The sequence below is a fragment of the Nicotiana sylvestris genome, chromosome 3 (assembly GCF_000393655.2).
Source record: "Nicotiana sylvestris chromosome 3, ASM39365v2, whole genome shotgun sequence".
NCBI classification, from domain to species: domain Eukaryota; kingdom Viridiplantae; phylum Streptophyta; class Magnoliopsida; order Solanales; family Solanaceae; genus Nicotiana; species Nicotiana sylvestris.
Window position 1 is genome coordinate 197,048,262 of NC_091059.1, and position 72,089 is coordinate 197,120,350.

A 72,089-nucleotide genomic window follows, 5' to 3' on the forward strand; every position below is an offset into this window, starting at 1 on the left:
TCAGAACATAGTAAGCTTTCACGAACAAAATCTTCCCTTTGTCCACCACAGGCAACAGGAAGAGTTTGTCTAAAATCGCCACTGAATACAACAACCTTTCCGCCAAACAACATAGTTGTTTCCATTAAATCTCTAAGGAGCAAATCTAGTTCGTCAATCATTTCTTTTTTCGCCATTGAAATTTCGTCCCATACTATTAGTTTTGCATCTTGAATCAATGATGCCAGTGAACTTTGTTTACTAATATTGCAACTAAAATTTCCATCAACATCAATAGGTATTTTAAATCGGGAATGAGCAGTACGGCCTCCAGGAAGAAGTGAAGCAGCAACACCTGAACTTGCAGTCGCTAATGATATAAATCCTCTATGCCTCATTGTAGCTAATAAGACACGATATAAAAAGCTTTTTCCAGTTCTGCCTGGATATCAATGAAGAATGCTCCAGGTTTATTTGAGAATATTGTATCAAGGATTATACTGTAAGCTCTTCTTTGTTCAATGTTTAGTTGATATGGCAATAGTAAATCTTGTTCATTAACGATAATATTCCTTTCAAAATGTACATCTTTAGCTTCTTTGGCTGTTGCAGATGGTTGAAATTTGCCCTGAGTTAGTTCAAATTCATTGATATATATCACGACCCATTGAATGAAGAATATCATTAATATGATTTAGTACTTTGTGATGAATTTCTCTTGTATGCATGTTTTGGTATTTTTTTGAAATCTTCAGACATCACATCGGGCTTTCCCCAATACAAATTTTGTCGGTCAAATGAAATCCAAGGGTTAGACCTTTCCACCAAGACAATCCAGTAAAAAATTCAACATGCGGCTCAAAGGACTAAACGATCGAAAGAAATTAAATACACAATTATGAAAAATAAAAAAGAGTACCTTAATCTTTCTGAGAAATAGCTATCCTTAAAAATAAAAAAAGTGCAGCAACATTAGAACTCTCTGTGGTAGCTTCTCAAATGGATTGGCGATTTCACATTGAGGAGTGAGGACCATATTTATGAATTATCCAATGGGTGGAGTTTGATCCAATAAGGGGATTTAATTTCAGTGCCCAAAAAGAGGGGACACAGTATGTCCTCCTAATGCAAGCAATCATGGTATTGGCTCCGATCTATTTTGGTTCTATACTGTACTTCTACCCAATTAACTTGTTTAAATGTGTGAAGCCTTTATTGTAATCATGGAATCCTTGACCTTATAAAAGGATTCTTGACTTTGAAACATGACTTAATCTTGATTCTTCATGACGATCTTAAAAAGTGAAAAACGGAATTGGGAGCATATCTTCCAACTCGCAAGTTGCATACTTTCATTGGACCTTTGTTCCTTCTTTTTATTTTTAGATTATGGTGTTTCACCAAAAAATGATTTTTTGGTCAAAGCTAAAGACAAATAGAAATTCGGGTTACTGATAATCAGCAGACCAAAAAAAAATAATAGACTTTTTGAGAATGACAAATAATCAGTAGATAAGTTTGTATTTTAATGTAATGTTGATGGTATCCTCTGTCTTTACAAATGACCTGACCTCCTCCTTTTATAGTTGATCCTAAATAAAGGAGTAATACCTTAGCCTTAATGAGACAATTATGAGCAATAAATGACATTAAATAAGACGTTACACAATCATTCCTATTTAATACCAATTCTCTAACGTATTGGGTATTTAATACTGAATTTGGACTCCTTTTTGTCATCATATCCATGCCTTCAATGTCTTCTGATCTCTTGGCTTTAAATGACCTAAATAGGTATGAATCTTGTATTATTCGAATTGCCTCTCGTGCCTATTTAGCTTTCTTTTCCCCGTATCTGTTGTCACTCGTGTCTCTTAACTGATCATCATGTTTTGACCATTTGACCAGTCCTTGTGTCATGCCACGTCACCTTCAATGTAAATTCAGTTTTTTCCCAATACAGATAGTCCCCCCACTTTCCATTTATTTATCAATTAAATATCTGGGAAGTGGATCTTCATAAAAAGAGAATTTTTGCTGTAATTAATACTATGACAGTACTGACGTTTCAATTGTCCCTTCTAATTAATGTTTTACATATGTGTCACCTTTTGATTGGTTCTGCAATTCTGCGCCATTTTTTCAAGGCTTCTTCATTCCCACTATTCACGAAGTGTTAGTTGCCTTTATTATAGGCTTTCCATCATTACACTTCTAATTTAGACAATTGTCATTATAAACATATTTAACCCTCTTTCTTTTGTTTTCTTCTTCGTAGATCTTCAACAAGCAATTTATTATTCACTTTTGTTTTTTCTCCCCTTTAATTCATCCTTCTTCAACAATGTCATCTCCAAACCCTAACCCTAGAAAAGTTCCAATTCTAGATCACTTCCCCAATGCCCCCGTAAGACATAGGAGAGGCAGAGGAGGTAGGCTTCGGAGCTTGAGCCTAGGATCCACTCATGGTGGTTCATCTGGTTCTGCTTCTTCTTCTTCTGGTATTAGGAGTTCTATCCCAAAGACCCCCTCTTCTAAAGGTAAAGAACTTTCTGAACCTACTCAGGAGCCTTTAGCTGAAGAAATCGTACCCAATGATTTATCTTTTGGGAATGATAGAAGATCTCTCTAAGAACAAGTTAAAAATTTAGAAAAAGCTGACACATATCCTTCTTTAATAACTGAACTTTTGATTCTCGTTGTTAGGAAAGATTATAATTAGAGAGATAATCTTCGTATGATGATTCCTTCCCCAAACCGGAGAATTTCTTCTTTCAGAATTGGATTCTCTTTCGTTTATACTTATCCCTTTACTTTGGGATTTAATCCTGCCATTGACCCAGTTATTCTTGAATTTTGTCGCTTTTTCAAAATTTGCTTAGCTCAAGTAGGGCCTCTTGTTTGGAGAGCTGTGGCTTGCTTAAGGTATTTGTCTACCAAAGCCAATGTTAATTTTACCTTTTCCCATCTTATTCACCTATACCACCCCAAATTATTCCGCCATGGAGTTTTTACCTTAACTGCAAGAAGCAAGAAGGTTTTAGTAAACCCCGAAGATGACAAGGATCGAGGGTGGTATTGTCATTATGTTGTTGTACGTACGGTGGATTTGTTGGGTGAAACAAACATGCCCTTCCCTGAGAAGTGGAATTTTGCACGTAAGTTTTTCTTTTTCCTACCGTATCTTAGTTTTTAAGAATTTTGGTTTCTTTTCTAATCTCGTCTCTTTTTGGCTTTTTGTAGCAACCATGGGAGATGTGGAACACGTTCCTAACTTCCGTGGTTGGGTAGATTCAATTTTGAAGATTGCACCTATGGAGGCGAGAACTTGGAAATCAATTTCTCTTTTGAATAGTTGGAAAGTGAAGACCCATGGTATGTATTTCCTTATGCTTTGCCGTATATCAAATTCTTTCTTATTTCAATTCCTTATCCCTCTTTTTATCAGGATTTGGTATCAGGGGTATGACAGCTGAGATAGTCGTTGCCATTCGAGCGTCTTCAACCGCTTCACTTGATTTGGAAAAGACTTGGGCCACGCTACCAAAAAGAAAAGTTGTAGAAGAAAGTTCTGAGACTGAGGAAGAAGAGAATACCTCTTTGATAGCTAGGCCAAGAACCAGGAGACGCGTCATTGATGGAGACGAAGTTGAAGATACTCCTGCTCGTGCCTCTATCTCCGAGCCTGTTCAAATCCTTTCTGATGAGGATACCACTCCAATATGCTCTAATGAATCAATTCGATGTCTCTTTGTTAGTGGTTTTGAGAGTGGAGAGTTTGGACCAGTTCTTGATGAAACTCCCCTTTCTTCTTCTATTCTCATTTCTTCTATTCCTTTGACAACCACGAGTATTTCTTTGCCTATTTTATCGACTCCTGTTTCTTTACCTGTTTGGTTCCCATATCTACTCCTACCATCCCTGCTTTGACTCCCACAACTCCCATTGTTTTTACCTCTTCTACTACTCCTCCTTCTATTGTTCCCCCTTCCTCTGTTCAGCATACAAAGGCGGGTTCTAGATGTAGAGGCATGGCTATGAGAATTGTTACTCTTGAAGTTCCTGCCAATCATAGCCTTTTGAGAAAGACTGGTGGAGGTGATGTTTGACTTGAGCCTTTAATCGGAGATATTGAGAAGAAGAAGATGGAGAGCCACAGTTGCTTGACTCTGATGAATGACATAGTTCATTCTACCTTGAAGGTACTTCTCTTTTAACTTACAAGTTTTTTTATATATATATCTCTATATTCTCACATTTGATGCCTTTCCCTTGTAGGCTAATCTTATTGGTACTGAGTTAATGGGAAGAATCTCCACTCCAGAGAAGAAGGATCGAGAGTTTGCGAAGGCTATCTCTGAGGCTAGGAGAATAGCCAAGGATACCCAGCTTGAGGCAGCAAACTGGAAGGAGCAGTTTGAAAATGCTCATGGACCATAGAGGAGTTGCAAGAAAGTAGAAATTTCCTGGAGCAGCAAAAGCGTGGTTTGACTTCTGAGCTAGCAATTGCCAAGGCTTCTTCAAGCCAACTTGAAAAAGATAAGGAGCTTTTGGAGTACTCATTTTCAAAACAACTATCAAAGGCTAGTGAAGAAATTAGAGAGCTTAAGGCACTTGTGGAGAAGAAAGAAGAATATGCAGGGGAATTGGTGCAAAGCTTGACTAAAGCTCAGGCTGACTTAAGGATCTCCTCTGACGAAATACGTGCTTTGAAGAGTTCTCATGCCTCCCTTGAAGCTTCCCTTGACTCCCACTTAGCTGAACACCAGATATTGAAGAACGATCTTGCTATGTGGGAGAGGGAATATGGACTTCTTGAGGAGAACTTCAACATAGAGGTAAGTTGGGCTTTTCTAAATTCTCGTCGTGATGCTTTGATGGAAGCTACTCAAGAAAACTTTGATTTGCAATCTGAATTAGCCAAAGTCTTAGACACAATTGAAAAAAGCCAACAACCAGTTGATACTCCTTCTCCTGCACTTGGAACTCCTAGGCAGAAGAGCTTTTAAATGAACAAGTAGCTAGAGCGGCAATTGGAGTTGCAATTCCAACTCCTGAGGGTGAAACTTCTATGACACAGTCCATGGAAGCTGAAGTTCCCGTGACTCTTGCTTCCCTCAGTGATTTTAACATTCCAGGCCCAGTTGAAACCGCTCTTATTGCTGCTCCTTCAGAAGTTGTTACCGTGCCTGTGACTGCCCCTGAAAATGAGATTGCAACTTCTGATGTTCCAACCCCTTTAGTGACTAGTTGAATGTATTTCAAACTTTACTTCTTTTTTTTAACTGGTGGTGTTATCCCTTGGTAACTTTAAGGGATGTTTTGATGAAGTCCTCAGTTATAGTAATGGGGCATTTGTAAAAAACAAATATTTTGCTGACTAAGTTTGTACTTAGCCTTTTATATTAAGAAGTTTTATCGGTACTTCTGTATATTCTATTCTTGCCTATTTATCTAGGACTTATAGAATAACTTAGCATTTTTATCCTTTGAAAATGCTTTATGATTCTTCTCATGGATTATCAACATGAGGATTATAAAAGAGGGCCCTTTTATTTTATCGACACTTAATGAAGAAGACGTCTCAACTTCAAAATAGTGTTATAATACGATGAAAGAAATAGGAATACACATGTTTTGTATGAAACAACTTTGACAAGTTTTTATTCATGAACTTTAACAAGTTTTTTTTTACTATTACATGTATTAAAATACATCTATAACTTTCTCGTAACTGTTTTTCTTGCAACAGATTTTTATATAATATAAAATAAACAAGGTTTTTCTTCATAACCTGTTTTAGTACATAGTCATGACCCTATCTTTATATATTAGGAAGGGTTTGAGAGGTGACTTCGTTTATGAGTTTGAAAGATGACTCTGTTGTTCTCATGGGAAAAATACTATGATGAATGTCTTGTGTTTGTTGAACATGATGATGAATGCTGAAGACTTCGTAACTTTTTCTCAACACTCGTCTCTTTGTGGCCGACTTTTGTTCGATATTCGTATTTGTTTTTCTACACATATTTGTGTATAATATGTAGTCCCCCAAGTGTTGGAGCGGTGAAGTATGAAGCCTCGAGCACTTGTTTATTTCTTTCAATTTGGTCCTTTTCCTGAAATAGAAAAATATACGGGACTCGAAGGTGCGATGATAGATGAAGACTGCCTAACTCGTGTGTATTTCCATCAGATTAATTGTAACCCTGGGCTAGGAATTTTAGAATACTCCATTTTGCCTTGCATGTCGTGACTCATCATTTGGCACGAGTTAGGGTTTTTGCCTAGCATCTAAAATCGTTAGTAGAACTTTAACAATTCAAAAGAAAAATTTTAACATGGCGATACCTGACCGTGGGTACTTTCTCAGAAGTAATATCTCTTTAAATGGACGGCATTCCAATGTGAGGGTAAAACTTTGTCGTCCATTGTCTCCAACTCGTATGCTCCTTTTCCTGCAATGTCACGAACTCTGTATGGTCCTTCCCACGTTGGACTTAGCTTTCCTGAATTAGTAGCCTTTACAGATTGGAACACCTTTTTAAGTATGAAGTCCCCAATTTTGAAAAATCTGAGGCGTGCTTTCCTATTAAAATATCGTTCAATTACTTGCTTTTGTGCTGCCATTCTTACCAATGAAGCTTCTCTTCTTCCTTCAAGCAAATCAAGATTGACCCGCAGTTCTTCATCATTAGATTCCTCCGTTGCCTGAACGTACCGTGTGCTCGGTTCACCTATTTCAACTAGAATTAAAGCTTCCTCACCATAAATCATTGAAAATGGTGTTTCTCCAGTGCTCATTTTTGTCGTTGTACAATGAGCCCATAGTACTCCAAGTAATATCTCAGGCCAATTACCTTTTGAATCATGTAACCTCTTCTTCAAGTTATTGATAATGACTTTGTTTGTGGATTCCACTTGTCCATTACCCACTGGATGGTATGACGTAGATGTTATCCTTTTAATCTGCCAACTTTGAAGAAATTCTGTGATTTGAGATCCTATGAATTGTGGTCCATTGTCACACACGATCTCCTTTGGTGCTCCAAAGTGGCATATTATATTTCGCCATATGAAGTCTGTAACTTCCTTCTCTCGTACCTGTTTAAATGCTCCTGCTTCTACCCATTTAGTGAAATAATCTGTGAGTACAAGTAGAAACTTTACCTGTCACTTTGCTTGTGGTAGTGGACCTACGATATCCATTCCCCATTTGATAAAGGGCCATGGGGCTATAACAGGGTGTAGTAACTCAGCTGGTTTGTGCATATTATTGTCGTATTTTTGACATTTATCACATTTGGACACGAAACTGTTTACCTCTTCTTCCATCTTATGCCAATAATATCCTGCTTGAATCAATGTTCTTACCAGTGACCTTCCCCCTGCATGATTTCCACAATGTCCTTCGTGCACTTCCCTCATCACATATTCTATTTGAGAGAGTCTGAGACACCTTGCTAGTGGTCCACCGAACATCTTTCGATAAAGATTTCCTTGATATAAACAATATCGAGCGGCTTTTTTGCGAAGCGCGTGAGCCTTTCCTTTGTCATTAGGCATGGTTTCGTGCTGTAAAAAACAATAATTTCGTTTCTCCAATCCCATGTTAAATGATTAAAATTTACCTTATTCTTGTCAGGTTCGAGAACGGAATGAAATAAATGTATGACTGAAGCATTTGCGTCATTTGCTACGTCAGCTGCAGATGCGAGATTAGCTAAAGCATCTGCCTCCACATTCTAATCTCTTGGGATCTGCATTACCTTCCAAGTTTGGAATTGCTTTATTAGTTCCCATACCTTTTCGAGATATTCTTGCATTCGAGTTTCCCTGGCTGTATAAGTCCCTAGCATTTGATTGACCACGAGTTGAGAATCACTCTTGATTATAAATTGTGTTATGCCGAGTTCTCTTGGCAATTCTAAACCTGCAATTACAGCCTCGTACTCTGCTTCATTGTTAGTTATAGAATGACATTTTATAGCTTGCCTAATAGTTTCACCCGTAGGTGGTATGAGAACTATACCCATACCTGCTCCTTTTACATTAGATGAACCATCAGTGAATAAAACCCAAATCCCCGGGTTTGCACCATTAAAAGCTTGTAATTCTTTTTCTGCTTCTAAATGCATCCCCTGACTAAAATCAGCCACGAAATCAGCTAGTACTTGAGATTTTATAGCGGTCCTGGGTTGATAAATGATTTCGTATTCACTTAGTTCTATAGCTCATTTTGCTAATCTTCCTGACAGTTCGTGTTTATGCAAAATATTTCGAAGCGGAAAAGCAGTAACTACCACAATGGGATGGCATTGAAAATAAGGTCTTAATTTTCTAGATGCCATGATTAAAGCTAATGCTAACTTTTCTAGCTGTGGGTATCGTGTTTCAGCATCTAGTAAGGACTTACTTACATAATAAATAGGAGATTGTTTACCTCGGTCCTCACGGACTAAAACAGCACTTACCGCAACTTCAGACACAGCCAGATAGATGAGAAGATTTTCTCCCACCTTTGGTTTTGACAAATAAGCTTTCAAATTTCTAAGGGCTTGTTGACAATCTTCATTCCATTCAAAACAATCTTGCTTTTTGAGTACAGATAAAAACTTAAAACTTTTTTCTGAAGATTTGGAAATAAATCTCCCCAAAGCTGCAATTCTTCCCGTTAATCTTTGAACTTCCTTTTTATTAGTAAGGATATCAGGGATTTCTTCTATTGCTTTGATCTGAGAAGGATTTACCTCAATACCACGGTTAGAAACAAGAAAACCCAAAAACTTACCTGATGCAACTCCAAATGCACATTTTTCTGGGTTGAGTTTCATATTAAATTTTCGCAAAATTTCAAATGTAACAGATAGATGAGAAATATGATCATGAGACTGCTGGGTTTTGACGAGCATATCATCTATATATACCTCCATTGTCTTTCCTAAATGTTGCTGGAACATTTTGGTGACCAACCTTTGATAGGTTGCCCCAGCATTTTTGAGACCAAAGGGCATTACTTTATAACAGTAAGTCCCCCTGTCTGTGATGAAAGAAGTTTTTTCTTCATCACTAGGGTCCATTTTAATTTGGTTGTATCCTGAATATGCATCTAAAAAACTTAAAAGTTCATGTCCTGCAGTTGCATCAATTAATTGATCTATATGTGGTAAAGGAAAAGAATTTTTTGGACAAGCTTTATTAAGATCTGTATAATCTACGCAGACTCGCCACTTACCATTTTTCTTAGGTACAACAACTGTGTTGGCTAACCAATTAGGGTACTTTACCTCGCGGATTGACCCAATTGTTAATAGTTTTTGGACCTCATCTTGAATCACCTGGCTTTTGAAAGCCCCTTGCTTTATTTTCTTTTACTTTATTGGTGTAAAGGATGGGTTTTCGTTTAACTTGTGAGCCATCACATCGGTGGTATTCCTGCCATGTCAGCATGGGACCAAGCAAAATAGTTCACGTTAGATTTTAGAAATTCAATTAACATACCTCGCATGTTTGAGTTGAAATTAGCTCCAACTTAAACTTTCCGTTCAAGCCAATGCTGAAATAATATCACAGCCTCGAGTTCTTCGATGGTTGTTTTGATATTTACATTCTCCTCAGGTTCTTGAATTGTATCAGGTCTCGAGTCTAAATCTGTTTTCTCTTGCTCAGTTGAGGTTTGATTGCTGGCACCTTCAACTGTTTCCTATAATTGCTATTTTTTTGTTTACGGTGCTCATATTTGTTACAGCATTGATACTCCTGGCTGTTTATTGATCCCCTCAAATTTGCCAAATCCCCCACGGTGACGGAAATTTAACAACCTGGTGTAGAGTTGATGGAACAACATCCATATCATGGATCCAAGGCCTCCCCATGATTATATTGTAGGCCATTTCCATATCAACTACCTGAAATTTAGTTTCTTTAACAACACCTACAATAAAAGTTGTTAGAATTACCTCTCCTTTTGTTACCACACTTGAATTGTCGAAGCCTGACAAGGTATGCGCCTTGGGTATCATTTTGTCTTCAGCTTGCATTTCACGTAATACCCTTAGTAGTATAATATTTACGGAACTCCCTGGATCAATCAAAACTCGTTTTACATTAGTATCATGTACAAGTAAAGATATTACCAGTGCGTCATTATGTGGAGTTATCACTCCTTCGGTATCTGCATCATCGAATGAAATACTTTCATTTTCTAAAACCTGCCGTACCCGTTTCCCGTGTGTAATTGTTACTTTAGAAATCTTGTTGGAAGCTGTGTAGGTTATGCCGTGAATATCTTCTCCCCCACTTATCATATTCACTGTTCTCTTGGGTGAAGGAGGCTTTGGTGGCTCTTGCCTATTTTTCATATAGGCTTGTTTACCTTTTTCACTAAATAACTCAGTGAGGTACCTTTGCTTCAATAGATGATCCACTTCACTCTGCAAGAATCTACATTCTGATGTATTGTGCCCGTGATCATTGTGGAATTCGCACCAATGATCTGGATTGCGTCTATTTTAATTTGACCGCATCTCTTTTGGCCATCGTACCTTATCCCCCATGCTTCTCAAAACATCCACGAGCTCGGAGGTAGTGACGTTAAAGTTATATCCGTCGAACCGTGCCTTTAAACTTCTGTCATCATCTCGTGACTCTTGTCTGTTCCGATCATTTCTGAATCTTGATGAAGAACCAGAGTCCCTGTTCCTCGATTTTTGATCATATTTCTGGCTATCTTGTTTTGACCGTGAGTTTTTTCCTGCAGGTCCCATATATGGATCGTACCTATTTTTACCTGATCTTTTTTCGGTTTCTGATCTTCTGGAACCGCCCCTTTCTTCATGATGAAACTTAGGTACGGTATCTTCTTCAATTCGCAGCATCGTACTGTACCTGTTGTAAACATCATTCCACGTGGTTGCAGGGAATTCTCGAAGGCTTTCTTTGAGTCTTCTCGTGGCTTCAAAACTTTTGTCATTTAAATTACTTGCAAAAGCTATTGCAGCCCAGTTGTCAGGTACATGGGGTAGAGTTATTCTTTCATGCTGGAATCTATCAACAAAGTCTCTGAGCAATTCTGAATCCCCTTGTTTGATTTTGAAAATATCTTCCATTCTTTTCTCAACCTTTTGAGCTCCCGAATGTGCTTTAATAAAAGAATCTGCAAGCTCAGCAAAAGAATTTATAAAATTTTCAGATAAAAGAGAATAACAGGTTAATGCACCCTTGGTGAGTGTTTCTCCAAATTTCTTGACCAGTACTGATTCAATTTCTTGTTTGGTCAAGTCGTTGCCTTTCACGCCTGTTGTAAATGCAGTCACGTGGTCACGTGGGTCTGTAGTACCATCATATTTCGGGATGTCAGGCATTTTGAACTTTTTCGGAATTGGAAGGGGAGCAGCACTTGGCTTCCAAGGTTGTTGTGAGTATTTGTCCATGTCTACTCCTTTTATTACAGGCGGAACTCCAGGGATTTGCTCAATACGCTCATTTTGTTCCTTAATCTGTTTCTGCAAGGTTAGTACTAAATTTTGCAAATAGGAATTATTTGAATTACCTGGTCCCCCTTCCTGTGGTTCACTGGTGGTTCCTCCATTTCCAGAATTAACAAGACCGGAACGAGGATTCTCTAATGTATTATTATTAGGAGTTGGTGTGGGTGGTGCAGCAGGCAATCGACTAACTAGAGCCTGAAGAGCTTTGCTGACCTGTGCATCAATTAGCTCTTTTAAAGCTTCATTTGTACCTCCTTCAAAGTGTTCAGATTGTTCTTGTTGATCAGCATGGGATTCCAGAGCATGAGTGCCTTCACGAGATTGACGTGGTGAATCCGGAGGGGAGGGAACCACGTCAATATTCGATTGGTCACCTTGATTTTGATGGATTTGATTTTCATGGTTTCCCAATGTGTTATCACTGTTATTGTTGTTGTTGTTTGACATGTTGATAAAAGACAAATAAAACGTAGCTTCAAAGAAAAGATTATCAGTTTCCCGGTAACGGAACCAATTTGTTTAACCAAAAAGATGATTCTTTGGTCAAAGCTAAAGACAAATAGAAATTTGGGCTACTGATAATCAGGAGACGAAAAAGAAATAATAGACTTTTGAGAATGACAAATAAGCAGTAGATAAGTTTGTATTTAATGTAATGTTGGTGGTATCCTCTGTCTTTACAAATGACCTGACCTCCTCCTTTTATAGTTGATCCTAAATAAAGGAGTAATACCTTAGCCTTAATGAGACAATTATGAGCAATAAATGACATTAAATAAGACGTTACACAATCATTCCTATTTAATACCAATTCTCTAACGTATTGGGTATTTAATATTGAATTTGGACTCCTTTTTGTCATCATATCCATGTCTTCAATGCCTTCTGATCTCTTGGCTTTAAATGACCTAAATAGGTACGAAGCTTGTATTATTCGAATTGCCTCTCGTGCCTATTTAGCTTTCCTTTCCCCGTATCTGCTGTCACTCGTGCCTCTTAACTGATCATCATGTTTTGACCATTTGACCAATCCTCGTATCATGCCACGTCACCTTCAATGTAAATTCAGTTTTTTCCCAATACATATGGTGCATTAGTTAGGTTTGTACTGACCTTTTAAAGTATTAAGAAAAGCCATATAAAATTAGTTATCAATTTAAAGAATTTTTTCTGGTGATCTTCCAAAATGTTTACCTGTTCTTTATATATTTATGAATATGAATATTCCCATTTCTAACGGATGTAGATTACAATTGAAGATCCAACGAAACATAAACTCGAATTTCCATAATTGAGGGAGGGAATGTATGATATCACTGTTTTGGCATTGCCATTAGTAAGGATACTTACTAACAACATGAGAAAACTGATAATTTACTTTAATACTTCGATGGTCAGATTGATCTTGAGGACTTATTGATCTTACATCCACATGTCAGCACTAAAGTAGGCGCTTCATTAAAACTTTTCATTCTCAGAAGCTGTGTCGTTCTCAATTTAATTTTTTACTTCTAAAATAAATTAATTTTCATGTCACTGATGAAGATGGACAATTTTTTCAATTGGATGAAAACAACCGCGCAAAAACAACCGCGGCCTCACAGGCCTTCCTCTGCAGTGACAGGTTTTAGTATTTTGTCCATAACCTTTTCTACAGATGTCCAAATTTCAATATCTTTACCTTTCTAGAAATTAGACACAAAGGGTTACAATTTTTGTTTTTGAATCATCTAAAAATTCCTTGTAGATCAAAAGGTATGAGCTTCCGAAGTAGGACCAGCCAATCGTTCCCCACCGCGGCCGCACACCATTTTGTGCGGTCCGCACGACACCTACCGCAGCCGCAGTTCTTTTTGTGCGGTCCGCACAGCACATACTGCAGCCGCACTTCTTTTTGTGCGGACCGCGCGGGTGGTTTCCGAGGCCTGCAACCCTCCTGGACCAGCTACAGCTATGATTTTCGGCCTAAAACATCCCGGAACCTATCCGGGACCCCCGAAACTTCAAATTAATTGTACCAACACATCCCATGACATCGTTCAAACTTGTTTAACACTTCAGAACGCTTACAACAACATCAAATCAACAATTTAGCATAGGATTTAAGCCTAAGAACTCCAAGAACTCTTAAATTATGCTTTCGCTCAAAAAGTCTATCAAATCTCGTCCGAATGACCTGAAACTTTGCACACACATCCCAAATTACACAACGAAGCTACTGCAACTCTCGGAATTCCATTCCGACCCTTATATCAAAATCTCGCCTATCTACCCGAAATTGCCAAAATATCAATTTCATCAATTCAAGCCTAAATCTCCTCTACAACTCCAAAAACTCATTCCGATCGCGCTCCGATGTCACAAATCACCTCCCGAAGCTAACCGAACCATCGGAACTCACATCCGAGCCCTCTAACTAATAAGTCAACATCCGGTTGACTTTTCCAACTTAAGCCTTCTTAAAAGAGACTAGGTGTCTCATTTCTTACCAAAACCACACCAAACGCAAACCAATCAACTCGACCACACAAAACACGGATAACGAAGCATAAAGAAGCAGAAATGGGGGAAATGGAGCGGTAACTCATGAGACGACTGACCAGGTCGTCACATCCTCCCCAACTTAAACAAACGTTCGTCCTCAAACAAGTCAAGAAACATACCTGAAGCCTCAAACAAGTGAGAGTATCTACTCCGTATCTCCCGCTCGGCCTCCCAGGTAGCCTCCTCCACGGGCCGACCTCTCCATTTCACTTTCACTAAAGCTATATTCTGTGACCTCAACTTCCGAACCTGACGACCCAAAATAGCTATTGGCTCCACATCATAGTTCAAATCATCATCCAACTGAACCGTGCTGAAGTTCCAAACATGAGACGAATCCCCAATATACTTCCGGAGCATAGAAACATGAAATACCGGATGTACACTCGACAGGCTGGGTGGCAAAGCAAGCTCATAAGCCACCTCTGCAATCCTCTGAAGCACCTCAAAAGGCCCAATGAACCGCGGACTCAACTTCCCTTTCTTCTCAAACCTCATAACACCCTTAATGGGCGAAACCTTCAGCAAGACCTACTCACTGACCATGTAGGACACATCTCGAACCTTCCAGTCCGCATAACTCTTCTAACGCGATTGCATTGTACGAATCCTCTCCTGAATCACCTTCACCTTCTCTAAGGCATCCTGAACCAAATCTGTCCCCAATAGTCTAGCCTCGTCGGGCTCGAACCAACCAACTGGAGATCTACACCGCCTCCCATACAAAGCCTCATACGGAGCCATCTGAATACTCGACTAGTAGTTGTTGTTGTAAGCAAACTCTGCAAGCGGTAGAAACTCATCCCGTGAACCTCCAAAGTCAATAACACAAGCCCGCAATATGTCCTCCAATATTTGAATCGTACGCTCGGACTGTCCGTCTGTCCGAGGAAGAAAAGTTGTGCTCAACTCCACCTGAGTACCCAACTCTCACTGAACAGATTTCCAAAACTGGGAAGCAAACTGAGTACCTCTATCTGAGATGATAGAAACCGGAACACCATGCAACCGAACAATCTCCCGAATATAAATCCCTGCCAACCGCTCTGAAGAATAGGTAGTACATACAGGGATGAAGTGCGCAGACTTGGTCAGCCGATCCATAATCACCCAAATAGCATCAAACTTCTTCAAAGTCTGAGGAAGTCCAACCACAAAGTCTATAGTGATCCTCTCCCACTTCCACTCGGGAATAACCATCTGCTGAAGCAAGACACCCAGTCTCTGATGTTCATATTTTACCTGCTGGCAGTTGAGACACCGAGCTACAAATCCCACAATATCTTTCTTCATTCTTCTCCACCAATAGTGCTGCCTCAAATCCTGGTACATCTTCGCGGCACCCGGATGGATAGAATACCGCGATCTATGGGCCTCTTCCAGAATCAACTCTTTAAGCCCATCCACATTGGGCACACAAATCCGGCCCTGCATCCTCAACACACCATCATCGTCGGTGGTCACATCTCTGGCAATATCATGCTGAACTCTGTCCTTAAGGACAAGCAAATGTGGATCGTCATACCGGCGCTCTCTGATGCGATCATATAAGGAAGACCGAGAAACCACACATGCCAACAACCGACTGGGCTCCGAAATATCCAATCTCACGAACCGATTGGCCAAGGCCTTAACATCAACTGCAAGGGGTGTCTCCCCAACTGGAATATATGCCAAACTCCCCATGATCACTGCCTTTCGGCTCAATGCAATGGCCACCACATTAGCCTTTTCCGGATGGTATAATATAGTAATATCATAATCCTTAAGCAATTCCAACCATCTCCGCTGCCTCAAATTAAGATCCTTTTGCTTGAACAAATGCTGAACACTGCGATGATCGGTGAATACCTCACAAGATACACCATACAAATAATGCCTCCAAATCTTCAATGCATGAACTATGGAAGCCAACTCCAAATCATGAACAGGGTAGTTCTTCTCATGGGGCTTCAACTGACGAGAAGCATAAGCAATAACTCTACCCTCCTGCATCAATACACAACCAATCCCAACTCTCGAAGCATCACAATACACGATATATGAACCTGAAGCTGATGGAAAAACCAACACTAGAGCTGTGGTCAAGGCTGTCTTGAGTTTCTGAAAGCGCTCCTCATACTCGTCCGACCATACAAATGGAACACCCTTCTGCGTCAACTTGGTCAAGGGCGATGCGATAGATGAGAATCCCTGAACAAACCAGCGATAATAGATGTGAGCACGTGATTTTTGCCCTACGAGAACTACTCCCAGAAAATTCAAAATAAGATAGTTTTGTGTTATTTGTGATTTATTTGTATTTGTCTATGCATGATTATTTTTACTTTAATTAAGAAAAAAAATACAAAATAAATAAATAAATAAATATATGTGCATTTAGGATTTAACTTTACAAGTAGGAATTAATGAAACAATATTTGAATTTATAAGAATGAAAATCACAAAAAAATATGTACTTTGCATTTTTAGTTTAATTTCCAATAGTGTGATTTTATTTTGGTTGGTATTTGATTGTGCATGATAATTGTTATTAGAAGATAATTAGTATTTTTTAATTTTGGTTGGTAATTTAATCTAAATTTTAGATAGGAAATAAAAAGAAAAAAAAGAAACAAATAAGAAAGATGGAAAATTCGGACCAGGCCCATACCAAAAATCAGCCCAATACCCGCCCCAATCCAGTCCGTCTCAGAGACAAACCAAACGACGTCGTTTAGTAATGCTCAATCTGGGCCGTTGATCTCAGCTGATCAACGGTCCAAATCAACTCCTCCATCACCCGACCCATTCCTATCCAATATCGATCCGGTCTCAAGGGTAAACGAAGCGACGTCGTTTCCATTTATGAATGGATCCAAGCCATTGATCTCATCAGATCGAACGACTTGGATTCATCCCACCCTTTCATATATATACTTCAAGCCATACCCCACCCCCCAAACCAAACCCCACCCTCCCTCGTCTCTAACAACTCAGAGACGAGCTCGTCTCTCACCACCTAACTTCGCCGCCCTCTACCCGCCGGAAATCGCCCACGGCGGTGGACGGTGGTCAAATGACCCCAGCTTCACACCATAGAACCCCTTCACCCTCCTGTTTCCGAATCCCCACTCCATCGCCTTCGAATCATCCCCGAGTTCTTCGAATCTTAGATCGAAGAACTGACCCCTAACCCTAGTTCACCCAAACGCCTCCAGCTTCACACCACAGCTCCGCCCTGACCTCTTCTCTCCACATCCACCCTCCCCTTCCTTCGAATCTAGTCTCAGTCACTCGAATATCGATTTTGAGCCAAGAACCCTAGCACCGCCACAAGATCCCTTGGTGGCGGCGCCAAACCTAAGTCGTCCCAAACCTACACCCATTGGCCACTAGACCCCCTCGTCCCAAATCCCATGTTAGTCTTGCTCAAATCAAGCCGGAACTGGACGAATCCTAAATCGACTGAACGAGACCTAGAAGAACAAAACCTAGGAATCGATCCAAAAGAAAATTGAGGTCGTGGCCGATCTTAGTCGTGTGTTCTCAGTCGAGAACACTCGATTAAGGTCTGTTTTGGCTTCAACATTTCAAGACGAAGTGTCAATGAGAACGGAGTTCATTTGGTTTCTGATTTTGAGGTATTTCTCCTCTTTTCCTTTTTCTTTTTTGATTGTTGTTTGTGTTTGCCTAATTATGTTTCAGTGTTGTTATTGTCAATTACTTCTTCCCCCCTCTTTCGGACCTTTTTCCGGTCCAAATTTTCATCACAGTATTAATTGGATCTTATAGTTAATTGGATTTGGTTGAAATCGCTCGAACCCCTGTCTGTTTGTTTTCCCTCTGGATTAGTTTCTTCTTTACATTGTTGAGTATCTCGGTTTAGGCAAGTTCAGTGGGTGATTGTATAAAACTGTGATCGTTTGATATTACTGTTGGTTCAAATTGTCTTATTATGTTATGTTTGATTCTTTCCTCTCTGTTGCCAATCGGTTTGTTGCATATGAATTTGTGATATTACAATATTTCATTCATTTTTGTCTAGGTTTGGTTTAGAATTGTGAATGCAGTCAGTTATTCCCATATACATGTGCATCTTAGCAATTTAATATCAGTTTGCTATTTGATCTAATCTGTGTAGTTTGAGTTTCTATTTGATTTTGATTAAGGGAATTGGTTATAGCTTATGAGGTACAAGGGATTGGACTAGGACAGTAAATCACAGTAGTCTTAGGGGTAATTTGGGAATTGAAAACTTAAAGAAATGGGTAAGTTGAATGTTCTGTCAGTAAAGCACTTAATTAACATTAAACTAATGCATTTGTTTAGTGTTAATGGGGAACAAAACATAATGGTATGGAAGGCTTAAAAGGGATTGATTAAAATATGTTGCCCATACCTACTTGAACTTTAAATAAAGAAAAGGGTTAATGGGGAACAAAACATACTCTAGTGGAGTGCTAAAGGTATCATGGGCAGAATTAGTTTCTTAATTCTTCCTAATGTTCTTATAGGCTGGCAGGGTCAGTGTTTGGGTATAAGAGGGAGGGACTTAGGACATTGAAAAGGGTCTTGGTTTTTCTTTTGGGGGGACAAGAGAAGAGAGGAGAAATCTGAAAAGAGAGAGTAAAAAGATAAAGGAAGAGAAACAGACAAGAAAAAATATTATCGTTCCATTGAGGAAGTTTCCTAATTCTAGTTCATCTAGGATTAAAACGGCTTAAGTTTTCTCGGTATTGTTGAGTAACTGAAGCTTTAAAGGTACAAGAATATGATTTCAAGTTGAATCTGGTTTGTTCGACTGAGTTGATTGGTTATTTGCTTGTGTTTATTGATTACTGGGTTGATTCTTGGATTCTCTAGTGTCATTTGTTTTCTGAAAATTTTCCTATTGTCATTGTTGAACCCTGCTGGATTGGTCATTTGTTGTTGCTGTTGCTGTTTGACTGATCCCCTCATTTTTGGTTTATACTTCAACTTCCAGGTACACGACTCGAGACTCTATGGTTGTGGCTTCACATGATTGAAACATAAAATCAATGAAGATTGACCAAATGTCTTCTGTTTTTTTTTTAAAAATTGATTCATTGTCTGTGATTTGAACTTGGACTCTAGTTCAATTGTGTGGAACAAAAATTAGTTTTGTAATCATATGAACCAGATTCGAACAGGGTTGTTGTATAATTTGAACTGCAATTGGATTGTGTTAACTATCATTTGGTACAGACTGTTAGGTAGTATGAGAACTTGTGTTCCTTATTAACTGGGATTTGCATGTTCGATAGCTGTTATTTTGAAAGTTTTTCTGTGATCCGTTTATTGTGCAGTAGATGTTATTTGCATTTTGAGGACTGAAATAGGGATTGTTGTAGTTAAGGTAGTTGTATTGGGACGCACCAATTGAGTGAACTATTTGAACTGATCATAGGTAATCTGGTTGTTAATATGACTACAGGTTGATGCAACTTCACCTAAAGCCAAAGCTTGTAGTAGTTATATCAATCAGCCACTTAGTTAATTGTTACCTCATATGATTAATTACCTTGAGCATCAACTGATATATTAGCTTGAAGTAGTATTTTCAAATTAGTACAAGAATGTTAGTAAACATCAGAATGTGTGCGTCTATTGGATATATCCATTAAACCTGATAAGTTTCACTTAGTTATTAAGATGTTAATCTGATCAGCAACATCTGAATAATGCATCAGAACATCTGTTAACTGGTCATTTTCTCAATTTGAACTATCATGTTTGGCTTAATCACGTGGTCTTAACCATTCCTTTTCCCCCAAGAGGTGTAATCTCCCGATTGATAAACGTGCAGCCCAGGTCCCGTTTTATGACCGTATGCACTTGGACTTGGGCTGAGATATACGGATGGCCAGTTTCGAAGCCCGATGTTTGGCTTTGGTACATCATCACCAATTAGTCTGCTCCAACCCCGAAACAAATCGATTAGGACCTGCACTTTTTTATTTATTAGAGATCAACAAAAATAGAAATCATAGTTACCTTAGGATTTTCCCTTTAAAATAAATAATAGATGTAATGAGATGAGCCAAATAGACGCATAAATTGCGGGGCCCTCAATAAATGGTTAAAATGAAACATTTAGAATTCGGGATGGGTTGTTTAGTGAATTTCACGGCCCTCCCCAAAGATAATAATGCGCTACTTATTCCAGACTCGCTTTTGATAATTTACTTTCTTAAACTCGGGTGCACATTTATGTGACCCAAATCCAAATCTCAACAGAGTTGAAATGTGTCAATAACCACGGGTGCATTGATGTGACGTGGTTCGAGATGTACTTTCACGACGTTGCAATTCTCGTTAAAAATAATAATAAAAGCGGTAAAAAGTTAAAATTTGCCCATAGGTTCAACATGTATTAAAATTAGATAAATAAGCTGAATATGACAGTTGAGTGAACGTGCTAGAACCACGGAACTCGGGAATGCCTAACACCTTCTCACGGGTTAAGAGAATTCCATACTCGGATTTCTGGTTCGCGGACTGTAATACAAAGTCAATATTTTCCTCGATTCGGGATTCAACCGGTGACTTGAGACACCATAAATCTCCCAAGTGGAGACTCTGAATCTTTAAATAAAATCCCGTTTCGATTGTCCTTTAATTGGAAAAACTACTTTACGCCCTTGCGGGCGCAGGTAAAAAGGAGGTGTGATAGCTCTGGCGACTCTGCTGGGGACGACACCCAGAATCTCTGGTTCAAGGTTCAGAATTCGAGCTTTAAATAATTGTTATAATTGGCTTGTTTTATCTGCTTTTTTTACATGTTTGGGCCTAATGTGCTAAATGCTGCTTTTACCACTTTGATATTATCTGAACTGTATATAAACTGCTACGAAACCCTTCTCTTCTCACCTTTGGGGATGTGCTCGCTGGTCGAGACTCCATATTCTGTTAGTGTCATACATTGAAACAAGAAAGAGGCTCGAACAAGTTACTAAGCCGGATGGCCTTTTGGTTCCCGGTACGTAGCCCCCTCCTCAGCTAGAGTTGTCCGCTGGGTACACAGTCTAGAAAAAATACCCAGGTTATGAACCTAGAATAACTCAGCTTCATGTCGGATCCCTAGTAGGAACGTTTGTTTGCATCACGTGCATTTGACTTTGGAAGCTCAACACAGAGGTTGGGTCTGTCTAGGACAGGTGTACCAAAATGAAAAAAACCATCCTGATGCATCTTACTTGCTACTTGTGCACTTATTTGCTTCGGACTTGCATGCTAACCGACTTTTGAATATATTGAGGACAGATAAATAGCAGTATGAGGGTTAAAGAGAGTTAATCGCCTGTTTTGAAAAAAAACAATGTCCAAATACTGTCGAAACTCTGCCGAATTTTTGAGAAAATGAAATAAAAAGAAAAAAGGAAAAAAACAAAAATATAGTTTTATTTGCCAATGAAAAGAGTCTGGTTATCGAAAGAAGTTTGTTTTATCGGCCCGAACTACGCCAGTTTGATTCTCACAGGGTGTGAGATACGTAGGCAACCCCCATCGGGTCCAACTTCACTTTTTGCGAAATTAGCCAAAAGAACAAAACTTTTATTTGAAAATAATTAGGGTGATTCCATTCTTGCTAGAAATAGCCGAATGTCCCTAAAGGGGCGCCAGAAGGCTAGTTTTGCAATAACAACCGCATGTGGTCATTTTTTAGGTCTTCACCGGTTAACCGACACAGCCTTAAAATCTTCGACCCCGAGGTGCTGAAAGGCCGTATTGGAAAAACCAGGGTTTTATTTTAAATGAAAAAAAAAGAGAGCCTATGTTATCTTTGAGTCAATTGAATTGTGATTTTTGCTTAACCACCCTAATAAATGTGCAGAATGAGCACAGGTCAGAATTTGCGCATAACAATTGTAAAAAAGATCCCTTTGGAGTTGCACATGTGGTGGGATGACTTGAGCGAATCAGGGCACGACACAGTCAATCTATACCTGGGAGGCCTCACTGGGTTGCTGAAGATTAATCCTAGGGGGGATATCATAAAGGCCTTGATCACATTCTGGGACCCGGCTCACAGCGTATTTCACTTCTCGAATTTTGAACTTACCCCAACATTGGAAGAAATAGCCGGATACATCGGGGATCCCAAGGTTACTCTGAGACACCAGTACCTGATCGGTCCAAGGGTCATAGCCGTACACAGGTTCCTAGACTCTTTGAAAATAAGCAGGGGGGTCCATAATCCAGACTTGGTAGCTGGTTTTTGTACTTTGCGGTTTATATACAATAGATATGGCCACATAGGGGGGTTCAACAAACCGGAAAACAAAATCTGTAGCAAGGGAAACCGCCTTAAGTGGGAAGAACATAGGTGTTTTGTATTCATGGTAGCCTTTTTGGGACTTATGGTGTTTCCTAGAAAAGACGGGAACATTGACATACGGGTATCTGGGGTTGTCAGCACTTTACTTACTCAGGCCAACATCACCCTCGCACCCATGATAGTAGCTGAAATCTTCCGCGCTCTCACAGCCTGCAAAGCCGGAGGAAACTTTTTTGAGGGTTGCAACGCGTTGCTGCAGATGTGGATGATCGAGCACCTATGTCGTCGTCCTTAATTTATGAGTTATGGGTCGACGAAGAAAACATGCATAGAGGAATTTCCTACGAGGGTTGACGGAATCAGCTTGCCAGAAGGGGTCACAGAGTGGACAGCGCACCTCCATTCTATCACTGCGGGCCAAAAAGAATGGACATTTGGATGGTTGCCTGTGGATGAAATCATATATATGCCAGCCACTGGACCCCATTTCCTTTTGATGGGGCTCAGGAGTATCCAGCCCTATACCCCTTATCAAGTTTTGAGGCAGTTGGGGAGATGCCAAATAGTTCCGAAAGATGAAGATCTTAGTGGCCAAATAGTTGAGATCGGGTCCAACAGACAATTTCATGAAGCAGCAGTCCGACAAATTTGGAGCGAGTGTCAATACTTAACAGCAAATACGTGTGTACGTGATCGGTCCAAGGGTAAAGTTTTGCCGGGATACCTTGCTTGGTTTAGGAGAGAAATCGAGTTTGGCAGACTGGCCAAAAGACCCCATCTCCAGGAGTTCGTCAAGGCGTCGCAAGAACAGTGGGATTGGTTGGCTAAAGAAGAGAGTTACATGGCAGAAATAGGCAAGCTGAGGCAACAGATTATAGACCTGGAATTTGAAAATAGTCTGCAAGTTGACGCCGATCAAGGAGAAAAGAACAAATTGGCCCAAGAAAATGAGGCGCTGAAAGCCCAAATCCGACAAATAAAGATAGATGCTGACAACCAATAAAGGGGTCGATCGGATGAGCGGTTAATGAAAGGGTTGAAAAAAGAAATCAGTGAGTGCTGGAATGATTTGAAGAAATCTGAAGGTACCATAGCACAACTCCAGGCACAATGGGCAAAAAGAACAAAAGAGCGCACACAGTACTTACAGCAGGAATGGAAAGATTATGAAAATACCATTGTCAGTCTAAAAAGGAAGGTGACCACCCTAGAGAGCAAGTCGGCTAAACAAGCCAAGGCTTTTGAAACCGAAAGTAAACACTGCTATAATCTAATGGCCTCGGTGGAAGATGAAATACAGTAGTTACAGAAACAACATCTGCATGATTCTCGGGTTTTGAAGACTAGAGGGGATCAGATAGAATGCCTACTCCTAGAGAAAGACCGAACCAGGGACAAGATTCTGATTATTGCTCATGTTATTACCAGGAAATGTCAGGTGTCTGAAAACATGACCCGCACTACTTTCTTCTCGGCGGTGATGATATTTGTGAAGCAAATCATGTATGAATTGGAACAGCTTGGAAAGGACCTTACACCTAAAGGTCGAATGACGCCCCGCGGGCATCCAAATTTAAAACTTTAATGTGTTCGTAGTTCGAATCTGCATTTTCTTTTTCTTAGAGTCTGTTGTCTATTAGAGTCTGTTTTTTTTCTTTCGCATCAGAGTCTCTCCGAAGTTATTGAGTTCGTACTTGGTTTGGTTTCGAGGCTGTTATTTTCCTTTCCACAAGCGTCTGATCTGTAATAGAATCTTTATTAATGAAAAATTGAAAATTTCCAAAAAATTGTCTCTTTGCTTTTTGCACTTATATATGACAGAACTACGCACGATCTGATTCATGCGGGGACATGATACATAGGCAATCTCTATAGGATTCGACCACCACTAAAAAAGAAAAAGGGGGAAATGAAAAATAAATAAAGAAGGATAGAATAAAGGAAGCTTAAAAGAAGGGGCACAATTATGAGAGGCCGGAATGACGCACGCAACCGAAGCAAATGCATGATAGAAAATGGTTAATTACCTAGGTGCATTCCATCCCAACGTGTAACTGCATATGTGTTAAACTCTAAAAAACTAACAAGTTTGTTGATTTCCAGAGAATTCAAGCAGTTAGTTTAGTTAGAGGATACTGGCACATTATCATTACCAAACCATATCAAAGGGACCAATACCAGAAATCATGTCTATCCCGGAGTTCGACACTAGTGTTGAGGTAGAGGAGTTAGACGTGAATAAAATAAAAGAGGAGATGTTCAAGCTTAAGCAACAGATGGCCGAAATGTACCAGGCCTAGTCCCAAAGGCAATCACCACCGTCTTACCCATCCAACCCGGCTTTTACCTCACCATTAGCTCAGTCTCAGGATCATCCCGCCACCGATCCAGGTTTTCCCATTTATCAACACTACCATGGCACTACTTCTCATACGCCACAAGCTCCACCACCAAAATCAATTTCATACCCTCCTCCGCCAATCACCCTTGTCTTTGTGGCATCTCCACCAACTACACTCCATAAATCCCCGAGTGAACCTGTGTTCCAAACTCAGGACAACTAGTATTATCCCCCGGAGCTTACCTTCAAAGCGCCCGAACCTATCCATATGATCCACATTCTGACCTACCGGGGAAAATAGAAAAATCGGCCAGAAATCCTGAACAGGAAGAGATGTTCAGAAAATGAAAAGCATAGAACAATCCTTCAGGGATATGAGAGGGATAGGAGGTCAGGTAAGTGTAGCTTACAAAGACTTGTGTTTGTTCCCAAATGTACAACTACCGGAGGGGTTCAAAATGCCTAAATTCGACTTGTACAATGGACACGGTGATCCGGCGGCTCATCTGAGAGGTTTTTGTAGCAAGATGAGGGGAGCAGGCGGAATAGATGAATTACTGATGGCGTATTTCAGCCAAAGTTTGAGTGGATCGGCGTTAGAATGGTACACCAGACAAGATCATAGCAGGTGGTACACATGGGATGATTTGGCCCAAGCATTCGCTTGTCACTTTCAGTATAATCTTGAGATCATTCTGGACCGACTATCCCTGACCAAACTGGAAAAAAAAGCATAGTGAAAGCTTTAGAGAATATGGTTTCCGGTGGAGGGAGCAAGCAGCAAGGGTAGACCCCCTAATGAAAGAGAGCGAGATGGTTGATTACTTTTTGTAGGCTTTGGAGCCGACCTACTTTGGTCATCTAGTGTCCGCAATTGGCAAATCTTTTAATGAGATTGTAAAAATGGGAGGCATGGTCGAGGAGGGGCTTAAGTCCAACAAGATCATGAGTTATTCAGCGATCAAGGCAACCACCCAGGCCATTCAAAGTGGCACTGGGGGTGTACTTGGGAAAAAGAAGAAAGAAGATGTCACGATTGTTGAGTTTGGAGCCTGGTTCGGATCTAGAGTCCTATCAGCCTACTATAGCCAATCACGACCCTACCACCAAAATTACCCCCACACTCCATATAGCCCTCCACAACATTACTACCCACCGCCAGACCCCCATTTTTCCGTCCATAATGCACAAACCTATACCTAAACTCCGGCACACGCACAATGGCGTGCGCCATCTCCACAAAATCCATACCCAGCTCCGCAAAACACATATCTAATCCCAAGAGCCTATAGAAATCCCTCCGGGACTGGTTTCTGACCAAACCAAGCCTTCAAGAATGAGAGGTTACCAAAGCAAAAGACTTTCACTCCACTGGGGGAATCATATACCAGTCTTTTCACATGTTGAGGCAGTTGGGCATGCTGAATCCAATTGAGCCTAAAATGCCAAATCCTCCTCCTAGAAATCTTGACAACTCAGGGGCCCCAGGGCATGATACAGAGAAATGTTGGAAGCTGAAAACAGTTGTGCAAGAGCTTATTGATACTCATCGGATCGAGGTTCAAGCCTCAGAAGCACCAAATATTAATCAGAATCCACTGCCAACTCACCATGAGACACACATGATTGAGTTGATACACAAAAGGGGGGAGCCCAGAAAGCCCTCGCATACGGTAATGATGATTCGTTCCAGCGAAACCAGGTTAATGGAAATAGTAACTAGTGGGAAATCAGTGGTCCAGTTGAGAGGGGTAGATGATAAGCCAGCTGTGGTAGCCGAGAGAGGGTCATCGAGCCTTGTTGCAGTGAAACCCGAGAAAGCTAAAGTGATAGTGCCAGGGGTTGCAAGTAAACTTGTTGTGGTCGTGAAGAGTGCTCGCACAGAGCCTGTTATTATAAAATGGGTAACTCAGCTTCCAGTGATCAACAACAAGGCTGTTCCTTGGAATTATGAACGGATGACGGTGATTTACAAAGGGAAAGAAGTCAAAGGAGAAGTGTGTGAAGCCCAAGGTCTAACTCGTTCGGGAAGGTGTTTTGCTCCCGCAGAGTTAAGATGGGTCAATCCAGTAGCGACAAAGAATCCAGTTACCGAGGAAGAGGCGGAAGAATTTTAAAGAAAATGAAGGTGCAAGATTACTCCATTATGGAGTAGTTGAGGAAGACCCTGGCATAGATCTCATTGTTATCCTTGTTGATCCATTCAGATGAGCACCGCCGGGTATTGATGAAAATTCTGAACGAAGCCCATGTTCCGGATAAGATCTCTGTGAACCATCTGGAGAAAATAGCAAACAAGATTTTCGAGGTCAACTAGGTCACTTTTTCAGACGATGAGTTGCCCGTGGAGGGTACAAAACATAATAGAGCCCTCTATTTGACCGTGAAGTGTGAAGACTCGGTAGTCACTCGAGTACTGATTGATAATGGGTCCAGTACCAATATCTATCCTTTGACCATGTTGAACAAACTGAAGGTCGATGGTGACAGAATTCACAAGAATAGCATCTATGTTCGAGGGTTTGATGGAGGTGGTACAGACACAGTGGGTGACATCGTACTTGAATTAACAATTGGTCCGGTGAACTTTCAAGTGTTGGACGTGGCAGTGTCATATAATCTTCTGTTAGGGCGACCCTGGATCCACGCCGCCAAAGCAGTGCCTTCTACATTATATCAGATGGTCAAATTCGAGTGGGATAGGCAAGAGATCGTAGTACATGGGGAAGACAATACAAGCGCCGTAAGTGATGGCATCGTACCCTTCATAGAGGTTGACGATGACAAGGGGACCTAGGTTTACCAGGTCTTCGATACGGTTTCAGTGGACCAAGTTCTCGAGGGTGAAAGCATCCCACATAACAAAATAGCAGCTGCAACTGTCATGGTAGCCTCGGAGATGTTGAAAAATGGGTTTGTGCCAGGCAAAGGTTTAGGGGTTGATCTTCAGGGTATTGTTCAACCGGTTTCTTTGCCCAAAAATCTGGATACCTTTGGGCTGGGGTTCAAGACTATAGTGGAGGATGTGAGACGGGCCTACAAGTTGAAGAAAAACAGTTTGGGTCCTTCCCAAGCCAATGTCGCGCCTGTCCAGATCTTTTGTCAGGCCGAGCATCAAAAAGCAATTGTTGTCCAAGGTTACAGGGCCATTGATTGGTGCAGATGGAGACTTAAATGAAGGCTTTGAAAGATTATTCACCGAAATCAACATGGTAAAAGTTGGGGAGGGGTCCAGCAAGGCGGATGTGTAGTTTTTGGAGCCAAAGGCAAAAATCAACAATTGGATGGCTACTCCTTTTCCCATTCGGAGGGAGTCTTGGTAGTTGTCTTTGATTTTCCTTCCTGTTTTCTGGATTATTCCAGGGTTGTAGTCGATATTTCTTTTATTTTGTTGTGTTCATAAAAGTGTGAAACCATGTTATCCCATAATTCAATAAAATAAAAAAGTTTCTTCTTCATTCCTTATTTTATTTTAATTTTTTTTCTTCTTTTCTTTTTCTGTACAGTTCTCTTTATACTGGTCTTAATGACATGGCCTGTATAAGGAATCCTCAACCCACTCTTAAAATCAATCTGATTCCGAAATGATAGTTCAAGAAGTAGATTGTGATTACGAATCAGAATATGATGATGAGGATAAAGCCTTCGAAGAAATTAGTAAGGACTTAATTCACTTTGAAGAAAAACTCAAACCCAATTTGAATGACACAGAAGCCGTCAATTTAGGGGACACAGACAACGTCCGAGAGACTAAAATAAGTGTCCACCTCGAGCCAAAAATCCGGGAGGAGTTAATCAAAGCACTCATTAAGTACAAAGATGTTTTTGCATGGTCATATGACGACATGCCAAGTTTAAGCACTAATTTAGTGGTCCACAAATTGCCCACTGATCCAGCGTTCCCACCCGTCAAGCAAAAGTTGAGGAAATTCAAAACTGATATGAGTGTGAAGATTAAAGAAGAAGTTACCAAGCAGTTGGATGCAAAGGTTATTCGGGTCACTCGATATCCTGTCTGGTTGGATAATATCGTGCATGTACCGAAGAAGGACGGCAAGATCAGAGTATGCGTCGATTACCACAATCTCAACAAAGCAAATCCGAAGGATAACTTCCCACTACCCAACATCCACATTTTGATCGATAATTGTGCCAAGCGTGAGATCGGATCTTTTGTGGATTGCTATACCGGGTATCATCAGATTCTAATGTATGAAGAATATGCATAAAAGACGGCATTCATCACACCCTAGGGAACGTATTGCTACCGGGTAGTGCCATTTGGTTTGAAGAATGTTAGGGCAACTTATATGAGGGCAATGACTATTGTGTTTCATGATATGATACATAAGGAGATTGAGGTATATGTAGATAATGTGATCATAAAATCAAAGCATCAGGCCGACCACGTCAGGGATTTGAGGAAATTCTTCTAGAGGCTTCGCAGGTACAACCTCAAGCTTAACCCCACCAAGTGTGCATTTGGTGTTCCATCCGGAAAACTGTTGGGATTCATAGTCAGCCGGCGAGGCATCGAGTTGGACCCATCAAAGATCAAAGCCATACAAGAATTTCCACCTCCGAGGAACAAGATTGAAGTGATGAGTCTGTTAGGAAGGTTGAACTATATCAGCAGGTTTATCGCTCAGCTCACAACGACTTGCGAGCCTATTTTCAAGCTGCTGAAGAAGGACATTGCGGTCAAGTGGACTGATGAGTGCCAGGAAGCATTCGACGAGATAAAGGGATACTTGTCTAACCCGCTTATGCTGGTACCACCAGAACCAGGGAGACCTTTGATTCTTTACTTGACTGTCCTGGAAAATTCATTTGGCTGTGTACTGGGGCAGCATGACTCCACCAGCAGAAAAGAACAAGCCATCTACTATCTTAGCAAGAAGTTCACAGCTTATGAGGTTAAGTACACTCACTTGGAAAAGACATGTTGCGTCCTAACTTGGGTGGCACAGAAGTTGAAACATTATTTGTCATCCTACACTACTTACCTCATTTCACGCTTGGATCCATTGAATTATATCTTTCAAAAGCCTATGCCAATAGGAAGACTTGCAAAATGGCAGATCTTTCTTACAGAGTTTGACATAATCTATGTGACTCGGAATGCGATGAAAGCCCAAGCATTAGCCGATCATTTGGCCGAGAACCCGGTCGATGAAGAGTATGAGCCACTGAGGACTTATTTTCCTAATGAAAAGGTGATGCATATTGATGAACTAGAACAGGCCGAAAAACCAAGCTAGAAACTTTTCTTTGATGGGGATGCTAACATGAAAGGAGTCGGAATAGGAGCTGTGCTTATTTCTGAAACAGGGCATCACTATCCTGTTACGGCTCAACTTTGTTTTTATTGTACCAACAATATGGCTGAGTACGAAGCATGCATTTTGGGTTTAAGGTTAGCTGCGGACATGGATGTCCAGGAAGTCTTGGTCTTGGGAGACTCAGACCTTCTGGTACATCAAATTCAAGGAGAATGGGAAATGCGAGATCTGAAGCTCATACCATACCGACAATGCTTACATGATCTTTGCCAATGGTTTAGATTAGTGGAGTTCAGGCATATTCCAAGGGTCCATAATGAGGTCGTCGATGCTTTGGCTACCCTAGCATCAATGCTGCACCATCCGGACAAAGCTTATGTCGATCCTTTGCATATTCAAGTCCAAGATCAGCATGCTTTTTGTAACATGATTGAAGAAGAACTGGATGGTGAACCATGGTTCCACGATATCAAGGAATACATCAGAATGGGGATATACCCAGTACAAGCCACGGGGGATCAAAAGAGAACAATTCGACGGTTGGCAAGTGGATTTTTCTTGAGTGGAGGAGTTCGGTATAAAATAACACCAGACCTGGGATTGTTAAGATGCATAGATGCTAGACAGGCCATGGCTGTCATGTTCGAAGTACATTCAGGAGTCTGCGGACCACATATGAGCGGATATGTGTTGGCGAAGAAAATTCTCCGAGCAGGTTATTATTGGCTCACCATGGAGCGAGATTGTATTAATTTTGTGCGCAAATGTCATCAGTGCCAGATACACAGAGATTTGATTCATTCTCCACCATCGGAATTGCACACAATGTCAGCGCCATGGCCCTTCGTCGCTTGGGGCATAGGTTCATTCTGGTAGCCATTAATTATTTCACCAAATGGGTTGAGGCCAAAACTTTCAAGTCTGTGACCAAGAAAGCAGTGGTCGATTTTGTTCACTCAAATATCATCTGTCGATTTGGAATCCCAAAGGTGATCATCACGGATAATGGTGCTAATCTTAACAGCAATTTGATGAAAGAGGTATGTCAACAGTTTAAGATTACACACCGCAATTCCACCCCATATCGTCCCAAGGCGAATGGAGCAGTTGAGGCAGCCAACAAAAACATAAAGAAGATACTTAGGAAAGTGGTAGAAGGTTCGAGGCAATGGCATGAAAAATTACCATTTGCATTGTTGGGTTATCTCACCACTGTCTGTACTTCAGTAGGTGCAACTCCTTATTTGTTGGTATATGGAACTGAAGCCGTAATACCTGCGGAAGTTGAAATCTCGTCCCTTCGAATTGTCGCTGAAGCTAAGATTGATGATGATGAGTGGGTCAAAACTCATCTGGAGCAGTTGAACATGATTGATGAAAATAGATTGGCAGCTGTGTGTCATGGCCAGTTATATCAAAAGAGAATGGAAAGAGCATACAACAAAAAGGTGTGTCCCCGGAAGTTCGAAGTGGGCCATCAAGCGCTGAAATGCATCATTCCACATCAGGCTGAGGCAAAAGGCAAGTTCGCCCCGAATTGGCAAGGGCCATTCATTGTAACCAGAGTGTTGTCCAATGGTGCTTTATGTTTAACAGATATCGAAGGAAAATGCATCGACATGGCTATCAATTCTGACATAGTTAAGAGATATTATGTATGATTTCTTTTAATTGTAATTGTTGTTTGTTTGCATTTGGCATGATATCGGAGAATGAAATGACGGAGGCAATTTGTTCTTCCATCCAAACACTTCAACCTTTGCTTCCCCTTTTGAGCCTTATTTATTCTTTCATACCCCTCTTTTGGAATCAGTAATGAAAATGAAAAAAGGGAGAAAAGAAAAATAATGATAATAAAGACAAAAGAAAAGTCACAAGAAAAACAAAGGAAATGGGAACTACGTTTGACCTGATTCCTCAAAAAGGATATGTAGGCGCCTCACGGCTCGGTCATAGTGTAATAAGAATCAAAAATCTCCAAGCAAGAAAAACTGGGGCAGAAGTTGTGTTTATAATTTTGGGAAAGAAAGTTGATTCCAAGAGTTGTAATGTTTTACCCATCAAAATTATTTTAAATATTTTCTTTAGCCATACACCAGAAACCCATATTGATGTCCAAAAGACCTCCCGATCAGTTTCCGAGAAGTTCCAAGTCGGGTAAATGGAAGGCTGGAGTAACACTCTGGTCCCCAGCAGAAAATAAATGAAATGAGAGAATCTTATCAGTAACACCCCAATCCCCAGCTGGAAAGAAATAAAATGAGAGAGTCTTATTGGTAAAAACCTTCACAGGCACCATAAGGCGACGGAAATTGAGAGAAATAAAGTGAGAGAGTCTTATTGGTGAAAACCTTCACAGGCACCATAAGGCGACGAGAGTTGAGAGGAACGAGATAGTCTTATTAGTGAAAACTCCTCGAAGGGCACTATAAGGCGACAAGGAATTAAAAGGGGGGCAAACGAGATAATCTTGATAGAAAAGATCCGTCGAGACATCAAGCAGAATAAAGATGTTGTTTTGGCAAAAGAAGATGGGTTGCGGGACCTTTGAAATGCAAATTAGGGACATCAGAAAGATTGATTGATGTAAACAGATTGGGTTTATTAATCCAAAAATGCGCGACATGACCATTGGGATCGGTTATACCATTCAAATAAGTTATTTTCTCTTCAAACAGTTGTTCAGAAAGATTTTTCTTGTTCTATCTTTCGAAGTCATCATTTTCCATTCTCTTTTTGATCAATAGTAGTTTGTTTTTAAGAAGTATTTTTCAAAGCTAACTACCAGTTGTCAACATGGTGTAAGGTAAATGGGGATAAAACATGTAAGGATAATGTGATGGGACGAGAAAGACGTCGCTGTAAGACCAAATGATGAATTGTTCTAAGTTTTTGGGACAGTATGGAGCAAAGGTGGAAAACAACAGTCGAGAAGTTGGGGAATACAGAATCATCAAGAAGGTCAGAAGTTATCGGCCAAGTTTCAAGATGGTCGAACAATGTAGAGCAGGGAAAAGAGCGAAAGGGAAAACCGTCCCTAGCAAGAGCATCCCCACGTTTTAAACTAACAAATTCTCTTTGATTTTAAGCAGGGACATGAAATGTTATTGATGACAGAAAAACATGCCGCAAGAAAGATTGTCAAACTGGGGCAGAAATTTTTCTTTCATTTTTTGAAAATTTTCTGAAAGTCAGGTACTCTGGGGAAGAAGGAAGATAACACAAGTTTGGAGAAATTGGTATCCCCGGCAGTTTACGGAAGAAGGCAAAACAAGTTTTAAAGAAAGCAATTTCGGGAGGAAGATAACACAAGTCTTAAGGGAAGTAGTCTTCGAAGGAGGAAAATAACATATTTTGAATGAAACACCAATGTTATCCCCAGCAGCTTTCAGAGGAATGAAACACCAGTTTTGAGGGAAGCAGTTCTAAAAGAAGTTAATTCAAGTTAGAAGGAAAATGGTTTGGGAGGCAGGAAGGAACAACGACAATAGAACGCATTTTTAAGTCGTTGTTGAAGTTAGGATCCCGCCTGGAGAATGGAGGTATTATATTTTTAAGAAGTAGTTGAAGTCAAGAGCCCGCCTGGAGAATGGAGGTGTTATATTTTAAAGTCGTAGTAGAAGTTAGGAGCCCGCCTGGAGAATGGAGGTGTTACATTTTAAGAAGTTGTTGAAGTCAGGAGCCCGCCTGGAGAATGGAGGTGTTATATTTTTAAGTCGTCGTTGAAGTCAGGAGCCCGCCTGGAGAATGGAGGTGTTATATTTTTAAGTTGTGTTGGAAGTCCGGAGCCCGCCTGGAGAATGGAGGTTGTTATCATTTCAAGTTGTAGACGAAGTCAAGAGACCGCCTGGAGAATGGAGGCATTATCTTTTAAGTCGTAGTAAAAGTCAGGAGCCCGCCCGGAGAACGGAGGGTTACAACAAAAATCCCCAGCATAAATTAAAGTCCAGAAGTCGTAAGGAAGGCAACACTATTCAGAAGAAGGCAGTTTAAGCTTCGAAGGAAAAATAATGCGAAGCTCACAAAAAGGAAATAAGCAGTTCAAGTTCGACAATCAAGAGAGAATACAAGTCAAGTCAGAAGTAAAGAAACGTCGGAGGAAACACAAGGCAACAAGACAGTGAGACAACAAGGCAACAACAGTCACATGACCAAGTTTGAGAATAAATCTTTGTAATTCATAGACTATAGTTTAGTTTAACTTCTTGTTCTCTTTTAGTATGGTGTAATAAGGAAGTCAGTAAGTAGCGGCAGCAGCAACAACAACAGTACCAGTAAATCCACAGCTCCATGGTAGTCCCAGCTACCAAAACTTCCCGAACTACATTGACCTGATTCCCTTTTAGCCAGGGATATGTAGGAAATCTTTGAAGCAGAGGTTCGGTCAAATCTTTCAAAAATGCTTCACACGGAGTAGCCGAACGGGCAAAAATCGCTCGTATCTGCTCACTTTATCTTTGCACGAAAACCTTTCGTGTTTCCGGACAAAGAGGGGCAGCTGTGAGCACGTGATTTTTGCCCTACGAGAACTACTCCCAAAAAATTCAAAATAAGATAGTTTTGTATTGTTTGTGATTTATTTGTATTTGTCTGTGCATGATTATTTATACTTTAATTAAGAAAAAAAATACAAAAAAAAAATTAAATGAATATATGTGCATTTAGGATTTAACTTTACAAGTAGGAATTAATTAAACAATATTTGAATTTATAAGAATGAAAATTACAAAAAATATGTACTTTGCATTTTTAATTTAATCTCCAATTGTGTGATTTTTTTGGTTGGTATTTGATTGTGCATGATAATTGATATTAGAAGATAATTAGTATTTTTTAATTTTGGTTGGTAATTTAATCTAAATTTTAGATAGGAAATAAGAAGAAAAAGAAGAAACAAATAAGAATGATGGGAAATTCGGACCAGGCCCATACCAAAAATCAGCCCAATACCCGCCCCAATCTAGTCCGTCTTAGATCGAAGAACTGACCCCTAACCCTAGTTCACCCAAACGCCTCCAGCTTCACACCACAGCTCCGCCCTGGCCTCTTCTCTCTAAATCCACCCTCCCCTTCCTTCGAATCTAGTCCCAGTCACTCGAATATCGATTTTGAGCCAAGAACCCTAGCACCGCCACAAGATCCCCTAGTGGCGGCGCCAAACCTAAGCCGTCCCAAACCTACACCCATTGGCCACTAGACCCCCTCGTCCCAAATCACATGTTAGTCTTGCTCAAATCAAGCCGGAACTGGACGTATCCTAAATCGACTGAACGAGCCCTAGAAGAACAAAACCTAGGAATCGATCCAAAAGAAAATTGAGGTCGTGGCCGATCTTAGTCGTGTGTTCTCAGTCGAGAACACTCGATTAAGGTCCATTTTGGCTTCAACATTTCAAGACGAAGTGTCAATGAGAACGGAGTTCATTTGGTTTCTGATTTTGAGGTATTTCTCCTCTTTTCCTTTTTCCTTTTTGATTGTTATTTGTGTTTGCCTAATTAGGTTTCAGTGTTGTGATTGTCAATTACTTCTTCCCCCCTTTTTCGGACCTTTTTCCGGTCCAAATATTCATCACTGTATTAATTGGATCTTATAGTTAATTGGATTTGGTTGAAATCGCTCGAACCCCTGTCTGTTTGTTTTCCCTCTAGATTAGTTTCTACTTTACATTGTTGAGTATCTCGGTTTAGGCAAGTTCAGTGGGTGATTGTATAAAACTGTGATCATTTGATATTACTGTTGGTTCAAATTGTCTTATTATTTTATGTTTGATTCTTTCCTTTCCGTTTCCAATCATTTTGTTGCATATGAATTTGTGATATTACAATATTTCATTCATTTTTGTCTAAGTTTGGTTTAGAATTGTGAATGCAGTCAGTTATTCCCATATACATGTGCATCTTAGCAATTTAATATCAGTTTGCTATTTGATCTAATTTGTGTAGTTTGAGTTGCTGTTTGATTTTGATTAAGGGAATTGGTTATAGCTTATGAGGTACAAGGGATTGGACTAGGAAAGTAAATCACAGTAGTCTCAGGGGTAATTTGGGAATTGAAAACTTAAAGAAATGGGTAAGTTGAATGTTCTGTCAGTAAAGCACTTAATTAACATTAAACTAATGCATTTGTTTAGTGTTAATGGGGAACAAAACATAATGGTATGGAAGGCTTAAAAGGGATTATTTAAAATATGTTGTTCATACGTACTTGAACTTTAAATAAAGAAAAGGGTTAATGGGGAACAAAACATACTCTAGTGGAGTGCTAAAGGTATCATGGGCAGAATTAGTTTCTTAATTCTGCCTAGTGTTCTTACAGGCTGGCAGGGTCAGTGTTTGGGTATAAGAGGGAGGGACTTAGGACATTGAAAGGGGTCTTGGTTTTTCTTTTGGGGGGACAAGAGAAGAGAGGAGCAATCTGAAAAGAGAGAGTAAAAAGATAAAGGAAGAGAAACAGACAAGAAAAAATATTATCGTTCCATTGAGGAAGTTTTCTGATTCTAGTTCATCTAGGATTAAAATAGCTTAAGTTTTCTCGGTATTGTTGAGTAACTGAAGCTTGAAAGGTACAAGAATATGATTTCAAGTTGAATCTGGTTTGTTCGACTGCGTTGATTGGTTATTTGCTTGGGTTTATTGATTGCTGGGTTGATTCTTGGATTCTCTGGTGTCATTTGTTTTCTGAAAATTCTACTATTGTCATTGTTGAACCCTGCTGGATTGGTCATTTGCTGCTGCTGTTGTTGTTTGACTGACCCCCTCATTTTTGGTTTATACTTCTACTTCCAGGTACACGACTGGAGACTCTATGGCTGTAGCTTCACATGATTGAAACATAAAATCAATGAAGATTAACCAAATGTCTTCTATTTTTTTGTTAAAATTGATTATTTGTCTGTGGTTTGAACTTGGACTCTAGTTCAATTGTGTGGAACAAAAATTAGTTTTGTAATCATATGAACCAGATTCGAACAGGGTTGTTGTATAATTTGAACTGCAATTAGATTGTGTTAACTATCATTTGGTACAGACTGTTAGGTAGTATGAGAACTTGTGTTCCTTATTAACTGGGGATTTGCATGTTCGATAGCTGTTATTTTGAAAGTTTTTCTGTGATCCGTTTATTGTGCAGTAGATGTTAGTTGCATTTTGAGGACTGAAATAGGGATTGTTGTAGTTAAGGTAGTTTTACTGGGGTACACCAATTGAGTGAACTATTTGAATTGATCATAGGTAATCTGGTTGTTAATATGAATACAGGTTGATGCAACTTCACCTAAAGTCAAAGCTTGTAGTAGTTATATCAATCAGCCACTTAGTTAATTGTTACCTCATATGATTAATTACCTTGAGCATCAACTGATATATTAGCTTGAAGTAGTATTTTCAAATTAGTACAAGAATGTTAGTAAACATCAGAATGTGCGCGTCTATTGGATTTATCCATTAAACCTGATAAGTTTCACTTAGTTATTAAGATGTTAATCTGATCAACAACATCTGAATAATGCATTAGAACAATTGTTAACTGGTCATTTGCTCAATTTGAACTATCATGTTTGGCTTAATCACGTGGGCTTAACCATTCCTTTTCCCCCAAGAGGTGTAATCTGCCGATTGATAAACGTGCAGCCCAGGTCCCGTTTTATGACCGTATGCGCTTGGACTTGGGCTGAGATATACGGATGGCCAGTTTCGAAGACCGATGTTTGGCTTTGGTACATCATCACCAATTAGTCTGCTCCAACCCCGATACAAATCGATTAGGACCTGCACTTGTTTATTTATTAGAGATCAACAAAAATAGAAATCATAGTTACCTTAGGATTTTCCCTTTAAAATAAATAATAGATGAGATGAGCCTCGCCAAATAGACGCATAAATTGCGGGGCCCTCAATAAATGGTTAAAATGAAACATTTAGAATTCGGGATGGGCCGTTTAGTGAATTTCACGGCCCTCCCCAAAGATAATAATGCGCTAGTCATTCCAGACGCGCTTTTAGTAATTTACTTTCTTAAACTCGGGTGCACATTTATGTGACCCAAATCCAAATCTCAACAGAGTTGAAATGTGTCAATAAATACGGGTGCATTGATGTGACGTGGTTCAAGATGTACTTTCACGACATTGCAATTCTCATTAAAATAATAATAATAAAAGCGGTAAAAAGTTAAAATTTGCCCAAAGGTTCAACACGTATTAAAATCAGATGAATAAGCCGAATATGACAGTTGAGTGACCGTGCTAGAACCACGAAACTCGGGAATGCCTAACACCTTCTCTCGGGTTAACAGAATTCCCTACTCGGATTTCTGGTTCGTGGACTGTAATACAGAGTCAATCTTTTCCTTGATTCGGGATTCAACCGGTGACTTGGGACACCATAAATCTCCCAAGTGGAGACTCTGAATCTTTAAATAAAATCCTGTTTCGATTGTCCTTTAATTGGAAAAACTCCCTTACGCCCCTGCGGACGTAGGTAAAAAGGAGGTGTGACAATAGCCTGCCAACCCAAGAAAGCTACGAATCTCTGTGGTTGAGGACGGTCTGGGCCAACTCTAAACCTCCTATATCTTCTTCGGATCAACCTGAATACCCTCACTGGACACCACGTGCCCCAAGAAAGCCACTGAACTGAGCCAAAACTCACACTTGGAGAATTTTGCATAAAGCTTCTCCTCCCACAATCTCTACTATACAACTCTCAAATGCTCCGTGTTCTCCTCCTGACTATGCGAGTACACCAGAATATCATCAATGAATACAACAACGAACGAATCCAGATAAGGTCGAAATACACTGTTCATCAAATGCATGAACGCTACTGGGGCATTGGTTAGCCCGAAAGACATGACAAGAAACTCATAATGACCATATCTGGTCCTGAATGCAGTCTTAAGAATATCTGAATCCCTGATCTTCAACTGGTGATATCCCAAACGAAGATCAATCTTGGAGAACACCCTCGCTCCCTGAAGATGATCAAATAAATCATCAATGCGAGGCAAAGGATACTTGTTCTTAATTGTTACTTTGTTCAATTGCCTATAATCAATGCACATTCTCATCGTGCCATCCTTCTTCCTTACAAACAAAATCGGTGCACCCCAAGGTGACATACTAGGCCGAATGAACCCCTTATCTAGGAGTTCCTGAAGTTGTTCTTTCAATTCCTTCAACTCTGCTGGTGCCATACGATATGGCGGAATAGAAATGGGATGAGTGTCCGGCACCAGGTCAATACCAAAATCAATATCCATGTCCGGTGGCATGCCCGGCAGGTCTGCCGGAAACACATCGAGAAAATCCCTCACAACTAGGACAAAATCGATAGTAGGAGTCTCAACTCCAATATCCCTCACAAATGCTAGATATAAAAGACAACCTTTCCCAACCATACGTTGGGCCTTCAAGAAAGATATCACTCTAATAGGAACATAATCAGTCACACCACGCCACTCAATCCGCGGTACACCCGGCATAGCCAAAGTGATTATCTTAGCATGACAGTCTAGAATAGCATGACACAGAGATAGCCAATCCATTCCCAAAATGACATCAAAATCCACCATGCTCAATATCAATAGATCTACTCAGGTCTCTAGACCCCCAATAGTCACTACACATGACCGGGACACATGGTCTACAACAACAGTATCGCCCACCCAGGTAGATACATGCACAGGTAAAGCAAGAAACTCAAGGGGCGTACCCAAATAACGAGCAAAGTATGATGACACATAAGAAAAGGTGGAACTTGAATCAAATAATATAGAGGCATCTCTATGGCAGACTGAAACAATACCTGTAATTACAGCATCTGAAGCAATAGCATCTCGCCTGCCTGGAAATGCAAAAAACCGGCCTAACCGCCCCCTACTCGACCTTCCCCCTCTGGGGCGACCCCTGACTGCCTGACCTCCACCCCTAGCTGGCTGGGTGGGTGGTGAGGTAACTGGAGCAGAAGTCGAGGGCTGACCCCTCTGCTGAGATGAACTAGCAATACGACGAGGACACTGCCTCCACACATGTCCAAACTCTTCACACTCAAAACAACTCCCAGGTGCTGGAGAAGGGGACTGAAGGGAACCCCTCGCACTGGAGTGACCAGCTGATGCACTCGACATAGAAGAACCCTGAGCTAATGGGGCACGAGATGAACTCTAGGCTGGAAGGGAACTAAGTGATGATTGGCCTTGCTGAGTACCGTGATAACCATGACCCGAAGATGACTCATGATAACCATGCTGAAACTGGACCCTCGAAGGAGAACCACTGTAACTGCCAGATCCTCAAGGCCTCTTGGCCTCCCTCTCCTCTCGATCCTGATAACGAACCGTCTCAATCTCGCGAGCAATATCGACCACCTCCTCGAACATATCACCCAACACCCTCTCTCGGGTCATAAGAACACGGAGGTGATAGTTAAGGCCATCAACAAATCTCCTGATCCTATCACAATCTGTTGGAACCATCCAAATGGCATTACGAGCCAACTCAAAAAACCTTGACTCATACTGTGACACGGTCATATCCCCTTGTTGCAACCACTCAAACTGTCTACGCAGCTCCTCTCTGCAAAACTGCAGTACATACTTCTCCAAGAAGAGATAGGAGAACTCATGCCAAGTAAGGGGTGTTGCTCCAACCGGCCTATGCCTCTCATACGCCTCCTACTAAGTGAAGGCAGCCCCAGTAAACTGAAAGATGGTAAATGCCACACCACTAGTCTTAAGAATCCCTGCTGTATGGAGCATCTGCTGACACTTATCAAGAAAACCCTGGGTATCCTCGCCCTCAGCACCACTGAATGACGGAGGCTAGAGTCTACCAAACCACTTAAGACGACGTTGCTCATCATCCGGCATAACTGGCACAACAAACTCATGAGCTGGTGCAACCGGCTGAGCTGGAGGTACCCCCTGTATCTGTAGTCCTAGCACTATCTGCTCAGGTGTGCGAGCAGTGGGGGTCTGATTGCCTCCTTGGCCTATGAAGTAGCTGCTACTGTAGTGGCTAAAACTGCCTGAGCCAGGCCAATGCAAACTGATAAGATCTATGCCAAGGCCTCTTGAAGACCCAAAATCACAATGGGCACAGCTGGTGCTTGAACTGGTGCTACTGGATCATCCATAGCTGGAGCCTGATCCGGATCTAGGGCAGCTAGTGGATCTACAGGTGTTTCCCTTGCTGCTCTTCCTCTGCCGCGACCACGGCCGCGTCTACGGCCTCTGGTGGTCTCAGCTGGTGGCACTAGTGGTCGTCCACCTGATCCGGTAGCTCGCGTCCTCACCATCTGTGAGAGAATAGAATAACAGAAGTTTAGTACTCGGGCCAACAAGTTTGCACGAGAAAAATTTCAAGAATATATAGTTTTTCCTAAAAAGGTTCTGCAACCTCTCGATGATAAATACAAACGTCTCTGTACCGATCCATGAGACTCTACTAAACTCGCTCATGACTTGTAAGACCTATGTAACCTAGGTTCTGATACCAACTTGTCACGACCCAATTCCCGAACTCTATCGTGATGGTGCCTCTCGTGAAGACAAGGCCAGCCAGACCAAAACGGAACACCTCTTTAAATAGTTAATTATCATAAATAGTAATAAAAATAATATAATATCCATAGATTGCGAAAATTTACTGATAACAACAGTGGAGACCAACCCGACATAGCCCAAACCGGGGTGTCACAAGTCATGAGCAACTAAGAAATCTGGATACAAGTCTACTGAACACTAATACTAATACAATAGTTCTAAAAACATGAAAATGATAAGATAAGGGAGGCACGGGGTTGCGAACGCCAACAGCTACCTCGAAATCTCCGAATCACTGCCTGAACTAGGAGAATCAACACTCAGGAGCGGACTCTACGATGCCTGAATCTGCACACATGGTGCAGGGAGTAATGTGAGTACTCCGACTCATTGAGTAATAATTATAAATAATGGCTGAAAGTATGAAAACACGTAAAGGCACAAAGCAATTCCATATCAAGTAGTAAAATCACTTAAAGCAGCAAATCAGTGAAGAAATCAAATGATATTCCTTTTTAAAACAAGTAAAACAGTTAATTTAACAGGTAAATAACAAGTAGAACTCCGCCCCTCGGGCACAGTATCAATCGCTCAGAACAGTATCAGTCCTCCGGGCTCACTCTTAGTACAGTATTAGCCTCTCGAGCTCAGTATAAATCACTCAGAACAGTATCAGCCCCTCGGGCTCACTCTCAGACCATAATGGGTACCCGCGCTCACTGTGGGTGTGCAGACTCCGGAGAGGTCCCTTACGGCCCAAGTGCTATATCAAGCCAACTCGTGACATCATCACTCGACACTCGGCCTCAAATCACTTAAGCCACCTCGTGGCATATAAAGTATCTCAGGCCCTCGGCCTCATGTCACTCAGCATATCGTCACATATGGTCCTTGGCCTCACTCAGTCCAAAAATCATCACAAGCCCCTTGGGCATTAGTAAAACAATAGTTCTCAGCCCAAAACATGATGTAGAAATATCATTTTAGTTTCAAATATGAGTAAAAGTGGCTGAGATTGTAAAACAGTAGATATCAACCGGACTGAGTTCAAATAATAAGTCTAGTAGTAAGGAAAAAGTGATAAAAATCCCCGAAGGGTTCAAATAGTTGGCACGAAGCCCAAATATGGCAATCAGCCCAAATCATGATGATAACAAATGAATTTCAGTCAAATATGCGATAAAATCATCAATCGGGACAGACCAAGTCACAATCCCCAGTAGTAAAAGACCTCACGCTCATCATCCAGCGGGTATCTTGCCTCAATATAGCACTACGATGTGCAATCCCGGGTTTCAAACCCTCAGGACATCATTTACAATCATTACTCACCTCGAACCGGCTAAATCTCTAGCTCGCAACGCCTTTGCCCCTCAAATTGGCCTCCACGAGCGTCGAATCTATCCAAAATCAGAACGAATACGTCATAATATGCTAAGGAAACAAAGCCCAAGCGAAAACAATCAACAAAGGGCACGATTCCCGAAATTACCAAAACTCGAGCCCCGGATCCACGTCTCGGAATCGGGTAAAATTTATATTTTCAGAATCCTCATACCCTCACGAGTTTAACCATACCAAAATTATCCAATTTCGATACCATTTGGTCCTTCAAATATTCATTTTACATTTTTGAAAGGTTTCACAATTTTTCTTCCCAAATTCCATCCTAAATCACGAATTAAATGATGAATTCAGTGATAGATTCATGTATTCTAGCCAAATCTGAGTTAAAATCACTTACCCCGATGAATTCCTTGAAAAACCTTCGAAAAATCGCCAAAATCCGAGCTGTCTAGGTCAAAATATTAAATAAAACCCAAAATCTCGTATTTATAGAGTACCCCTCAGATTCCATCCTCCGCGAGACGCACCAAATCGACCACGGTCCGCACAAGCCAGTGCGGTCCACGCAAAAACAACCGTGGCCGCACAAGCCTTCCTCTGCAGTGATAAGCTTTAGTATTTTGGCCATAACCGTTTCTACAAATATCCAAATTTCAATATCTTTACCTTTCTAGAAACTAGACACAAAGGGCTACAACTTTTGTTTTTGAATCATCTCGGAACTCCTTGTAGATCAAAAGAGATGAGCTTCCGAAGTAGGACTAGCCAGTCGTTCCCCACCGCGGCCGCACAACATTTTGTGCTGTCCACATGACACCTACCGCGGCCGCACTTCTTTTTGTGCGGTCCGCACAGCACGTACTACGGACGCACTTCTTTTTGTGCAGACCGCACGGGTGGTTTACGAGGCTTGCAACCCTCCTGGACCTGCTACAACTATGATTTTCGGCCTAAAACATCCCGGAACCTACCCGGGACCCCCAAAACTTCAAACTAATTGTACCAACACATCCCATGATATCGTTCAAACTTGTTCAACTCTTCGAAATGCTTAAAACAACATCAAATCATCAATTTAACATAGGATTCAAGCCTAAGAACTTCAAAAACTCTTAAATTATGCTTTCGCTCAAAAAGTCTATCAAATCTCGTCCGAATGACCTGAAATTTTGCACACACATCCCAACAGACACAACAAAGCTACTGCAACTCTCGAAATTCCATTCCGACCCTTATATCAATGTCTCGCCTACCAACCCGAAATTGCCAAAATATCAATTTCGTCAATTCAAGCATAAATCTCCTGTACAACTCCAAAACCCATTCTGATCGCGCTCCGATGTCACAAATCACCTCCCGAAGCTAACCGAACCATCAGAACTCACATCCGAGCCCTTTAACTCATAAGTCAACATCCGATTGACTTTTCCAACTTAAGTCTTCTTAAAAGAGACTATGTATCTCATTTTTCAGCAAAACCACACCAAACGCAAACCAATCAACTCGACCACATAAAACACAGATAACGAAGCATAAAGAAGCATCAATGGGGGAAACAGAGCGGTAATTCATGAGACGATTGATCGGGTCGTCACATTTCCTTTTTCTTTTTTCACCACGAGAATTCTGAGAAAACATCAGAATGTTGGCCGGTGGACTATGCAAGGGTGTTCAAAGTCTTTTTTTAATCAATAACAAGTTATATTTTACCTTATACGTAGCATAATTTTTGGCAAAGGGTGGGCCAACATGGCTTCGCCCCTTTTGTTCAACTGTATTTAATTCAGAAGAAGCTAGATAAGATACTATATTAGTCCTTACCAGCATCCTGATATTGGTTTTGGAACATATATGTTGCGACTTTGTATTGTAGTAATCAATAATCAGCTGGTAAGGTTTGAAATTGATCTTTTGGCTAGTAGTGTAGAAGCTTTAGTTCAAGAATTCAATATACACTATATGAAACTATTGGCTTCAGCACACATTAGTTCTCGACTGAACAAATCCACAATTATGACGACCCGATCCGTCGTCTCATGAATTACCGCCCCTTTTTTCCCATTTCCTATTTATTTATGCTTTATTATCAGTGTTGGGAGTGAACGAGTTGATTTAGATTGGTTTTAGTAGGAAATGAGACACTTAGTCTCTTTAAGGAAGGTTTGTTTTGGAAAAGTCAACCGGACGTTGACTTATATGTTAGAGGGCTCAGATTTGAATCCCGATGATTCGGTTAGCTTCGGGGGATGATTTGTGACTTATGAGTGTGATTGGAAGTAATTTTGGAGGTCCGGTGTAGAATTAGGCTTGAATTGGCGAAGTTAGTATTTTGGCGAATTCCGGTCAATAGGTGAGATTTTGATCCGAGAGTCAGAATGGAATTCCAAGAGTTGATGTAGCTTTGTTAGGTGATTTGGGATATGTGTGCAAAATTTCAGGTCATTCGGACGTGGTTTGGTCGGGTTTTTGATCGAAAGTGTATTTCGAAAGTTTTTAGAAAATTAGGCTTGAATCGATGAGTTTTGGGTAATTTGATGTTGTTTGAGGTGTTTTGATGATTGGAAGATGTTTGAATAATATTATGAATTATGTTGGCATGTTTGGTCGGGTTCCCATGAGGCTCGGATAAGTTTTGGAAGAGTTTTTGGAAGATTTTTGCCATTTGAGCATAAGCATGTAATGATCCAAAGGTCCATTTTTAGTTCTAGAGATCGAAATTTTATTTCGAGATTTCCAGAATTTAAATAATGAGTTATAGGAGTGATCTGAAAAGTTTGGTCTAATTTCATCAAGTCGCGATTGGATTTTTGACACGAAACATGAGTTAATTGTTTAACGAGCGAAATGGATATCGCACTGAGCAAACAAGCTCCGAATTGAGTTTCGATTGAAGGACTATGTTCGTATCATTATTTGTGACTCATAGGAATAAGAGTCATCAAATTCCGAGTTTGTATGATGGAGTTAAAGCCATTTTAGTAAAAAGAAAAGTGCTGCAATTTCTTTGGCTGCTGTTGTATTTTTTTTAGCAGCGTGAATAGTAGCCGCGCGTGAACAGTAACCGTGCGGGTGAACAGTGACCACGCGCGTGAACAGTAACCGCACGCGTGAACACTACTTCCGAAAAATTCTGGGCAGTGAGTTTATAAAACATTTCATCCGTGATTTTGGGTCATTTTTCCTCCATGGTTGATCATTTTGAGAGCTTCTTAATGGAGATTAAAGAGGGATTCAAGGGGGAACGACTTGAGATAAGTTTCTTGGACTTAGAACTCGTTTTTATTGTGAATTCCACCTAGAGATTCATGAAATATAAGCCTACAAATCAAGAACTAGGGCTTGAATTTTGAAACCAAACAATTAGGATTTGATAGGACATTTGAACTCGGATTTGGGAGTTCTTTATATGTATAGACTCGTGGCAAGACAAGGAATCCGGTGATGTTAATTTTCTGATTTTTCGAGATGTGGGCTCGGGGCTCAGGTTTTGTCAAATTCGTGAATTTTGATATTTTTTGATTGCTTTCGATTGGGTATTGTCTCTTTAGCATAATGTGACATATTCGTTGTGATTTTGGGTAGATTCGTCGCACGAGGAGGGTAATTTGAGAGGCAAGGACATAGCGAGCTAGATTTTGACCGTCTTGAGGTGAGTAATTGATGTAAATGATGTCCTAAGGGTTTGAAACTCCGTAATTTCACATCGTAACGCTATATTGAGGTGACTTGCACGCCGAATAACGGGCGTGGGGTAGAGCACCGTTGGGGATTGTGACTTGGTCTGTCCCGAGAGATGTTTTTACCGTGTTTTTTACTTGAACTAAATTGAGAATCATCCTTACTTGGATTTAATTGTTACATTTGGGCTTCTTGCCAATTATTTGAATCCTTCAGGGATTGATATCATTGCTTTCGCATATTTTGCATATCACTTTACCTCAGTCCAAGGTTTTAAATACTGTTTTGCAAACTCAGCCATCTTTCTAAGATTTGTAAACTTAAATGATATTTCTAAATGATATTTCGGGCTGAGAACTACTGTTTTACAAATGCCCAAGGGGCTTATGATGATTTCTGGACTGAGCATGGATCGGGTTGCACGTCGCAGTAGTGTTATATTGATATTGAGGCCGAGAGCCTAGTTGATTACATTGATATTGAGGCCGAGAGCCTGGGTGATTATACTGAGATTGATATGAGGCCGAGGGCCTAGATTTGATACCACGAGATGGCTTGATATTGCGCTTGGGCTGTAGGATTCCCTCCGGAGTCTGCACACACACCCAGTGAGCACCGTCGACGATAAATAAATGGATGGCTCGGGTTGCACGCCGCAGTGGGTACTAGAGTGTACCATCATATGCATTGCATTGCACTCATGCATTTGTTTTTATCTGTTATAATTGTCTCAGTATTTGGTACTCTGACTTAATTGACTTGTTGCTTCACTATTTATTGTTCTAAACTGCCATATAGTTTACTTTGTATTTTTCCATGATTTCTTATTCTCAGCCTTTATTTATGTTTATTAATCACTGGGTCGGAGTACTCACATTACTCCCTGCACCTTGCGTGCAGATCCAGGTACACCACAGGCTGAGTGAGGATTTGTTTAGCTGAACAGCAGTATCCAGGAGTATTGAGGTAGCTGCATGGCATTCGCAACCTTGATCTCTCCCCTCTATCTCTATCTTTTATTCCGTATTTTTCCTAGACAGACTTGTAATAGGTGGATATACTGTATTAGAGGCTCATATTCGTGACACCGGATTCTGTTGGGCTATGGTGTGGTATTTTAATTGAACTTCCGCAGATTTTATTATTAATTATACACTTGAATGAAATGACTTAGTAAATTCTCTGTGATATTTATCTATAATCTGAATAAGAATTTGGGATAATGTTGTTGAATGGTCGGGCTTGCCTAGTAGTGTGTTGGGCGCCATCATGATCGGGGTTGGGGTCGTGACAAGTTGGTATCAGAGCCTAGGTTAATTGGTCTCGCGAGTTATGATCTGGTTTAGTAGAGTCTCGCAGATCGGTACGGAGATGTCTGTATTTATCCTCGAGAGGCTGCAGAACCTTTAGGAAAACTTCACATTCTTGAATTCTTATCGTGTATCCTTAATTCATCTTGAAAAGCAATTTTTGAAATTCCTTCCACGCGTTCGTATGCGCGCATGGGCGCTCAGTATCAGATGTGCCTCGATGTCTTGTGATTCCCCGATCGAGGGGCAAGGTGTTATCTCTGTGAGTTTATGGTGGGCCAGTCTGGAGGACTTGAGGTTGGATCTTTGCCTATGGCGGGAGCGCCGAGGTGCTGATTGTGTGAACAAGTGTTTTTGAACTTATATGTTCGATAGTGTCCCTGTTAGTGGAAATGATGGTTGTGGCTATGTGATGAGTATGTTAGTACTGTGAGACGTATATATATGATTTGTAAGCGATGAGAAGGGTCTGCTGAACGATGGAAGAACTAATAGATGCTTGAAGTCCATCGTGATTCAAGTTATAGCCCGAGTTATGGGCGTGTGAAGAATCTTTTCATGTCTCCTAGTTGGGAGTGAAGTAAATTTCATGTTGCGGTATGAGTACAGACTCAGGAAGATCAAGTGACTACGTAATTCTTATGGCGATTGAAGGTATGCAGAAATGTTAGTTGGGGGCAAAGTAGGTGGGTCATCTCCTGCGGGGTGTTCTAAAGTTGTGTTATCCTTATGTTATCTATTAGAATACCTCAATTGCAAGTGAATAAAATGTGTTGAAATCTAAATTGGATCGCCTAGAGAGTGGGCTTAACTATTGTGTGAGTGAATGCGAGATTTTCAGAAGAGTTAAAAATTCTAAATGATTTGTGTTTCCACAAGCTTATGAAGGATCGAGTTTAATCTCACTATGGTATTGAGGCAACAATGGAGTATATGTGTTATAAGTATAGTATGTTGTGATCTATGGCTTCGAGCCAAGTTGGGGAGCTTGCTATTGGTTAGAGGATTGTGCGGTTATGTACTATGTTAGTTCCGATTTGATGCATGCTAGTGAATCAGTTTTGGTTGTGGAAATTGGGCCGAGAATAGCACGAGTGAAGGAAAATTTTTGACAAGATGTCATGAGCTCGAATGAGCAGGAGATAAGTTTCAATGTTTACGGTAAGTTGGTATTGTCTTCAGCGTCACCTAAGATCGGTGTTTTGTAAAAAGGGTTTTGCGTCCTGGTTAATAATTCTTGATCGCTCTTTAGCGTTAGTGCGACCGGTGGTTTGGATGTACGCTCCAGATATTGTTGTGGTAGGTTGTGGGAGTGTGTCCCACGGGAAGATTATATAAGTGTGGCATGTGATCACTTGATTGATTAAAGATGTAAACCAAGTATGAAGTTTGCTACAGTGTGATGTTGAGTATAGTTTTCTATATGCTATTTTGTATGCCTTGCTTCCTGTTTTCTAAGGAAAGTCCGTATTAGTGCGTGGGATTGGTAATTCCTTCCAGAGTTCATTTTCTTTTTTTGTATCGCGTTCGAATTGGTAGCCTGTTGGCATATTCGGGCATCATATACGGCTTTTGATTATGTTTGGGGTGGCTTATTGCCTGAGCAGTTCGTAATAGGTGAGACGAGATCATTGAATTCGAGATCAGTGCAATCTAAGTATATGAAGTAAATTAAGAGGTTAAGACCATTGTTTGGTTCAGAATAAGGTGATAGTTCTTGCCAAAAGTATAGACCCAATAAATTATTGATTCGGTGGTGTTATGAATTTATACAGATCTTATCCGTTGTATCGGTATTGTAAGAATTTGAACAAGACCTATGTATGTCATGTAGAGCATGGGATATGTAATGACTTTTCTTCTAGATGGGATCAATGGAAGTTCTTGACTAGTTTAGTACGTAAAGGTTCATGGTTCGGAGGAGGTGAAGTCCTCATGTTACCTTAGGATGGTATGGTATATGCGATATGTTGTGAAGGTTGAGATTTGCGTGTGTAAGGTTACAGTTCAGTTCTGAATGGAAATTCATAACATTCTTAGGCGGTACGGACAGCTTTAGGTGATTAGAGAAATGAGCTTCAGATGATTAGGGTGAATGATCTTCAGATGATTAAGGAAATGGTATTGCTAATTAGAAGTGATTTGATGAGAGTATATGTCTCAGAAAAAGGTAATGTGATTAAACTGATGATATTTCGGTAGTATTGCGGCATGTTCTTGGTAGGTCCACTGGTGGTATTCGGGTTTGCTTGGTAGCACAGGGAAATTTTGAGTACCTGTCGTGGAATGATTGGGCTCAAAGGTGTGCATGTATTCGCACGGTAAAAACTGGAATCAGGTATGATGATTTGTGTGCCATATGGAGTTAGAGACTGGGAGTTCTCATGTACAGGCTAGGTTGTGGTGGTGGATCGTGTATATTCAGCACCGTTTAGTGGCAATCAGGATTTGGAGGCTCGAGTGGATCTTTGTTTGCTGGTATGTTAGATTTTGGATGTGATGTCAGAATTCAGACTGGTTGTCTTAGTGTTGAGTGATTCTGAATTATTGCGCTACGGGCAATACCAAAAATGCCACGGGTTGAGTGATGAAGTGCATTGTATTATGTTCTAGCAGAGTGGTTTATATTTCAAAGGACCAGCGGACGGTTGGGAAGGATTGCTTTCTTAATTGGGCATTCGTGATGGATGTCAGTGCAAAGGTTGCTATCATTAATTCAGTTCCGGTGTTGGGGGACTTTTCAGATGAGTTTCATATGGCTAGGCATGTCGCCGGGCAAGGTTGTTGATTTCGGTATTAATTTGGTGCCAGGCACCGGATCGTCTGGCTCCGATAGGAGTTGTAGTAGTGGAAGTCGAGCGGGATGAGTAATTGGGTGTTGCTTGGTGAATAACGTACCGGTTATGTTCTATCAGGTTTGCGTGGTGTGTGTTATTTGTTTACCATGGGTGTAATGATTTGCTTTGGCTCCAGACATCAATTGAGCATGGTTGTCGATTTCAAGCATAGTGACTTGAGGTGTTTCCTGTGGAGTAGTATTTGGATAGGAATGCGTATTGCAGCAAAGCTGTGTGGAAACATGACATTGCGGGTCAAATTTGTGTGTCCTGTTTCTATGATGTGAGACAGGGTCTCAGCCTTGTGTTGTGGCAGTACTGGTGAATTTGAGGTACAGCTCTCTCAGTTGAATCATTTTCATGAATTGAGTATGTTCGGACCGTTTCTTATTGGTGCACGTATTATGCAAGTTGTGGCTTAGGCATGTATTGATGTGTCATGTCACCTGAGTAGTGTGTCTGGTCAGAAGAGATCGTTGAAATCATTAATGAATGCGAACAGATTCGATTTCAGTATGTGTGATGGGTAAATATTGAGGTTTGGTTCAATATTTGCTATGGTAATTACCAGGAGAGAAATGACTTCATGAATGGTTGACATAGGAAATGGTTATGATTTATTGTGTGTTTCCTTTATCATTGGCAGTATGTGAAAGTGTTGGAATGAGGCTTTAGTTGTTAAAAGGTTTCCTATCGATATTCGATTATTATGTGCAGCTAATGTGAAAAGAAATTATCGTTTCGAGTGTTTGAGTTATGTGGTATATCAGATAATTTCACCTGATGTTGCAAGTATGGGTTATTACAGCTGGTTCGGGCTTATTCTGAGTATGGATGTGAAGTTCTAATCTTGTGTATGATTTCAGAAGGTGCAGTGTGGTTCTATGGTTTATGAACTAGATGGATTGTAAAATTTCATCTATGTTGTGTTATCGGGCCTATGCGAGATAGGGTAGTGTGGGATCACCCACGGGTATATTCTTGGTAAAGTCGTTCAGTTATAGGTTGGCTTCTAGGACAACTCTGGTTACGCTCGAGGACGAGCGTTTGTTTAAGCTGGGGAGGATGTGACGACCGACTCGTCGTCTCATAAGTTACCGCCCTGTTTTCAACATTTCCTATTTCTTTATGCTTCATTATCAGTGTTGGGTGTGAACGAGTTGATTTGGATTGGTTTTAGTAGGAAATGAGACACTTAGACTCTTTAAGGAAGGTTTGTTTTGGAAAAGTCAACCGGACGTTGACTTATGTGTTAGAGGGCTCGGATTTGAATCCCGATGATTCGGTTAGCTTTGGGGGATGATTTGTGACTTAGGAGTGTGATCGGAAGTAATTTTGGAGGTCCGATGTAGAATTAGGCTTGAATTGGCGAAGTTAGTATTTTGGCGAATTCTGGATGATAGGTGAGATTTTGATCCGAGAGTTGGAATGGAATTACGAGAGTTTATGTAGCTTCGTTAGGTGATTTGGGATATGTGTGCAAAATTTCAGGTCATTCGGACGTGGTTTGGTCGGGTTTTTGATCGAAAGTGTATTTCGGAAGTTTTTAGAAAATTAGGCTTGAATCGATGAGTTTTGGGTAATTTGATGTTGTTTGAGGTGTTTTGATGATTGGAAGATGTTTGAATAATATTATGAATTATGTTGGCATGTTTGGTCGGGGTCCCATGAGGCTCGGATAAGTTTTGGAAGAGTTTTTGGAAGATTTTTGCCATTTGAGCATAAGCATGTAATGATCCAAAGGTCCATTTTTAGTTCTAGAGATCGAAATTTTATTTTGAGATTTCCAGAATTTAAATAATGAGTTATAGGAGTGATCTGAAAAGTTTGGTCTAATTTCATCAAGTCGCGATTGGGTTTTTGACACGAAACATGAGTTAATTGTTTAACGAGCGAAATGGATATCGCACTGAGCAAACAAGCTCCGAATTGAGTTTCGATTGAAGGACTATGTTCGTATCATTATTTGTGACTCATAGGAACAAGAGTCATCAAATTCCGAGTTTGTATGATGGAGTTAAAGCCATTTTAGTAAAAAGAAAAGTGCTGCAATTTCTTTGGCTGCTGCTGTATTTTTTTTAGCAGCGTGAATAGTAACCGCGCGTGAACAGTAACCGTGCGGGTGAACAGTGACCACGCGCGTGAACAGTAACCGCACGCGTGAACACTACTTCCGAAAAATTCTGGGCAGTGAGTTTATAAAACATTTCATCCGTGATTTTGGGTCATTTTTCCTCCATGGTTGATCATTTTGAGAGCTTCTTAATGGAGATTAAAGAGGGATTCAAGGGGGAACGACTTGAGATAAGTTTCTTGGACTTAGAACTCGTTTTTATTGTGAATTCCACCTAGAGATTCATGAAATATAAGCCTACAAATCAAGAACTAGGGCTTGAATTTTGAAACCAAACAATTAGGATTTGATAGGACATTTGAACTCGGATTTGGGAGTTCTTGGTATGTATAGACTCGTGGCAAGACAAGGAATCCGGTGATGTTAATTTTCTGATTTTTCGAGATGTGGGCCCGGGGCTCAGGTTTTGTCAAATTCGTGAATTTTGATATTTTTTGATTGCTTTCGATTGGGTATTGTCTCTTTAGCATAATGTGACATATTCGTTGTGATTTTGGGTAGATTCGTCGCACGAGGAGGGTAATTTGAGAGGCAAGGACATAGCGAGCTAGATTTTGACCGTCTTGAGGTGAGTAATTGATGTAAATGATGTCCTAAGGGTTTGAAACTCCGTAATTTCACATCGTAACGCTATATTGAGGTGACTTGCACGCCGAATAACGGGCGTGGGGTAGAGCACCGTTGGGGATTGTGACTTGGTCTGTCCCGAGAGATGTTTTTACCGTGTTTTTTACTTGAACTAAATTGAGAATCATCCTTACTTGGATTTAATTGTTACATTTGGGCTTCTTGCCAATTATTTGAATCCTTCAGGGATTGATATCATTGCTTTCGCATATTTTGCATATCACTTTACCTCAGTCCAAGGTTTTAAATACTGTTTTGCAAACTCAGCCATCTTTCTAAGATTTGTAAACTTAAATAATATTTCTAAATGATATTTCGGGCTGAGAACTACTGTTTTACAAATGCCCAAGGGGCTTATGATGATTTCTGGACTGAGCATGGATCGGGTTGCACGTCGCAGTAGTGTTATATTGATATTGAGGCCGAGAGCCTAGTTGATTACATTGATATTGAGGCCGAGAGCCTGGGTGATTATACTGAGATTGATATGAGGCCGAGGGCCTAGATTTGATACCACGAGATGGCTTGATATTGCGCTTGGGCTGTAGGATTCCCTCCGGAGTCTGCACACACACCCAGTGAGCACCGTCGACGATAAATAAATGGATGGCTCGGGTTGCACGCCGCAGTGGGTACTAGAGTGTACCATCATATGCATTGCATTGCACTCATGCATTTGTTTTTATCTGTTATAACTGTCTCAGTATTTGGTACTCTGACTTAATTGACTTGTTGCTTCACTATTTATTGTTCTAAACTGCCATATAGTTTACTTTGTATTTTTCCATGATTTCTTATTCTCAGCCTTTATTTATGTTTATTAATCACTGGGTCGGAGTACTCACATTACTCCCTGCACCTTGCGTGCAGATCCAGGTACACCACAGGCTGAGTGAGGATTTGTTTAGCTGAACAGCAGTATCCAGGAGTATTGAGGTAGCTGCATGGCATTCGCAACCTTGATCTCTCCCCTCTATCTCTATCTTTTATTCCGTATTTTTCCTAGACAGACTTGTAATAGGTGGATATACTGTATTAGAGGCTCATATTCGTGACACCGGATTCTGTTGGGCTATGGTGTGGTATTTTAATTGAACTTCCGCAGATTTTATTATTAATTATACACTTGAATGAAATGACTTAGTAAATTCTCTGTGATATTTATCTATAATCTGAATAAGAATTTGGGATAATGTTGTTGAATGGTCGGGCTTGCCTAGTAGTGTGTTGGGCGCCATCATGATCGGGGTTGGGGTCGTGACAAGTTGGTATCAGAGCCTAGGTTAATTGGTCTCGCGAGTTATGATCTGGTTTAGTAGAGTCTCGCAGATCGGTACGGAGACGTCTGTATTTATCCTCGAGAGGTTGCAGAACCTTTAGGAAAACTTCACATTCTTGAATTCTTATCGTGTATCCTTAATTCATCTTGAAAAGCAATTTTTGAAATTCCTTCCACGCGTTCGTATGCGCGCATGGGCGCTCAGTATCAGATGTGCCTCGATGTCATGTGATTCCCCGATCGAGGGGCGAGGTGTTATCTCTGTGAGTTTATGGTGGGCCAGTCTGGAGGACTTGAGGTTGGATCTTTGCCTATGGCGGGAGCGCCGAGGTGCTGATTGTGTGAACAAGTGTTTTTGAACTTATATGTTCGATAGTGTCCCTGTTAGTGGAAATGATGGTTGTGGCTATGTGATGAGTATGTTAGTACTGTGAGGCGTATATATATGATTTGTAAGCGATGAGAAGGGTCTGCTGAACGATGGAAGAACTAATAGATGCTTGAAGTCCATCGTGATTCAAGTTATAGCCCGAGTTATGGGCGTGTGAAGAATCTTTTCATGTCTCCTAGTTGGGAGTGAAGTAAATTTCATGTTGCGGTATGAGTACAGACTCAGGAAGATCAAGTGACTACGTAATTCTTATGGCGATTGAAGGTATGCAGAAATGTTAGTTGGGGGCAAAGCAGGTGGGTCATCTCCTGCGGGGTGTTCTAAAGTTGTGTTATCCTTATGTTATCTATTAGAATACCTCAATTGCAAGTGAATAAAATGTGTTGAAATCTAAATTGGATCGCCTAGAGAGTGGGCTTAACTATTGTGTGAGTGAATGCGAGATTTTCAGAAGAGTTAAAAATTCTAAATGATTTGTGTTTCCACAAGCTTATGAAGGATCGAGTTTAATCTCACTATGGTATTGAGGCAACAATGGAGTATATGTGTTATAAGTATAGTATGTTGTGATCTATGGCTTCGAGCCAAGTTGGGGAGCTTGCTATTGGTTAGAGGATTGTGCGGTTATGTACTATGTTAGTTCCGATTTGATGCATGCTAGTGAATCAGTTTTGGTTGTGGAAATTGGGCCGAGAATAGCACGAGTGAAGGAAAATTTTTGACAAGAAGTCATGAGCTCGAATGAGCAGGAGATAAGTTTCAATGTTTACGGTAAGTTGGTATTGTCTTCAGCGTCACCTAAGATCGGTGTTTTGTAAAAAGGGTTTTGCGTCCTGGTTAATAATTCTTGATCGCTCTTTAGCGTTAGTGCGACCGGTGGTTTGGATGTACGCTCCAGATATTGTTGTGGTAGGTTGTGGGAGTGTGTCCCACGGGAAGATTATATAAGTGTGGCATGTGATCACTTGATTGATTAAAGATGTAAACCAAGTATGAAGTTTGCTACAGTGTGATGTTGAGTATAGTTTTCTATATGCTATTTTGTATGCCTTGCTTCCTGTTTTCTAAGGAAAGTCCGTATTAGTGCGTGGGATTGGTAATTCCTTCCAGAGTTCATTTTCTTTTTTTGTATCGCGTTCGAATTGGTAGCCTGTTGGCATATTCGGGCATCATATACGGCTTTTGATTATGTTTGGGGTGGCTTATTGCCTGAGCAGTTCGTAATAGGTGAGACGAGATCATTGAATTCGAGATCAGTGCAATCTAAGTATATGAAGTAAATTAAGAGGTTAAGACCATTGTTTGGTTCAGAATAAGGTGATAGTTCTTGCCAAAAGTATAGACCCAATGAATTATTGATTCGGTGGTGTTATGAATTTATACAGATCTTATCCGTTGTATCGGTATTGTAAGAATTTGAACAAGACCTATGTATGTCATGTAGAGCATGGGATATGTAATGACTTTTCTTCTAGATGGGATCAATGGAAGTTCTTGACTAGTTTAGTACGTAAAGGTTCATGGTTCGGAGGAGGTGAAGTCCTCATGTTACCTTAGGATGGTATGGTATATGCGATATGTTGTGAAGGTTGAGATTTGCGTGTGTAAGGTTACAGTTCAGTTCTGAATGGAAATTCATAACATTCTTAGGCGGTACGGACAGCTTTAGGTGATTAGAGAAATGAGCTTCAGATGATTAGGGTGAATGATCTTCAGATGATTAAGGAAATGGTATTGCTAATTAGAAGTGATTTGATGAGAGTATATGTCTCAGAAAAAGGTAATGTGATTAAACTGATGATATTTCGGTAGTATTGCGGCATGTTCTTGGTGGGTCCACTAGTGGTATTCGGGTTTGCTTGGTAGCACAGGGAAATTTTGAGTACCTGTCGTGGAATGATTGGGCTCAAAGGTGTGCATGTATTCGCACGGTAAAAACTGGAATCAGGTATGATGATTTGTGTGCCATATGGAGTTAGAGACTGGGAGTTCTCATGTACAGGCTAGGTTGTGGTGGTGGATCGTGTATATTCAGCACCGTTTAGCGGCAATCAGGATTTGGAGGCTCGAGTGGATCTTTGTTTGCTGGTATGTTAGATTTTGGATGTGATGTCAGAATTCAGACTGGTTGTCTTAGTGTTGAGTGATTCTGAATTATTGCGCTACGGGCAATACCAAAAATGCCACGGGTTGAGTGATGAAGTGCATTGTATTATGTTCTAGCAGAGTGGTTTATATTTCAAAGGACCAGCGGACGGTTGGGAAGGATTGCTTTCTTAATTGGGCATTCGTGATGGATGTCAGTGCAAAGGTTGCTATCATTAATTCAGTTCCGGTGTTGGGGGACTTTTCAGATGAGTTTCATATGGCTAGGCATGTCGCCGGGCAAGGTTGTTGATTTCGGTATTAATTTGGTGCCAGGCACCGGATCGTCTGGCTCCGATAGGAGTTGTAGTAGTGGAAGTCGAGCGGGATGAGTAATTGGGTGTTGCTTGGTGAATAACGTACCGGTTATGTTCTATCAGGTTTGCGTGGTGTGTGTTATTTGTTTACCATGGGTGTAATGATTTGCTTTGGCTCCAGACATCAATTGAGCATGGTTGTCGATTTCAAGCATAGTGACTTGAGGTGTTTCCTGTGGAGTAGTATTTGGATAGGAATGCGTATTGCAGCAAAGCTGTGTGGAAACATGACATTGCGGGTCAAATTTGTGTGTCCTGTTTCTATGATGTGAGACAGGGTCTCAGCCTTGTGTTGTGGCAGTACTGGTGAATTTGAGGTACAGCTCTCTCAGTTGAATCATTTTCATGAATTGAGTATGTTCGGACCGTTTCTTATTGGTGCACGTATTATGCAAGTTGTGGCTTAGGCATGTATTGATGTGTCATGTCACCTGAGTAGTGTGTCTGGTCAGAAGAGATCGTTGAAATCATTAATGAATGCGAACAGATTCGATTTCAGTATGTGTGATGGGTAAATATTGAGGTTTGGTTCAATATTTGCTATGGTAATTACCAGGAGAGAAATGACTTCATGAATGGTTGACATAGGAAATGGTTATGATTTATTGTGTGTTTCCTTTATCATTGGCAGTATGTGAAAGTGTTGGAATGAGGCTTTAGTTGTTAAAAGGTTTCCTATCGATATTCGATTATTATGTGCAGCTAATGTGAAAAGAAATTATCGTTTCGAGTGTTTGAGTTATGTGGTATATCAGATAATTTCACCTGATGTTGCAAGTATGGGTTATTACAGCTGGTTCGGGCTTATTCTGAGTATGGATGTGAAGTTCTAATCTTGTGTATGATTTCAGAAGGTGCAGTGTGGTTCTATGGTTTATGAACTAGATGGATTGTAAAATTTCATCTATGTTGTGTTATCGGACCTATGCGAGATAGGGTAGTGTGGGATCACCCACGGGTATATTCTTGGTAAAGTCGTTCAGTTATAGGTTGGCTTCTAGGACAACTCTGGTTACGCTCGAGGACGAGCGTTTGTTTAAGCTGGGGAGGATGTGACGACCGACCCGTCGTCTCATAAGTTACCGCCCCGTTTTCCCCATTTCCTATTTCTTTATGCTTCATTATCAGTGTTGGGTGTGAACGAGTTGATTTGGATTGGTTTTAGTAGGAAATGAGACACTTAGACTCTTTAAGGAAGGTTTGTTTTGGAAAAGTCAACCGGACGTTGACTTATGTGTTAGAGGGCTCGGATTTGAATCCCGATGATTCGGTTAGCTTTGGGGGATGATTTGTGACTTAGGAGTGTGATCGGAAGTAATTTTGGAGGTCCGATGTAGAATTAGGCTTGAATTGGCGAAGTTAGTATTTTGGCGAATTCTGGATAATAGGTGAGATTTTGATCCGAGAGTTGGAATGGAATTACGAGAGTTTATGTAGCTTCGTTAGGTGATTTGGGATATGTGTGCAAAATTTTAGGTCATTCGGACGTGGTTTGGTCGGGTTTTTGATCGAAAGTGTATTTCGGAAGTTTTTAGAAAATTAGGCTTGAATTCGATGAGTTTTGGGTAATTTGATGTTGTTTGAGGTGTTTTGATGATTGGAAGAGGTTTGAATAATGTTATGAATTATGTTGGCATGTTTGGTCGGGGTCCCATGAGGCTCGGATAAGTTTTGGAAGAGTTTTTGGAAGATTTTTGCCGTTTGAGCATAAGCATGTAATGATCCAAAGGTCCATTTTTAGTTCTAGAGATCGAAATTTTATTTCGAGATTTCTAGAATTTAAATAATGAATTATAGGAGTGATCCGGAAAGTTTGGTCTAATTTCATCAAGTCGCGATTGGGTTTTTGACACGAAACATGAGTTAATTGTTTAACGAGCGAAATGGATATCGCACTGAGCAAACAAGCTCTGAATTGAGTTTCGATTGAAGGACTATGTTCGTATCATTATTTGTGACTCATATGAACAAGAATCATCAAATTCTGAGTTTGTATGATGGAGTTAGAGTCATTTTAGTAAAAAGAAAAGTGATGCAATTCCTTTGGCTGCTGCTGTATTTTTTTTAGCAGCGTGAACAGTAACCGCACGCGTGAACAGTACTTCCGAAAAATTCTGGGCAGTGAGTTTATAAAACACTTCATCCGCGATTTTGGGTCATTTTTCCTCCGTGGTTGATCATTTTGAGAGCTTCTTGGTGGAGATTAAAGAGGGATTCAAGGGGGAACGACTTGAGGTAATTTTCTTGGACTTAGAACTAGTTTTTATTGTGAATTCCACCTAGAGATTTATGAAATATAAGCCTACAAATCAAGAACTAGGGCTTGAATTTTGAAACCAAACATTTAGGATTTGATGGGTCATTTGAACTCGGATTTGGGAGTTCTTGATATGTATAGACTCGTGGCGAGACAAGGAATCCGGTGATGTTAATTTTCTGATTTTTTGAGACGTGGGCTCGGGGCTCGGGTTTTGTCAAATTCGTGAATTTTGATATTTTTCGATTGCTTTCGATTGGGTATTGTCTCTTTAGCATAATGCGACATATTCGTTGTGATTTTGGGCAGATTCGTCGCACGAGAAGAGTAATTTGAGAGGCAAGGGCATAGCGAGCTAGACTTTGACTGTCTTGAGGTGAGTAATTGATGCAAATGATGTCCTGAGGGTTTGAAACCCCGGAATTTCACATCATAACGCTATATTGAGGTGACTTGCACGCCGGATAACGGGGGTGGGGTAGAGCACCATTGGGGATTGTGACTTGGTCCGTCCCGAGAGATGTTTTTACCGTGTTTTCTACTTGAACTAAATTGAGAATCATCCTTACTTGGATTTAATTATTACATTTGGGCTTCTTGCCAATTATTTGAATCCTTCAGGGATTGATATCACTGCTTTCGCATATTTTGCATATCATTTGACCTCAGTCCAAGGTTTTAAATATTGTTTTGCAAACTCAGCCATCTTTCTAAGCTTTGAAAACTTAAATGATATTTCGGGCTAAGAATTACTATTTTACAAATTACCAAAGGGCTTATGATGATTTCTGGACTGAGCATGGATCGGGTTGCGCGTCGCAGCAGTGTTATATTGATATTGAGGTCGAGAGCCTGGTTGATTACATTGATATTGAGGCCGAGAGCCTGGTTGATTACATTGATATTGAGGCCGAGAGCCTAGTTGATTACATTGATATTGAGGCCGAGAGCCTGGGTGATTATACTGAGATTGATATGAGGCCGAGGGCCTAGATTTGATACCACGAGATGGCTTGATATTGCGCTTGGGCTGTAGGATTCCCTCCGGAGTCTGCACACACACCCAGTGAGTGCTGTCGACGATAAATAAATGGATGGCTCGGGTTGCACGCCGCAGTGGGTACTAGAGTGTACCATCATATGCATTGCATTGCACGCATGAATTTGTTTTTATCTGTTATACCTGTCTCAGTATTTGGTACTCTGACTTAATTGACTTGTTGCTTCACTATTTGTTGTTCTAAACTGCCAGTTATAGTTTACTTTGTATTTTTCCATGATTTCTTATTCTCAGCCTTTATTTATGTTTATTACTCACTGGGTCGGAGTACTCACATTACTCCCTGCACCTTGCGTGCAGATCCAGGTACACCACAGGCTGAGTGAGGATTTGTTTAGCTGAATAGCAGTATCCGGGAGTATTGAGGTAGTTGCACGGCATTCGCAGCCTTGATCTCTCCCCTCTATCTCTATCTTTTATTCCGTATTTTTCCTAGACAGACTTGTAATAGGTGGATATTATGTATTAGAGGCTCATATTCGTGACACCGGATTTTGTTGGGCTATGGTGTGGTATTTTAATTGAACTTTCGCAGATTTTATTATTAATTATACACTTGAATTAAATGACTTAGTAAATTCTCTGTGATATTTATCTATAATCTGAATAAGAATTTGGGATAATGTTATTGAATGGTCGGGCTTGCCAAGCAGTGTGTTGGGCGTCATCATGACCGGGGTTGGGGTTGTGACAACAATGTAAGTTATGTTATCACATTAAGTCTTTCTATATCTTTATGATTAATAGAAAATTCACCACTTCTCTATTATTTTTCCTTCTTAAATATAAAATTTTCTTTTTTGTCTACTGCAGCTTAAATGGACTTTCATGCCCGGTTAACCCATTAAAGTGATTTCTTTTTTGCAAGACTTAGAAATGGTTTCTTTTTGCAAAGACTGTCGACCTTCTGGAATCAATGGCAAGTAAGAAAGCAAGTTAATTTTTAATTCAAATTCAGTGATAGATTTACTATCAATTTGGTCATTTTTAAATTATCTCTTTTACGAAGCATTGGAAGCTCTTTATCCATCTAAAATTTACAGGAGTCGAGAGGTGATGTACAGTAGTTAGATTTATAGGCCTTATTTCATTCATGTTGAAGCTATAGAATCTGGGAAGTGCTTTCTATCGTAAATCGAACATCTATCTGCTTTTCCCTTTTCAACCAAATGAATTTCTAATTGGATCGCTGCTGCAATGAGTTGTTTGCTATTTATATGCCTAAATCAATTAACTTCAGAGTAGATATCTGTTTAGAAATTTTAATATGTATGAAAGTTTGTTGTATCTCTTTAAGTATAAAGTATCATATGCAGGTGTAATTAATATGCCATATATTCTTGACCAAATTGACTTCCAGATTTATATTAAAGTAGCAGCTTTTAGTAGAAGAGATATTCTTGAAAAGGCAGAGAAGTGGTTAGCTGCATGTGGCGAGTGTAGTTTTGGATTACTCTTTCTTTTTTATGTTATCACATTTATAAATCAGAGACAATACATAATTATTAGCAGGATTTTTTGAATTTGTATGGGTTCTTGCAGAAGCATTCGACTCTTCAAATGAGGCTAAACTTTGAAGAGTCTAAACCGAAAACCAATAAATAGCTTGGTTTTATATCTTACTTGGAGAGAGCTTGAAAAGGAAATGAAGTTGTTGTTGCCCTATCACTTTACCACGCTATCTTGGACTGTCACGCCAAGATTGTGACCTTAGCTTTACCGGGTATGCCTCATTTAGAGTGGAGAGGGACTCCTGGTCATTCTACCCGTAGCGTCATTTCTTATGTGAAGGCTCAGCGTATGGTCGAGAAGGGGTGCTTGGCCTATTTAGCTTATGTTCATGATTCTAGTGCGGAGGTTTCCTCTATTGATTTTGTGCTTGTGGTTCGTGAGTTCCTGAGGTATTCCCTTCAGACCTGCCGGGTATGCCGCCCGATAGGGATATTGACTTTTGCAATGATTTGGCTCTGGGCACTCAGCCCATTTCTATTCCGCCGTATCACATGGCCCCGCCTAAGTTGAAAGAGTTGAAGGAGCAGTTGCAGGACTTGCTTGAGAAAGATTTCATTAGACCCAGTGTTTCGCCTTGGGGTGCGCTAGTGTTGTTTGTTAAGAAAAAGCATGGTTCGATGAGAATGTGCATTGATTATCGGCAGTTAAACAAGGTCACCATCAAGAATAAGTATCCACTGCCGAGGATCAATGATTTGTTTGATCAGCTTCAGGGTGCCAAGGTATTTTCAAAGATCGACTTGAGATCTGGCTACCATCAGTTGAGGATTAGAGCATCCGATGTCCCTAATACTGATTTCCGCACTTGGTACGGGCATTATGAGTTCTTGGTCATGTTATTTGGGTTGACAAATGCCCCAGCGGCTTTTATGGATTTGATGAACCAAGTGTTCAGGCCTTATTTGGACTCGTTTGTAATAGTCTTCATTGCTGATATTCTGATATATTCCCGCAGCCAGGAGGAGCACGAGTAGCATCTTAGAGTGGTTCTTCAGACTCTGAAGGATAGTCAGTTATATGCTAAGTTCTCGAAGTGTGAGTTCTGGCTGAGTTTAGTTGCATTTCTGGGTCATGTTGTATCAGCAGAGGGTATTCAAGTCGATCCGAATAAGATTGAGGCAGTCAAGAACTAGCCTACACCAACATCAACCATAGAGATTCGGAGTTTCTTAGTATTGGAAGGCTACTATCGTCGGTTTGTGGAGGGGGTCTCATCTATTGCAGCCCCGATGACCAGGTTGACCCAGAAGGGTGCCCAGTTCAGATGGTCGGACAAGTGTGAGGCGAGCTTTCAAAAGCTCAAGACAACTCTGACTACCGCATCGGTTTTGGTTTTGCCTACAGGTTCAGGGCCTTACATAGTTTATTGCGATGCTTCCCGTATTGGGTTTGGTGTAGCGTTGATGCAGGATGGCAAGGTCATTGCCTATGCTTCGAGGTAGTTGAAGATTCATAAGAAGAACTATCTGGTCCATGATTTAGAGTTGGAAGCCATTGTTCACGCATTGAATATTTGGAGGCATTATCTGTATGGCGTGGCATGTGAGGTGTTCACTGATCACAAGAGTCTTCAGTATTTGTTCAAGCAAAAGAAGTTGAATTTGAGGCAGAGGAGATGGTTGGAGTTGTTGAAAGATTATGATATCACTATCTTATATCACTCGGGAAAGGCCAACGTGGTGGTCGATGCTCTGAGTAGAAAGCCAGCCAGCATGGGCAGTCTTGCTTATTTTCCGGTCGGTGAGAGGCCGCTTGCTTTGGATGTTCAGGCCTTAGCCAATCGATTTGTGAGATTGGATATCTCTGAGCCTAGTCGTGTATTAGCTTGCACGGTCACTCGACCTTCATTATTGGAGCGTATCCGTGATCGACAGTTTTATGATCCTCATTTGTGTGTCCTTAGAGACACGGTGCAGCGTAGAGGTGCCAAGCAGGTTACCTTAGGTGATGATGGAGTTTTGATATTGCAGGGGCAAGTTTGTGTGCCTAATGTGGATGGGATTCTAGAGTTGATTTTAGAGGAGTCCCATAGTTCCTGGTACTCTATTCATCCAGGCGCCGCGAAGATATATCAGGATTTGCGGTAGCATTTTTGGTGGCGTAGAATGAAGAAGGATATTGTTGCATATATGGCTCGATGTTTGAATTGTCAGCAGGTTAAGTATGAGCATCAGAGGCCTGGTGGATTGTTTTAGAGGATTGATCTTCCCGAGTGGAAGTGGAAGCGGATCACTATGGACTTCATTACTGGACTTCTGGTGACTCGGAAGAAGTTCGACGCATTTTGGGTCATTGTTGATAGGCTGAACAAGTCAGCGCATTTCATTCCTGTGGCAGTCTCCTATTCATCCGAGAGGTTAGCTGAGATCTATATCCGGGAGATTGTTCGCCTTCATGGTGTGCCTGTGTCTATCATTTCAGATCGAGGTACCCAGTTTACCTCGCATTTCTGGAGAGCAGTTCAGCGAGAGTTGGGCACTCAGGTGAAGTTGAGTAAGCCTTTTATCCCTAAATAGGCGGCCAGTCCAAGCAGACTATTCAGATTCTGGAGGATATGCTCCGAGCTTGTATCATTGATTTTGGAGGTTCGTGGGATTAGTTTTTGCCTTTAGCAGAGTTTGCCTACAACAACAACTACCAGTCGAGTATCCAAATGGCTCTTTATGAGGCTTTGTATGGTAGGCGATGTTGATCTCCGGTTGGATGGTTTGAGACGGGGGAGGCTCAGTTGTTGGGTACAGATCTGGTTTAGGAGGCCTTGGACAAGGTCAGAATCATTCAGGAGAGGCTTCGTACGGCTCAGTCCAGGCAAAAGAGTTATGCAGACCGCAAAGTTCGAGATGTGGATTTTATGGTTGGTGAGCGGGTATTGCTCCGAGTGTCGCCTATGAAGGGCGTGATGAGATTCGGGAAGAAAGGCAAGCTTAGCCCTAGGTTCATTGGTCCATTTGAGATTCTTGATCGAGTGGGAGAGGTGGCTTATAGACTTGCATTTCCGCCTAGCTTATCAGCCATGCATCCAGTATTTCATGTGTCCATGCTTCGGAAGTATCACGGCGATCCATCCCACGTGCTAGATTTCAGTACTGTCCAGTTGGACAAGGACTTGTCTTATGAGGAGGAGCCGGTGGCTATTCTAGACCGGCAGGTCCGTCAGTTGAGATCGAAGAGTTTTCCTTCGATTCGTGTTCAGTGGAGAGTTTATCCTCCTGAGGCATCGACCTGGGAGTTCGAGTTCGATATGCGGAGCAGTTATCCTCATTTATTCCCCGACTCAGGTACTTCCTTCTTTTGTCCGTTCGGGGATGAACGGTTGTTTTTGAGGTGGAGAATGTGAAGACCCAAAGGGCCATCACCTGTTTTCTTACCCATTATGTGCTTCTGAGGCCTTGAAAACCTCATTTAGAGTCGCTTCGATTTGCGTGCGTAGTCTGGGCGCGTAGCCGGAAAGCTTAAATATGAAATTCTGTGAAAAATGTTAAGTTTTGACTTTAAAATGAATAAATTTGACTTAGGTCAACATTTTGGGTAAACGGACCCAGACACGTGATTTGACAATCCCGAAGGGTCCGTAGGAAAATATGGGACTTGGGCGTATGCCCGAAATCGGAATCCGAGGTCCCTAGCTCGAGAAATGAATTTTTAAGTGAAATTGTTTTCAGAAATTATTTAAGGAAATTTGAAGTGAAAACTGACTAGAAAGCAATGGTATTGGGCCCGTATTTTGGTTCCGGCGCCCGGTACATGTCTTATATATGACTTGAGTCATTTCTATGAAATTTGGTTAAAAACGGACGTCATTTGACGTGATCCGGACCTTAATTGAGAAATTTGATGTTTAAGAGAGTTTTGAGAAATTTTATTGATCTCGAGGTTTAATTCGATGCTCGTGATGTTATTTTGGTCATTTGAGTAGACGAATATGTCCGTAGGATGTTTTTGAGGTTGTGTGTTTACTTGGATTGGAGTTTCGAGGGCTCGGGTGAGCTTCGAGTGAGCTCCGAAATGCCTTAGGCTTAGAAAGTCAGATTGTTGCAGGTTTAAGAAGTTGTAGTATCTGAACCCTTTAGTGCGGTCCGCGAGAAATCGCGTGCGACCGCGGAGGGGCCAGCGCGACCGCGGTCACCTTTGTGCAGTCCACGGTAGAGGTTGTGCAGCCGCAGTCGCCTTTGTGCGTTTCGCCCAGGGTGCTGAACTGCAGGTCTTCAGGGAGGGGCCAGCGCAGCCACGGTCGCCTTTGTGCGGTCCGCGGTGGAGGCTGTGCGGCCGCGGTCCATTTGATGCGGTCCGCACTGGGGGTCTGAGAGGGGTATAAATAAACCGGAATTTCAGTTATTTTTCACTTTTCAAAAGCCCAAAACATAAGAGGCGATTTTTTAAACAACCTTTCTTCTCCAAAACGTTGGTAAGTGATTTCTAACTCATTTTCTTCACTCCTTAACATCTTTTAACATGATTTCAACTTCAAATCAAAGATTTTCATGGGGGAAATTGGGTGTTTTGGGTAGAACCTAGGTTTTCTAAAATTGGGGATTAGGACCTCAATTTGAGGTCCGATTTCAAAACAAATTATATATTTGGATTCGTGGGGGAATGGGTAATCGGGTTTTGGTTCGAACCTCGAATTTTGACCGTGTGGGCCCGGGGGTGATTTCTGACTTTTGGGTAAAACTTTAGAAAACTCATTTTCATGCATTGGGGTTGATTCATTTAGATTCAAGCAGATTGGTGGTGGAATCAAGGGGTAAAGCTATAGTTGAGACTTGAGTAGTGATCAAGGCATCGAGGTAAGTGTTGGGTCTAACCCTAGCTTGAGGGATTAGGAGTTGAGTCATACTTGCTACTTGCTTCTTGTTGAGTACGACGTATAGGCATGGTGACGAGTATCTATACGTTGGTGTCAAGCATGATCGTGAGTCTTAAATTGAAAGTTAAATGACACTTGGGTGCTTTACTTAATGATCTTTTATGATTGAGCATTTTCAATAATTGAACTGAGTACAAGTTGAGTTGAGGTTGGTTATAGATGATTCTCCCTTGCCGGGATGACTAATTCAATATTGTTGTTCCCTTGCCGGGAAAATTATAACATTGTTGTTTTCCCTTGCCGGGAAGTTATTATATTATTTATGTTCCCTTGCCGGAATTTCTTGTGATTGTGTGATGAAATGTAAAAGAGAGCGGGTGGTACGCCTAGCACAAGATATAATGAAATGGGAGCGGGTGGTACGCCTACCACGAGATATAATGAAATGGGTTTCAGAGAAAACCCTAGAAATGAGAAAGGTCTTGAGGAAAGTCAGATCCTGAGTCGAAAAGGCTCATAGTGCTTGAATATGCCGGAGTAATAGCAGGAAAAGCCATAGATCTACAGATCTGAGAAGTATCTGAAGGAGAACCATCGAGGTCAGATCTCAAAGCTTCGAACAACCATGGTATACTGATGGAGGGGAGTGAGTACCAACCATCCATGGCCGAAGAAGCCATGGATTCCGGTGGAGTGGTGGTTGAAGAAGGGTAGAATGAGGCTAGGGTTTTGGAGAGTTTGAGAGAGTTTGAGAGACGAGAGATTTCAAAGGCGGCTGAGTTATGGGAAATGAGGGATTAGGGTAGTCATTTGGGTTTAAAAAGTAAGAGTGGTTTATGGTCGTTGATCAAAGTGATCAACGGCCTGGATCAATAGTAGGAACCGGGCAGGTCATTTGGAATTGGGTCGTGGGTTGGGTCCAAATGGAATTGGGATGGTTTAATTGAGTCAACTAAAGGGCTACAATTGAAATGTAATGGGGTTGTTATTGAAATAAAAATGGGGCTAAATATTAAATAGCCAATTTCCCTTTTTATTTTATAACAATAGTGAAGATGATTTTAAAAAGCAAATTGAAAGTACTGAAACAATTAATAGTATATAAATATTGATTTAAAAATACTGGACCCAATTTTACAATTATAAAATGCTATTAATCTTAAAGTAGGCTATAATTGCATTTATATGCAATTTAGTTTTAAAAATACCAAATAAATTTATAAAAATATAAAAAAATTACCTTAATTATATTTTGGTGTAAATATGAGAATAAAATAAGTTATTCACCAAAATAATAATCTTGGGAATAATTATTGGATTTTGTACTGCTAAAAATAGACAATAAATTGATTTTAAAATCTTAAAAATTAGGAAAAAACTCTTGGGCATGCTTATATATGTATATACATGCTATTTTGAAAGTACTTTTTATATAAAAATACATAAGGAAAAATTGGGTATCAACAACTGTCCTTCTTTACCCGGGAAGGATGAAAGAGTTGTTGGGTAAAGATATGATGGCCAATTTTGACCGAATGAAACGATTTTGAAGAGTTTTGACCGAGCTCTGGTTTCTGAGCAGCCTACATATCCCTGGTATTACAGGAATCAGGCCAAATGTAGTTCGGGATCCATCGGCGGAGTATGCCGATGGAGATTTTCGAAAAGCGGACGCGATGTTCAGGTTGAGAAAGGATGGTCAGAGTCTGATAGGCTGCGGGAACTAAAGCGGGATCGCTCCTGCTGAGACGGACTAACCGGTGTACTTGCGAATGAACAATACCAGCATATATATATTGTGCATAAATTTAAACGTGATGCAAGTTCCCGTTGGACCGTGAATGCTGTCTTTGGACGGTTAGGATGACTCCTCGGACCATGATGTCCTGGGCCATGAAGCGTATGATAAAGGATTCGCAGGCTATGAAATGATGTTCTCGGGCTATGAGGATGATGCCTCTGAACCATGATGCCTTTGAATAATAATATGCAAAAGATAAAATGGGGTCCTCAGGCCATGGCATGGCGTTCTCGGGCTATGAAAATGGTTCCTCCGAACAATGACGCCTTTGGACAATTGGCGATCTTTCAGCCCATGAAAATGCAGAAGGTGGCGATCTTTCAGTCGATGCAAGACGTAAATAAAGGGTGGCGATATTTCAGTAATGCAAGATAAATAAGATGGCGGTATTTTAGTCATGCAAGAGAAATAAGGTGGCGGTATTTTAGCCATGTAGATGGAGGTAGAGCTTAACCTCGGAAGGCAGAAATATAGCCTTATGCAATGCAGGAGATGCAGATGGAGGTAGAGCTTAACCTCGGAAGGCAGAAATATAGCCTTATGCAATGCAGAAAATGCAGATGGAGACAGAGCTTAGTCTCGGAAGGCATAAAGGTAGCCTTATGTAATGCAGAAGATGCATATGGAGGTAGAGCTTAACCTCGGAAGGCAGAAAGGTAGCCTTCTGTAATGCAGAAGATGCAGATGGAGACAGAGCTTAGTCTCGGAAGGCAGAAAGGTAGCCTTATGCAATGCAGAAGATGCAGATGGAGACAGAGCTTAGTCTCGGAAGGCAGAAAGGTAGCATTATGCAATGCATAAGATGCAGATGGAGGTAGAGCTTAACCTCTGAAGGCAGAAAGGTAGCCTTATGCAATGCAGAAAATAAGGTGAATAGTAATTAAATCTCGTAGCTGATAGATGATAGCTGATAGCTGATAGCTGATAGTTGATTGCTATATTGTGGCTGTTGTGGATGTCGTGTACGGATAGCAACTGTAAATAGGTGATGATTCCGAGAGTTGTATTCCCGGGAAGTATGAATGTATAGATATATCTGATGATTTTACGACTTGAGTGCCTGCATCCAAAGAAAAATCGTGAGTTTTGTAAAGGGGGGGAAGGTTAGTTCGTTTCCCCATGAGCTTCGCTTTTCCTGCTTGGCGTTGTGTATCATTGAGGTAGCATTGCTAAACAAAGCAATTTTGATACCAGACATGCATGATTTAGAAAAAGTGTAACATAAATACATAATTTAAAATAGTTTTCTTTAGATGAACCGACGAATGCGATGCGGTTCAAGACATTGCAACCTCTCTCGCTCCGGAATTTTGAGGGTCCTCCTTAAAATTCTACCCCAGTTTACTGGGCTGGTGCTTCTGACGGCTGCATGCGATAAATGGCTGAAATCAACTTCGGAATTTTGAGGGTCCTCCTCAAAATTCTGCCCTAGTTTCCAATAGCGGGGGGAAATGAAGATTTTATTGAATTGTGACTGAACCCATAGGGCTTCCTACGTATCCCCTCTTAAACGGGAATCAGGTTAGGCGTAGTTCAAATACATTATACAGGAAATCATAAGAGTTACACATAATATTGCTTCACTGCATCTGAATTGATCGGCTTCGGTCAAACTTCATCATCCATTTCTACAAGTATGAGGCCTCCTCCGGTTAGAACCCGGTGAACCATGTATGGACCCTGTCAGTTGGGAGAGAACTTCCTTTTAGCTTCATCTTGATGCGGGAAAATCTTCTTTAACACCAGCTTCCCCGGTGTAAACTGTCTCGGCTTGACTCTTTTATTGAAGGCTCTGGATATTTTGTTTTGATAAAGTTGACCATGGCAAACTGCATTCATTCTTTTCCCATCTATAAGAGCTAACTGCTCGTAGCGACTCCTTACCCATTCTGCATCATCAAGTTCTGCTTCCTATATGATTCTCAAGGAGGGAATTTCTACCTCAGCGGGAATAACTGCTTCTGTACCATAAACCAACATATAGGGAGTTGCACCGGTTGATGTGCGAACTGTGGTGTGGTATCCCAATAAAGCAAATGATAACTTCTCATGCCACTGCTTATGTTTCTCTATCATCTTCCTTAGTATCTTCTTGATATTCTTATTGGTGTCTTCTACAGCTCCGTTTATCTGAGGTCTGTAAGCCGTAGAATTCTTGTGTTTGATCTTGAAGGATTCACACATGGATTTCATCAGGTCGCTGTTGAGATTGGAACCATTATTAGTGATGATTGACTCTGGAATTCCGAACCGACAAACAATATGGTCGCGGACAAAATCTGTTACCACTTTCTTAGTCACTATTTTGTGCGATATTGTTTCAACACATTTGGTGAAATAATCAATTGCCACTAGAATGAACCTGTGCCCGTTTGATGAGGAAGGCTCGATAGGTCCGATAACATCCATTCCCTAAGCGGCAAACGGCCATGGCGAGCTTGTTGCAGTAAGATCGTTTGGAGGCACCTTTATCATGTCTGCATGTATCTGACAACGATGGCATTTTCGGACATACTGGATGCAGTCCATTTCCATAGTCATCCAAAAATAACCAGCTCGGAGTATTTTCTTGGCTAAGACAAAGCCGTTCATATGTGGACTGTAGGTCCCTGCATGAATTTCCTCCAATAATCTGGATGCTTCCTTTGCGTCGGCACATCTTAGTAATCCCAAATCAGGAGTCCTCCTATACAGGATTCCTCCGCTATGAAAGAGGTTGTTAGATAATCTCCGAAGTGTGCGCTTCAGAGTAGGATTTGCGAATTCTGGATATTCTCCCTTCATCAAATATTCCTTGATATCATAAAACCAAGGTTTTTCGTCTGCTTCTTCTTCTACATGAGCACAGTAAGCTGGCTAATCATAGATCTTTACCAGAATAGGATCAATGAAGTTCTTGTCTGGGTGCTATATCATGGACGATAAGGTAGCCAATGCATCGACAAACTCATTCTGAACTTCATATTGGAGTTCTTGGTTGCCCATTCTTCTCGAACTTAATGTATAAGCATGTCTAAATCTCTGATCACTAGCAATTCCTGAATGTTCATGTCAATGGCCAGCTTGAGCCCTAAGATACAGGCTTCGTACTCGGCCATGTTGTTGGTGCACGGGAACCTGAGCTTGGTAG